The sequence below is a fragment of the Lepidochelys kempii genome, chromosome 24 (assembly GCF_965140285.1).
Source record: "Lepidochelys kempii isolate rLepKem1 chromosome 24, rLepKem1.hap1, whole genome shotgun sequence".
NCBI classification, from domain to species: Eukaryota; Metazoa; Chordata; order Testudines; family Cheloniidae; genus Lepidochelys; species Lepidochelys kempii.
Genome location: NC_136403.1, coordinates 15,576,996 through 15,645,813, shown reverse-complemented (window position 1 = coordinate 15,645,813; position 68,818 = coordinate 15,576,996). Strand labels below are relative to the sequence as shown.

General features: G+C 55.4%; 5 protein-coding genes across 5 annotated transcripts; all 5 read right to left on the bottom strand.

The window, feature by feature from the left end:
- Positions 1 to 9,061: 9,061 nt before the first annotated feature.
- LOC140902728 (free fatty acid receptor 2) lies at positions 9,062 to 10,090 on the bottom strand. The gene has a single exon (XM_073323108.1). It carries the CDS (start codon positions 10,088 to 10,090, stop codon positions 9,062 to 9,064), a length of 1,029 nt encoding a protein of 342 aa, XP_073179209.1.
- A 7,767-nt stretch (positions 10,091 to 17,857) lies between these two features.
- On the bottom strand, positions 17,858 to 18,817 carry LOC140902952 (free fatty acid receptor 3). The gene has a single exon (XM_073323536.1). The coding sequence runs from the start codon at positions 18,815 to 18,817 to the stop codon at positions 17,858 to 17,860; it is 960 nt and encodes a 319-aa protein (XP_073179637.1).
- Positions 18,818 to 25,739: 6,922 nt separating this feature from the next.
- On the bottom strand, positions 25,740 to 26,726 carry LOC140902736 (free fatty acid receptor 1). The gene has a single exon (XM_073323117.2). The coding sequence runs from the start codon at positions 26,724 to 26,726 to the stop codon at positions 25,740 to 25,742; it is 987 nt and encodes a 328-aa protein (XP_073179218.1).
- Positions 26,727 to 29,415: 2,689 nt separating this feature from the next.
- Positions 29,416 to 44,930, bottom strand: CD22 (CD22 molecule). Its single transcript, XM_073323036.2, has 13 exons — positions 44,611 to 44,930; positions 43,761 to 44,168; positions 41,783 to 42,073; positions 41,100 to 41,366; positions 39,248 to 39,511; positions 37,338 to 37,601; positions 35,499 to 35,762; positions 35,065 to 35,328; positions 34,796 to 34,895; positions 34,514 to 34,577; positions 33,868 to 34,007; positions 33,563 to 33,656; positions 29,416 to 31,758 (listed from the first exon to the last, which is right to left on the bottom strand). The coding sequence occupies exons 1-13, from the start codon at positions 44,726 to 44,728 to the stop codon at positions 31,588 to 31,590; spliced, it is 2,709 nt and encodes a 902-aa protein (XP_073179137.1). The 5' UTR covers positions 44,729 to 44,930; the 3' UTR covers positions 29,416 to 31,587.
- A 3,960-nt stretch (positions 44,931 to 48,890) lies between these two features.
- On the bottom strand, positions 48,891 to 50,545 carry LOC140902951 (protein NKG7). Its single transcript, XM_073323535.2, has 4 exons — positions 50,371 to 50,545; positions 49,513 to 49,659; positions 49,157 to 49,285; positions 48,891 to 48,937 (listed from the first exon to the last, which is right to left on the bottom strand). Exons 1-4 carry the CDS (start codon positions 50,543 to 50,545, stop codon positions 48,891 to 48,893), a joined length of 498 nt encoding a protein of 165 aa, XP_073179636.2.
- Positions 50,546 to 68,818: the final 18,273 nt, after the last annotated feature.

Here is a 68,818-nt window from a genome sequence, read left to right as displayed (position 1 = left end):
TCAATATTCATAACTTCAGATGCCGCATACGAATAGGATTATCATATTCAGCAAATCATAACCCTTCCAATGACACCTCACATGACTTATCTTGCATAAAATACATTATAATTATGTCATAATTATAACATCGTAACATCACTGCAAAGAATACAGGGTGCAGTGTCACACTGGGGACGGCATCTTGTGTTCTTCCCTGCATCTCCCACCTTCCATAGACACCATCATGCAGCAGGGCTTGGACTTAGTGCCCAACTGCCAGAAGGCTTCGGCCTTCTTGCGCTTCAGAGTCGTTGGCCAAACTTGCACAGAGGTTTGGCCGTCCTCAAGTTGGGGTCGCCATGGTGTCAAGGGCCTTCCTTTGCTGCTGCTGGGCCACGAGCCGTACCAGGTTTACAAAGGTGTCAATGGTGCCAGGCCCACACTCAGAAGGGTGTCCCCGCCCCACACCTGCTAGGCCCTGAGGCTCCACCTCCTCTTGGCCTCTTCTCCTGAAACCCCTGCTCGCTGTTCGCTCCTCTCCATCCCCTATGCCCCGTGTGAGCAATGGGCGGGACCTCAGGGGAAAGCGACTGAGCAGGGGCGGGGCTTTAGGGCAGAACGAGGGGCGGGGTCATGGTCTGGGTGCCAGGGTCCACATTAGATTAATCTGGCTCTGGCCACCAGCGGTTTGCCAAACTCCCACCAGACTTTGGCCTACTTCAGCTTTGGAGTGGGTGGCCCAACTTCCTCAGGGATCCGGCCTCTCTCAGTGTCAGGGGCGCCATGGTGTCAAGGGCCTTCCCGTGCAGCTGCTGGCTCACAAGTGAAACGTAGACCTATTTCAGCTGGAGGGTCCCCCTGGTGCCCTCCACCCACTCCGGGTCTTTCCTTCTCCATGGTCAGACCCACCGTCAAGCCAGCTACTAGGAGCTGTAACTGCAAGTGGGGGTTGCTTGAGGGAGGGCAAACAGGGCTGAGCTTGTCCCGTTTCAGGGGAACCATTTAGTGGCAGATGAACAAGAGCCAGGCTCCGTGAGGGGCCCGAGTTTGCCCTTGTGGAGCTATGGAGAGCTCCTCCTCCTTGGCCACTGGTATCCATGCGTGCTGGCCTCTGTGGAAATGTGGTTACCACCTTGGTGGGACTGGAACGCAGGGGGCTGCAGCCCAGCATGCTACTGCTTGAGCTAAAGGAGCAGTGCCATGTGTTGGTGGCAGTAGTAAGGCCGTTATCTGCCATGTGGACGGGAAGGATTTGGGCTCTGGACCTTCACCGTCAATGCGCGGCCCTCTATGCAAGCGGAAGGGCCGGTGCCGCTTGGTAGCAGTGGTGGGAACAGGCTGTTATTGAGCAGGATTTGAACGGAGGACTTCCAGCACCACAGTGAAGGGCTCACGTGATCTAAGAGCGGAGTGCCCTTTGCTGTGGTAGTAGGGCTGTTATCCTCCAGGTTGCTGGGGAATGGGTGTTTAGCAAACACTGGTCTCTGCGGGTCTGTTCCAGGTCTGGACGTAGAGCTGAGATATTCCTCGCGCAAGGTCCTGCACCTCCTCTCTTTGCTGGTGGATCTGGCGTGCCCCAGAGGGGCAGTGGCTTTATCTATGTATCAAATAAAATTATGGATTTATTATCCAATTGAGATTGTTTTCTTATTATTCTTCAGGGCTGGAGTGGGGTCTATGGGCTAGAGTTGGTGGGGGCTGGGGGCCAGGACTCCTGGGTTCTCTCCATGGGAGGGGACTATGGCTAGGAAGTGGGACACACACATATTGTCGCTGGCGACTTTTAATTAACTGCAGGGCGTGAATCTAGCACCGCAGGTGAGCAAATAGCATCTCCGTGGCACCAATATTAACGAGGGGTTAATGGATAACTGGGCCGAGCAGGGCCTGGGGCAGCTGGGTGATCTCGCATGGGCAGCTGGAGGAACCATGGGCTTCCAGGCCAGGGGACCCTGCCACGGAGAGGACACCCCCTCCCTGGGCTTCCGCAGAGCAGGAGCCCATTCACACCGCTCCCTGTAAACACAAACTGTAAGTGTAACTGTAACAAAGCGACTTTTGGCCGGACACTACTGAGAATATCCATTCAGGACAAATTGCTTAGCGCAGGGCAGTCGCAGCCCAAGGCTGCGGGTCCTTTACTACGAAGGCCCACCAAACCAGCCAAACAGAGAGGACTTCGGTTTCACCCCACTGGCTAACCAGAAGTCATACAAGCAATTCCCTCAGACACTCCAGTTTCCCAGGATCACCACCAGCGCCACTCCTTAACAAAGCCCTGGCTGGGATGATTTAATTGGGGATCGGTCCTGCTTTGAGCAGGGGGTTGGACTAGATGACCTCCTGAGGTCCCTTCCAACCCTGGTATTCTATGATTCTATGATTCCTTATGGGGATGACTGGTTATGAAAACCAATACCCCAGTGAAAGAAGAAAGGTTCTCCCGATCCCAAACAACCAAGCTCCAGACCCAGGTCAAAATACCGGTTAGAACTTACCCACAAATCACACTCTTGCCAATCCTTTAGAATCTAAAATCTAAAGGTTTATTCATAAAAGGAAAAAGATACAGGTGAGAGGTAGAATTGGTTCAATGGAATCAAATCCATACAGTCATGGCAACGTTCTTGGTTCAGGCTTGTAGCCGTGATGGAATAAACTGCTGGCTTAAGTCAAGTCTCTGGAGTACACCCACAGCTGGGATGGGTCATTCAGTCCTTTGTTCAGAGCTTCAGTTTGTAGCAAAGTCCCTGCAGAGGCAAGAAGCAGGATTGAAGACCAGATGGAGGAGATGCAGCTACCTTTTCTCATCTCTTGCCATGCGGCCTGTGATCCCTTTGGTTCAAACTCGGCGTGGAAGCCTAAGGGCTTGGCTACGCTTGCAGATGTAGAGCCCTGGGAGTTCAACCAGCCTTCAGAGACTGCAGCAGGGAAACTGCTGCCGAGTGTTTACACTGTCAGCTGCAAGCACACTGGTGTGGCCACATTAGCAGCTCTTGAAACGCCACAGAGAGCAGTGCCTTGTGGGAGCTGTCCCCGTGTGCAAGGGGCTGCAGCGTGCTTTTCAAATGGGGGGGGGATGCGGGGTGGAGGGTGACAGGGAGTGTGTTGTGTGTATGTGGGGGGAGAGACAGTGTGTTTTGGGGGGCAGTGTGTCAGCATGCTGTCTTGTAAGTTCAGACAGCAGCAGACCCCCCCTTCCCCCCCGCCCCCTCTCTCACACACACACTCACAGCAGCAGCATTCCACAGCCATGGGTTGCTTTGTCCCGGGGCAGATAAGCAGCCGGCTGTCAGAAACGGCGCGTTGAAAGGGGATATCCCCATGCCTGCAGCTGAGTTCAAAACCATGGCAGGAGCGGCCACTTGACTTCAGGGGATTGTGGGACGTTTCCGGAGGCCGACCACAGCGCAGTAATGCACCACGTCGTCCACACAGACACCCGGGCGGAGGTGGAATACCAGGAGCGCTCCAGCTGCAGAGCCCAGGTGCTCTAAGGGCCTTGCCAATGTGGACACCTCCGCAGTTAGGGCGCCCGGGGCTGATTTAAGGCGCGCTAACTTGCAAGTGTCGAGTTGGAAGTTGAGGCGTTCTCTCCATAGGCATGTCCTGCATGCCTTGCTGCGTCATAAGGCATATTTGCCTACTCTCAATGGGTCAGTTGTACTGCTGATGGTGCTTAATGGGCCATCAAGCAGGCTAGGCAGAGCTGGTGCCAAACTGTCTGGGGTGTCACCCAGAAGCACAGACATACATACATACCTCTAACTCATAATACAAACATATAAATGAGATGATCCTATCTGGCAAATAACATTTTGGCAGATATCTTACATGGCATATCTATCTGGCTGATTACCCCGTGGGCATTACCCCGGAAGCCAACATTGGAAAGAGGTATAGAGCCAACACTTATAACTTTAAATACAAAAAGGATGTGTGCATACAGACAGCATAATCATAACCAGGAAATCATAACCTTTTCATAGACACCTCACTGGACCGCCTTCGTACAAGATTGGGTGCCACGATAAGACCGTGGTTGCAACAATGATCTATATGGTCACTGTTCATGTCAATAACCTCACCATAACCCACACACCTTCTGGGCCTGGTGTTCTGCCCTGGCTAGTGGCTCGGAGAGCGCTTAGAGAGAGAGAAAATGAGTCTGTTCTACAGCCTTAGCTAACAGGCAGTTGGCTTTCAGCTCCCCTTGTAGAGGCTCATGCACTAATACTCCAGAGATCCCCGGTTCGATCCTGCCCGCCGGGGTCTGTCGGCATTGCGTAAGCACGCTGTAAGCAGTGGCAGAGCTGGGGAGGGGGGGGGCGATCCCTTCCTCCAAGCCCCCTCCCCCAAGTGACAGAGCCGGGGGAGCGGGCTGGGGCCCGGTCGCTCTGCTTCCCGCTGCCGCCGGTGAGTGCGGGGCGAGTGGCCCGACTCCGGCTGCGGGCGCCGGGTCCCCCGCGCTGCCCTGGGCCTCCCTGCCCTGCTGCTGCCCCCCCCCCCAGCTCCTGCCCCCGCTGCCCTGCAACCCTTAAGAGCAGCCCCCCCCTGCCCAGCAGAGCGGCCGCTCCGGGTGCAGGGGCCTGCGAGGGGGGGGCAGTCCCAGCCCAGGTAAGTGTCCGGGGGGAGGCGGCGAAACCCGACCAGCCAGGGGGTGGCCCAGCCCTGCGACCTGCTGGGGCTTTGCCCAGAGAGGGCTCAGCAGAGGAGGGGGCCAGCAGGTAGGGTTGCCAGGCGGCCGGTTTTGGACCAGAGCGCCCGGTCAAAAAGGGACCCTGGTGGCTCTGGTCAGGACCAGGGGCGCAGCGGGGCTAAGGCAGGGGCGGTCAGTGCCGGTTCTCACACCGCGGCTGCTCTCCCAGGTCCTCCCCCTCTCTTCGGTCTGCTCAAAGCCCAGAGGAAGGGGCAGCGTCTCTGAGACAAAACTACCCCGGCCCAGGCCCAGCCAGCGGCCCTTGAGGCAGGGGAAACAGCTGCTCTGGCCCCTGCCCTGCTCGCAAATGGAGGAGGGGTGTTCTCAGGGGTCTTCAACCCCCGTCCCCCAAGTGGGGAATCAAACGTGAGGCGCAGCCGGGGCTTTTCACTCTGGACTGGGCCGTGTCCAGCCTGTGGCGATGCACACAGCCTGACAGTTGCTGCACAAGTGGGGAAACTGAGGCACAAGGGGTGTGACTTGGAGAACCCCATACACAAGTGGGCTCAGAGTTCTGGGCTCTTCTGCTGCTGTAACCACTCGACCCTACTCCCCACTCAGAGCCAGGGATACAACCCAGGAGTCCTGGCTCCCAGCCTGCGCCCCCTAACCAATTAGAGGCATCCTGTCTGAGCTCCCCGGGGGGGTTCGGGGGGGTTGTACCAAGACCTGTAATAACAGAACCCTGCCCAGTGGGGTGTGTAGCGGTTCCCCTGCGTTTATCTGCCTCCCCTATGTAAATGTGACGCCCTTTGCACCTCACCATGCGCGACAAACCCATCCGGCCGCTATTTCTTCTGCCTTCTGGCAGGGGCTCGGGGTGGGGAAGGGGGCGGGGCCTCGGGAAAGGGGCGGGGCAAGGGTGTTCAGTTTTGTGCAAGTAGAAAGTTGGCAACCCTGCCGGCAGAGTGAGGTGCTGAGTGCGAGTCCCGGCGCCCCAGACCCAGAGAGGGGGGCCGCTGCGGACACCTCCCCCGCGGTGAGCTCTGTCAGCAGTGGGATACTGCGGTGCTGGCAGGGAAATAGTGCGGGGAAGCCCCCCTCCCCCTCCAGCTCCTTGCGGGGGGCAAATGCTGCATGAAAGCCTCACTCCCCTCCCCCAAGCTCCTTGTGGTGGGGTTGGGGTTGGGGGCAAATTCATGAACTTTCTGCCCCCCCCCCCCCCCCGACACGGCCTATAACGCAAGTACACACACATTTCTTATTGTGATAGTTTTACTGGGTCACTGGATGTTGTAGGCAGCTAATCAAACAAACTAATCCAACAAAAACTAATCCAACAAAATTGGAGAATTTGTACAACCCCCCTCCCCTCCCTCACCACTCCCCTCCCTCTGAAACGGGCTGGACTTGGCTTGAAAGGCAGTGCCCTGTTTTCTTCTTGTGAGACTCCCCAACACTCCCCCCACCCCACCCCCTGCAGCACAGCGCCCCCTAGCGCCGCCCTGGCGTCTGCAGTGAGGTCACCCCACTGAGAGCGCACACGCTGTCCCATACTGCTCTTGTGAGCACTCAGCGGGTTTGTTTATCTGCTAACAGCTGCTCTGGGGAGCTCGCTGTGCAATGAGGTTTGGTGGGTCTCAGCCCCATTCGGAGCAGGAGCCGACCTGCACCCAGCTTCGCCCCCTCCCCCCGAGGAGTTGGACAGTGACTGCCATGTAAGATATCTCACGGTGCCTGAGCCCAGGAGAAGAGGCTGCATGTGTGAGACAGGGGGCTGTGTGTGGGTGGTAGGCTGGCCAGGCGTCTGGTTTTTGATCAGAACGCCCAGTCGAAAAGGGATCCTGGCGGCTCCGGTCAGCACCACTCACCGCGCCGCTAAAAGTCCAGTTGGCCGCAGCACCAGCAGGGCAGGCAGGCTCCGTGCCTGGCTCCACACAGCTTCCGGGAAGCGGCTGGCATGTCCCTCCAGCTCCTAGGTGAAGGGGCAGCTGGGGGGTCTCCACGCACTGCACCCACCCTGAGTGTTGGCTCCACAGCTCCCATTGGATGGGAACTGAGGCCAATGGGAGCTGCAGCCGAGGCAGCACGCGGAGCCCCCTTGGCCGCCCCTCCACCTAGGAGCCGGACGGACATGCTGGCTGCTTGCCAGAAGCCACGCGGACTTCCTCTGTCCCCGGGAAATGCCGGGGCTGCCTGAGGTCACCGCCGCCTGGAGCCCGCACCCTGAACCCTCTCCCATACCCCAACCCCCTGCCCCAGCCCTGAGCCCCCTCCCACACTCCAAACCCCCCAGCCCGGTGAAAATAAGCAAGTGAGTGAAGGTGGGGGGGGGTGGAGTGATTGGGGGCAGGGCAGGGCTGCAGTTAGACATATGGCAACCCTAGTGGGTGGGCTCCTGCTCTGGGGAAGCCCCGGGGGTGGGGGGCGTCAGGCCGGTGGCAGGGTCCCATGGCCTGGGACCTGGTGGTTCCTTGTGAAATCCCCTGGCTGCCCCAGGCTCTGCCCAGCCCAGTTATCCATTAACCCCAGTTAATATCAGCACTACAGAGACACTATTTGCTCACCTGCTGTGCCAGATTCCCGCCCTGCAGTTAATTAAAAGTTGCCAGAGACAATATGTGTGAGGCCCACTTCCTAGCCCTGGTCCCTTCCCATGGATAGAATCCAGGAGTTCTACCCCCAAACCTCCCTCCCCTGACTCTAACCAATAGACCCCACTCCCCTTCCAGAACTGGGGATAGAATTCAGGAGTCCTGGCTCCCAGCCAGCCCCCCTACGCTAACCCACTAGACCTCACCCCAGACCTGAAGAATAAGAAGAAAATAATCTCAGTTGGATAATAAATCAATAATTTTATTTAATATGTAGATAAAGCCACTGCCCCTGGGGGGGCGCCAGATCCACCAGCAAAGGGAGGAGGTGCAGGACCTTGCGCGAGGGAGATCTCAGCTCTACGTCCGGACCCGGAACAGACCCACAGGGACCAGTGTCCATTGTACGTGTGCCTGCTGAATGCCCATCCCCCACCAACCGGGAGGATAACAGCCCTACTACCGCTGCAAAAGGCACTTTGCCTTTAGATCACGTGAGCCCTTCACTGTGATGCTGGAAGTCCTGCGTTCAAATCCTAGTGAATAACAGCCTGTTCCCACCACTGCTACCAAGGGGCGCTGGCCCTTCCGCTTGCACCTTGCATTGATGGTGGAGGTCCAGAGTCCAAATCCTTCCCGTCCACATGGCAGATAACGGCCTTACTACTGCCGCCAACACATGGCACTGCTCCTTTAGCTCAAACAGTAGCATGCTGGGCTGCAGCCCCCTGCGTTCCAGTCCCACCGAGGTGGTAATCACATTTCCACAGAGGCCAGCACGCACGGATACCAGTAGCCAAGGAGGAGGAGCTCTCCATAGCTCCACAAGGGCAAACTCGGGCCCCACGGGCCCCTCACGGAGCCCTTGTTCATCTGCCACTAAATGGTTCCCCTGAAACGGGACATGCTCAGCCCTGTTTGCCCTCCCTCAAGCAACCCCCACTTGCAGTTGCAGCCCCTTTGCCCGTGGGCCCAACCATGGAGAAGGAAAGACCTGGAGTGGGTGGAGGGCGATGAAATAGGCCTGTGTTCAGCCAACCTCTCATGTGCCAGCTGCAGCAAAGGAAGGCCCTTGACGCCATGGCGACCCTGACACTGAGAGAGGCCAGACCCTTGAGGAACTTGGGCCACCCACTCCGAAACAGGGTGGCCGAAGTCCAGTGGGAGTTTGACCAACCGCTCATGGCCAGGGCTGGATTAATCTTTTGTGGGCCCCGGTGCCCAGACCGTGGCCCCACCTCTTGCTCTGCCCCAAGGCCCCGACCCTGCTCGGCCTCTTCTCCCTTGAGGTCGTGGTCCCACTTGGCCTCTTCCCCCCCCGAGTCCCTGCCCCCCACTTGCATGGGGCATAAGGAGAGGAGAGGACTGAATGGGGGCAGCTGGGGAGGGGGTGGAGAGGAGCAAACAGCGAGCAGAGGATCGGGAGGAAGAGGCTGAATGAGGGTGGCGCCTCAGGGTGCAGCGGGGGGGGTGGGGCCACAGTCCCGGCACCATGTCCCCTTCTAAGTGTGGGCCTGCTCCCGTTGGCGCCATTGTAAACCCGCTACTGCTCGTGGCCCGGCAGCAGCAAAGGAAGGACCTTGACCCCAACCTGAGGTGGGCCAAACTCTTGTGAAAGTTTGGCCAACCACACTGAAGCTCAAGTAAGCCAAAGCCTTGTGGAAGTTGGGCAACAACTCCAAGCCCCGCCGCACGCTGCTATCTAAGGAAGGACGGCCCTCTCGGGAGGTGCAGGGAAGGACAGAAGATGCCGTCCTTGGCTCAAGTGCAGGATCTCTTGCTCCTGCGGAGCATGGGACAAGGAAGGTTCTGCGGAGGAAACAGAAAGTCGGTATCATCCTGGGGGTCAAGTTGTCAACTCCTCAGCCTCCATCCCACTTGTTGACTCCACCTCTCTGCCTCCTTTCGCACAGCGAGTCAAGCAGGGAAGATGGCACCAGGCCAAGATGGCGCTGAGTTTGTGCCACAGGGCAGCCAGGTACTTGGCGAAGGCTCGTTGGACGGCAGTGGAGGAGAAGTAGAAGATGGCAGGGTCCAAGGCGGCATTGAGGGTGCTGAGGAGAAGAGCGTACACCCTCCATTTGGGGCTCTCGTTCTGAACAAAGCCCACCACATGGGACAGGTTGTAGGGGGCGAAGCAGACTATGAAGTTGAACAAGGTGACCAGAGCCAGGCCCACGGCCCGCTGCTTCCTCCGGGCTGTGATGTTGGGCAAGGCCAGCAGGATGCGGATGAGGTTGACGTAGCAGAAGATGGTGATGGTGAAGGGAAGACAGAAGAGGACAATGAAGAACTCCAGGCGGACAGGGAGGAGGATCTGGAGCTGCATAGGGGAGAAAACTTCGTAGCAGTTAGACGCATTATTGGCGGTCACGGTCCCATTGGGGCTCAGGACCTCGTACTGGACAATGTAGACAAAGCTGCAGTGGGCACAGCCCAACACCCAGAAGACCACGGAGGTGGCGACAGCATAAGCTGGACGACGTCGGAGCTTGTACTTGATGGGAAAGGCCACCCCGAGGTAACGATCAATGCTGACGGCCATGAGTAAGAGGGAGCTGATGTAGATGCTATTGTAGTAGAAGTAGTTGGTGAGTGGGCAGAGGAAAAAAGGCAAGGGCCACTCCAGGCCTGAGGCAGCCTCCACCATCTTGAAGGGGAGAAAAATGAGGAGGAAGATGTCGGAGACGGTGAGGTTGAGGAGAAGGATGTCGACGGGGGTGGGTTTCTGGCAGACCTTCACCAGGAAGGTGCAGAAGGCCAGGAGATTGGACGGGAGGCCGATCAGGAAGGTGAAGATGTAGACAGTGAGAACCAGTGGGATGTAAACATTTGAATGCATCTCCTTGGCTCCTTCAAAGGAGAACAGGCTCATCAGCTGCTGAAGGAACCCAAGAGTCCTGGTAGCCAGCCCCCTCCTCCTCCAAACCACTAGATCCCACTCCCCTCTCAGGACTGGGGATAGAACCCATGAGTCCTGGCTCCAGCCCCTCCTGCTCCAAACCACTAGACCCCACTCCCCTCTGTGGCACTCCGTACCCCAAAGCAACACCCTGGAACCCCATATTCACCCATGTCATATGATTGTTATGTGTCATACAAAGCATGCCGTGTAAGATCTCATATTAGAGGTCATGATCTGCTGAAACCCGTTGTTCTGACCAAATATGTGTATCTTTAGTGTGTATGAAATTAGAGGATTTTGCTGGATGGTTGTCAGTGAAATATGTGATAAGTTTGAGAGTCCTTCCTACACGGGTGGTGACCTCTGCCCAAGTGGGCACTCACTGGCCATTCATCAGCGGGGGAGTTGCAATCAAGGGATTTAACAATTCAATGGCAGTGCCACAAGCACCACACTACGCGGGATTTACTCGCTCACTGTGACTCAGCAAAGCCCATCAGGGCAGGGCTGGGTGAGTGTCTTCTAAGCACCTGGACTAAGGATATAAAATAAGGGACAGAGGCTGCATGGCTTGGCCTTTTCTCCTCCCCCACCGTCGCTGCAAGCAACAAGGACGCTGAGAAGAGAGAGAACTTCAGCAGAGGAGACAAGGGAGAAGCCTGTGTTTTCTGAACTGTAACGTCCATTGAGCGAAGAAAACGGCTAGATCTAAATACTGCCCGGTGTCTTAGAGATTTAAGATGTAGTTTTCGTGCTTATTTTCTTTTCTTTGGTAACTATCTCTAACTTTTATACCTACCACTTCTAATCACTTAAACTCTATCTTTCTGTAGTTAATGCGTCCGGTTTATATGATACCGAAAACCAGTGAATTTTGCTTGAAGTGCCTGGAAATCGTAGCTCCATTCACAAAAGGCTTGTGCATGTCCTTTCGGCATTGAGGGAGGGGCGGACTGGGTAGTGAACTTACCCAGGCTTCTACCCAATGGAGGGCGGTGCAGCTCCGGGGTCCTAGGCTGGGGATATTTGGCTGGAGCCTCTCTGGTTTTGCTTCTTGAGTGGCTGAGGGCAGCCTTTCACGTAACTCGGCTGGGTGTGTCCTGACCTTTGGATGGCTAAGTCCAGTATCTGCCAGACGTTTGTAGCTTGTCACAGCATCACAGCGTGAGTGGGAGCCCAGACTGGTGGGGCAGAGGACTCAGGGCTACCTGAGTTCCAGGTTGCACACCAGGGATCCTGTCACACCCTCCCATCCCTGGGGATTGAACCCAGGAGTCCTGGCTCCAGTCCCCCTGGTCCTAATCCACTCGATCCCACTTCGCTCCCTGAGCTGGGAGAGTACCAGGAGTCCTCGCTCCCAGACCCTCTGCTCTAACTCTTAGATGCCCCTCCCCTCCCAGTCGTGCAGAAAGAACCCAGGAGTCCTGGCTCCCATCCCTCCTTACCAGTAACCATGCGAGCAAGCTCAGGGCTCCCATTCCATTATCTGACACTAGACATAAGGCTGGAATTTATGTAGCAAGCTGCCGTATTTATTTAGCTCAGTTTCCTGTTTAGCCAGTGGCAGGCGCAGCGGGGCCAGCCCCAGAGAGAGAACGGAGAGTCTGGGATGAATGAGATCCTGTGAGCAAACACACAGGGATGGGCTGCAGGTGGTGGGGCGAGTGGGCACCTTGGACAACAGGGAAGTGGTTGTTACTCAGAGGAAAATTTTCATATATATCATCAAGGGTGGAAGGAAGTGTGGTCTAGTGGTTAGAGGGTGGGGGATTGGGAGCCAGAACTCCTGGGTTCAATCCATGATTCTAAGGAGTGATTTTGTGGTTAAAATAGGAAATAAGGAGTCAATGCACAGAACTCAGAAACACAACCCAGGATTCTTGATCTTTCAGCTGCACTAGACCCCACTCTTCTCCCAGGACTGGGGAGAGAATCCAGGAGTCCTGGCTCCCAGCCCCTGAGTGCTCTAACCACTAGTCCACACCTCCATCCTCGAGCTGGGAATAGAACCCAGGAATCCTGCCTCTCAGGCCCCCTGCTCTAACCAACTCGTTCCCACTCCCCTCCCAGATCTGGGGAGAGAACCCAGGAGTCCTGCCTGTCAGCTCCTCCTGTTCTAATCACTAGACCCTTCTCCCCTCCCGGAGCCAGGGAGAGAACCCAGGAGTCCTGGCTCCCACCTTTAGCCACTGAGCCATTCCAGTGACTCTGAAGAGCAGCCCTCCAGCTTTCCCAGGGCCAGGCATCCTGCGCCCGTGCTCCAGACAGGCTGTGGGCGCCACATGCCAAGCTGCAATGGGCCCCTCCTTCCCCAGGGTGCACGGAGCTCTACCCCCGCCTCCCAGCTGTGGGTATCGATCGTTAAATAGCCTCATTAAGCAGAAGTTAATAAGTCTCTCCCGTAAAGTAAACCATTGGCTGAGCCTGACCTGTCCCTTGCTCCCCTACCAATCATGGCGGGGGTTGGGGGGGGGGGGGCGAGTGGGTTAGAGCAGGGGGCTGAGAAGCAGGACGCCTGGGTTCTATCCCTGACTCTGGGAAGGAGAGTGGGGTCTAATGATCAGAGCAGAAGGGGGGGATCAAGGACTCCTGGGTTCTATCCTTGGCTCTAGGAGGGAAGTGGGGTCTAGTGATCAGAGCAGGGGGCTGGGAGCCAGGGTTCCTGGTTCTAGGAGCAGGGCTGGGTGTATGCACCAGCCAGCACATCTCTCCGAGAGTCGTGCCCTCCTGCGGTTAGAAACTGTCAGTCCCTCCGCTCTCCCTAGTGGAGGGAAACCCACTTTCCCTCCCAGCCTGTCTCGCTGCTCAGATGTGGAGGCAAGACATGGAACCGCGAGCGGATCGGACCTGATGGTTCCGGTCCCAGAACCTTTGGTAATGGAGCCGCTGCTGGGGGTGGGGGGAAGGAATCGACCCCTCGAGTCTCTTTCTCCGAGTGGGGGAACCCATTCTGTGGGAGATGTAATGACCACGTCCCACATCCTGACTGGCAGTGCTGAGTGCCCCTAGTACGTGGACTGTTGTGTTCTCCTGTGTCGGGGTTCCCCTCTCCCTTTCCCCACCATGCCCTCACTCAGCTGAGCTAGACAAATTTCCATCTCCCCACTCCCCTCCCCTGATCAGCTTCACTCTGCCCTGATCACCCAGTGATGGGCAAGCATCTTGAAAAAGTAGGTCACAACCCTTTACCCCCATTTTACAGGTGGAAGAACAGAGAGTCAGAGCAGGGAAAGGAGATGGCCATGCTGGGGAAAGGACCCAGGAATCCTGGCTCTCCCCAGCCCCCTGCTCTAACCATTAGACTGCACTCCCCCCAATCTGGGATAGAACCCAGGAGTCCTGACTCCCTGCCCCCACTGTTCTAACCACTACACCCCACTCCTCTCCCACGCTGGGCCTAGAATCCCGTGGTCAGCTGAGCCAGCAATCTTCCTTTTACTTTGTTGCTTATTTGTTTTTTAATTTTGCAAAAACAAAATTAAACTTTGCACAAAGGCCTGATACACACCCATGAGGGCTGGGAGCAGAACCCTGGAATCCTGACTCACAACCCCCCCGGCTTTAACCAGTAGATCCCACTCACCTCCCAGAGCTGGGAAAGGAATCCAGCAGTCCTTTCTCCGATCTCTCTACTCTAACCCAGTCTTCTTCCAGGAGTCCTGAATCCCAGCCACAACCCCTGCTCTAACCTCTAGACCCCACTCCCCTCCTTACAAGCCTTGACCCAGGCAGCTAGAGAGCCCATCCTCACCTCCTCTCCAGCAGTCAGTGCCCTGGGAGCCTGCAGAAGGGCTGGAACCCAGGTGTCCGGGCTGGGAGCCACCCCAGGTGATGTGTCAGGGACGAGCTGGTGGCTGGTCTCCTGCGTCCCGGCTGGGGAGTGAGTTTTCTGTAGCCCAAGCAGCTGGTTATGTTGTGTCTGTGTCTTCACCCCAGGAAACCCCACTGGTCCCTTTCCTCAGAAATCCACACAGAAAGGATGAGAGATGCAACCAATATTTCCTTGTGGGAGGTGTGACTTGGCATGGCCTTTAGAGGGTGTGGTGTTGTCTGTCCATCCCCCCTCCTCCCCCACCAGGCTACTGCACCCTGCTGTGGGCAAGGACGCCTGGGTTCTATTCCTGGGAAGGGAAGTGGGAAGGGAAGTGGGAAGAACAGGGCGGGCTAGGAGCCAGGACTCCTGGGTTGTATCCTCAGCTCAGGTAGGGGAGGGAGGTCTAATGGTTAGAGCTAGGGGGCTGGGAGCCAGGACTTCTGAGTTGTCTCCCCTCTTCCGGGAGGGGCGCGGGGTCTAGTGGTTCTACCACAGGGCACTGGAGGAGAAGCCGCACTGGATTTATGGTTGTTCCTTTGATCTCCAGGGCTGTAGCAACTTTCAGAAGCGCGATATTAAATAAACAAGCAAATCCGAGTTCATATTTCTTCGCTCAGGCTCTGGGGCACATAAAAACCCTGCATAGAGCACCGAGACACGCACAGGAGCCACGGCTGAGTGGGAGAGAATCCGACTGACTGCTAAAGACAGAGTCAATGGGGCCAGATCCCAGCTGGGGCCAATCGGCCGTCGCTCCACTGGAGTCAATGGGGCCAGATCCCCATTGGTGAAAATCACTCCATTGAAGCCGTAGCCAGGATACCAGGGGAGATGGGTCCCCAGGTTGCTGGGGGAGGGGACACTGACATTGATGAGCCAGTGCCATGAAAACAATGACACATCCCAAGGCTTTGCAAGCCACCCCAAGGCATCCTGCCCAGGGATGAATGAGCCCCAGGAGTGCAGACCCTCCCCCCCCAGGCCTCGTGCAGGGCTCTGGGTCCAGTGTCCTGTCCCTCCGCCTGGGTGTAGCCGCATCAGTTACTATTTGCATAGTTCTGATAGCATCCGTGCTGTGCAACAAAGGTGATGCCCCAGGAGTCCGTGCTACCTGGCGTGTGCCCAGATGGACGTTCATGTGGGAGCGCCATGGGCTGGCTCACCCGTCCTTCCAGAGGGGAGATGGGTTTCCGATGGGGGCATTTATCACTGCAGGGTTTGCGCTTGGCATCTATGGACCCACCCTGTGCTCTTTGGCCAAGATAGCCCTGGGCCCACGAGTCCTGGCTCCCAGCCCCCCTGCTCTCACCACTAGACCCTACTCCCCTCCCAGAGCTGGAGAGAGAACCCAGGAGTCCTGGCTCCCAGCCCCCCTGCTCTCACCACTAGACCCTACTCCCCTCCCAGAGCTGGAGAGAGAACCCAGGAGTCCTGGCTCCCAGCCCCATCCCTCCCGCCCCACCCGCAGCTCCAACCAGTAGACCCCAAGCAGAGGAGCTGAATGCTGCCTGCCCCATGGTGGTAGGTTGCCCCATTAGCTGCCTACGAAACTTCCACAGATTTCCTCTAGGGGGCGCTGGGCCCAATCCGGCCCCATAGCGAGGACTGGCTGGCTTGAGGGGAGTGGGACACGGGGAGGGGGAATCCTGAGGGATGGAGTGGGGAGCATTTAGCCAGCTGGTGCCAGAGGGAGGGGCAAGCCCTGAGAGCCCCCTCCTTTCCCCTTGCCTATCCCGACTCCCAGCCCCACCTGTTCTAACGCACTAGTCCTCCCTCTTCTCCTAGATCTGGGGATAGAACCCAGGAGTCCTGGCTCCCAGCCCCTCCGCTCCAACCCACTAGGCCCCACCCCCAGTAAAACCCAGCAGTCCTGACTCCTGGGCTGTCACGTCTCACCCCACTTTCGCCATGACCCCGCGGGGAGCTGGGGTGGGCACCCAGCTCCTGGCTGTGACAGGAGGCAAGGCAGCCCCGCTGGGGGACATAGCACGGGCTACACGCAAGGACCCCAATGCTGAGGTCACCGTGGCCCCCCCTTCCCTTGCCCAGCTCTGAGAAACAGACACCCCCCTCCCTGCCTTAAGACACAGAGAACCGATTCCACCTCACGCAGGGCGGTGGCCCATCGGCATGGCCACGAGCGCCCCTAGTACCTCATGTTGGATTTCCGCCCGGTCAGGGTTATGTTCCGTGAATGTTTTTTTTTATTATTGACACCTGGGTTTATTATTTCTTTATGAGCCGGCTGGGAAAAATCTCAGAACATTGCACAAAGATCATAAAATTCCTCGTGAGCAAAGGTCCCCTTTCGGTGAGGTTTCTCTCCACATCTCGGGAGGCAGATTGGCCGTGTCGCCCGTGGGGCTGGGCCCGGTCTCCCTTGTAAGGGTCCCCTCCCGTCCGTCCGAGAGAAGCCCAAAGACTCCAGTTGGACTAGACTAAACCCTGTGCCCCAGGGAGAGGAGGGGAGAGACCAAGACCAAGACCAAGGCCCCTGGCCCTGTACTCTGCTCATGTGTGGCCCTGAGCAGAGGGTGTCTCTGGGGCCACTCATAAAGTTCCACGGGCCACGGGCAAAGCCCTCAGCTGTTCTGCTAAATACGGCCAAGCGGCTGTGACATGAGGCAGATATTGCTCAGCAGCTTCGAGACACCTCCACCTTCCCGGTGCGCACCCCGCTGGCGTGCTGCAGCTAAATGGGGTGGACTCCTTTCTGCCGTCCAGCTGTCCAGTGAGAGGTCCCATCAGCCAGGGGAGTGGAGAAGCTGGTCTCCTGGAAGGACAGGAGAAGTCACACCACCCTTCCTGGTTGTGGTGGCCCTGGGTCCATTTGCTCATTGCAGGAAGCTGGGCTGAGTTTCTAAAGCTCCTGTGTCCAGCCCACCGCAGTACGCCAGTACGCAGTACGGGTGAGCCGGCCGTGCAGGTCAGCGAGGTCTTGGAGCACCATGGAGAAACCCCATCTTGTTGATGAACTCCAAGGCCTGGCGTGGGGAGCAAAGAATAGGGAGATGGGTCCCACCAATGCCCCCATTTTGGAAACCCTCAGTGTGCCCATCCACCAACAACCTCCTGAGCGTCACCCTCCTAGTAGCAGCACGTGGCTCCATGACAACACTCCGGTGATTTATCTACCAACCCCGAACGGCCAGGTCCTGACCAGCAGCAATTGTGGGTGAGGAATTTCCAGATGGTGACAGCCGCGCGCTTCTCCATGCTGAGGGGCACTCTCATGAAGCTATTCCACCCCTGCAGCTTGGGGGTGAGCTCTGCGCAGATCTCTAGGGGCCTGGCCTATCGTCCAGAAGTGCTACTACCCCACTGCTGCTCACCCCAGGATGGGTGGCCCTGTCTCACCAGTCAGCACTGGTTGACTGAGCCCAGAAGTGGAGCCCCACCAAGCGAAGTCGCTCCCAGGAGTCCATGGACACAATCAGCTGCTTGATTTCCTCTCCTATCAGTATCGTTGTGGCTGTCTCCAGCGCCATCTGGCTCTGTGATGGACAAGAAGCGTACATCAGCCTGTATCACTGCCCGATAGCCAGCGGTTTGGAAGTGGGGCTGGCTTGCCAAAGCCAAGCCAGAGGACCTGTCGGTCCCAGAATTCCAGGGTCTTCCCACAATGCGCGAAATCCCAGGATGCATAGAGGCAAGCGGCGGGAGGTTGCAGCAAGAGGGGCTTTCCTGGAAGGCTGTGTGGTTATTTGGTAAGCATGCAGCCTGCGGGGCTGTGTGGATGCAATGATTCAAAAGGGAAGTCAGTGTTCACGCATAGCTTTGGGAGAGTTATCCCTGATTAAAGTGGAAACACCAAATCTGAAATAACTTGCAAGCGTAGACAAACACTTATTTGGGAATATTCCTTCCCAGCCTTCAGTCCTAGACCTGGGGAAGGTAGAACTGTGGTCCCCACTCCATCCATTTCACTGCACCATCTGCGACTCCGCCATGACCACGTTCTCCGGGGCCTCTGGCCAGACCCCAGGGCAGAGCCAGCCGAGCTGCAGCTTCTCCCAGGCAGCCTGCAGACACTCCAGGCAGATCTTCTGGAAAGACGAGGAGGAGAAGTAGAAGATGATGGGGTCGAAGCTGGCGTTGAAAGTGCTGAGGAGCACAACGTAGACTCTCCATTCTGGGCTCTTATTCTCCACAAAGCCCACCACGTGGGAGATGTTGAAGGGGGTGAAGCAGACCAGGAAGTGGAGAAACGTGGCTGCCACCAGCCCGATGGCCCGGCGCTTCCTCCCGGGGCTCACCAGTGGCAGGGAGCGTATGATGGCGATGAATCTGGCATAGCAGAAGGTGGTGATTCCCAGCGGAAGGCAGAAGAGGACCAGGAACATTTCCAGGCGGACGGGCAGCAGGACAGCCAGCTGGTGGTCGGTGAAGGTGGCGTAGCAGCGGGTGAGGTTGCCCACTGTGTCGTTGCCCCTGGCCTGGTACTGGACCACGTAGATCACACTGCAGTGGGAGAAAGCAGCCACCCAGAACAAGGCCACGGCCGCCACGGCATAGGCCGGCCGGCGACCTGCCTTGTAGCGGAGGGGGAAGGCCATGCTGAGGTAGCGGTCAACGCTGACGCCGGTGAGCGAGAGGGTGGTCAGGTAGATGCTGCTGAAGAAGAGGAGGCCGGAGAGGGGGCAGAGGAAATCCGGCATCTTCCACTTCATCTCCCAGGAGGCCTCAGTGATGCGGATGGGCAGGAAGGCCAGCAGCACCAGGTCGGACACTGTCAGGTTGAGGAGCAGGACATCGGCGGGCACCAGGCGCCGGCGGGCCTTCACCACGAAGGCGCAGAAAGCCAGCAGGTTGAGGGGCAGGCCTGTCACAAAGGTCACTGTGTAGACGGCCAGGGAGAGCTGATAGCTGCCAATGGGAGGCATGGTGGGAAGAAGGGAGTGGCAGGGGCTGGGTTGACAATAGCAACCAGGGATCCACTAGGCTTTGGGATGGGAATGGAGATGGGTTGCCAATAGCTACAAGGGACCCACTAAGCCTTGGGTTGGGGATGGAGGTGGGTTGGGGTCGCCAATAGCAACGGGGGACACACTAAGCCTTGGGACAGGGATGGAGATGGAGATGGGTTGCCAATAGCAACGGGGGACACACTAAGCCTTGGGACAGGGATGGAGATGGAGATGGGTCGCCAATAGCAACGGGGGACACACTAAGCCTTGGGACAGGGATGGAGATGGAGATGGGTTGCCAATAGCGACAGGGGACACACTAGGCCTTGGGACAGGGATGGAGATGGATCTGGGTTGCAATAGCAACGGGGGACACAGTACTCATTGGGCTGGGGCTGGAGGTAGGGCCGGAGCCAGGGCCAGGTTGCCAGTAGCCACCAGGGACCTAGTAGGCCTTGGGGTAGGGCTGGAGGCAGGGTCCCAGCAAGGCTCATTAACTGCAGAGAGAGGAGAGACAGGTGGGATTAGTGAGCCCCTTTCGAGATCAGTCCTGAGACAAACACCCTGGGGCCGGAGGGGCAGCTCTTTCTGTCTGTGCAGCTCCTGGTGCAGCGGGGTCCTGGGGCACCTGGGTGATACAGTAATGCATCTAAATAGCACTAGTAACGTACAGCGCCTGGCGCCCTCGGGTCCTGGGTCAGAACTGGGGCTCCTAGGTGATAGTGTAACACACCTAATAAATAGCAATAATGAAGTACAGCGCCTGGCACATGGGGGTCCTGGGCCAGGGCTGGGGTGCCTGGGTGCTACCATAATGCACCTAATAAATAGCACTAATATAACATACAGCGCCTAGCGCAATGGGGTCCTGTGCCATGCCTGGCGGCCCCTCAATCCTACCACAGTACAGATAAGAATATTATTTCTCATTCCATTCCATGGGAAACTTTCGAAAGCACTGACCCCGCCCCCCTTACACTCGAAACTTTGTTTTCTGAGTGATCATGTTGAAAGTTTTTTCCAAGAATTTGGGGGCAAAAAACCCCAAACTGTCCCCACACTTTGTCTCAGTCTCTGCCCCCCCCTTTTTTTTTATTCCCCCACCTCAAAAAAGAGGGTGGGAAAATGAAAACAGTGAGTGAAAGTGGGGAAATAAAAAAACTTTCACTCCCCCCCGCCCTTTATCTCACTGGGAAAAAAATCGCAGATTTGTAGATTCCAAGGCGTGAAGGGACCATTACGGTCATCCAGTCCCACTCTGAGCAGAGCCCAATCCGGGACCCCACGCTGGGGGTCCGGCCATTGGTCACGGATCACTGCCTCTCTGAGGCAGCAAGCCCCTGGGCCCAGCGCCCACGGCGCCTCATCCAGTCTTGACCCCACCTTCCATCTCTGCTCCAGTACTCTACAATATTTACATCGTTCCCGGCCTGGAGCGAAACTTAGTGTTCCCCAAGAACTGCTATAAATCCTCCTGGCCCACAGCTTGACATCTCTCCCCACCGTGGTAACGCCAAGTGTTTCACCCTCCTACGCCTCGCTTCTAGGGGGCTCTGGTAACTCAGGATCCTGGGGGTTTATCCCCAGCTCTCTGAGGGGAATGGAGTCTAGTGGTTAGAGCAGGGGAGGCAGGGAGCCAGGACTCCTGGGTTCTCTCCCCAGCTGTTGGAGGGGAGTGGGGTCCAGTGGCTAGAATAGTGGGGTGGGGGCTGAGAGCCTGGGTTCTCTCCCCAGCTCTGGAAGGGGAGGGAGTCTAGTGGTTAGAGCGAGGATCTGGGAACCGGGACTCCTGGGTTCTCGCCATAGCTCTGGGAGAGGAGTGGGGTTTAGTGGTTAAAGCAGAGGGCCTGGGAGCCTGGAATCCTGGGTTCTCTCCCCAGCTCTGGGAGGGGAGGGAGGTCTAGTGCTTAGAGCAGGGGTGGCCAACCTGAGCCTGAGAAGGAGCCAGAATTTACCAATGTACATTGCCAAAGAGCCACAGTAATACGTCAGCAGCCCCCCATTAGCTCCAGCCCGCAGCGCCTCCTGCCTGCCGGCAGCCCCTCCAGTCAGCGCCTCCTGCCTGCTGCAATCAGCTGTTTTGCATGCACAGGAGGCTCTGTGGGGGAGGGGGAGGAGCGAGGGCACGGGGCAGGCACCTTGGGGGAAGGGGTGGCGTGGGGGCAGGGCCTGTGGCAGAGCCAGGGGTTGAGCAGTGAGCCCCCCAGCACACTGGAAAGTTAGCATCGGTAACTCCAGCCCCAGAGTCAGCGCCGATGCAAGGAGACGCATATTAACCTCTGAAGAGCCACAGGTCGGCCACCCCTGGGTTAGAGCGAGAAGGCTGGGAGCCAGGACTCCTGGGTCCTCTCCCCAGCTCTGGGAGAGGAGTGGGGTTTAGTGGTTAAAGCAGAGGGGCTGGGAGCCAGGACTCCACCACAGCCACACCTGTCCCCGGGGGAATGGCCCTGCCAGACAAAGAGCAATGGGCAGAGGCTCCCAACCTTTCATGTGTGCCAAGGGAGCAGACAGACAGATGCCCTGTGACCAGAAGGCCAGGAGCTGTCACCCAGATGGATTGAGAAACGAAAGCTCCTGAGCTCTCAGAGAAACCACAACACTGAGTCATAACCCCCCTGGGTTATGAAGAATGGAGCCCTGCGGTGGAGAACGTGCCCGGAGCCAGCTCATCCCCCACCCTGGGGCCAGATTGGGGCTGGTGCCCGGTAGAGGGGAAAAGACTCCATGTCTCATGTCCCACACATCTCACCTCTGAGCATTCACAGCTCTCTCCCTGATCTAAAAACCTACCAGGGCCCAGCTCCTCAGGAGAGATAGACAGATAGGGTGTATGGGGATGGATAGGTAGAGGGGGTGTATGGGAACAGATGGATGGATGGGGATGAATGGATAGATAGGGGGTGTATGGAAAGAAAGCGAGAGTGAGAGATAGGGTGTAAGAGGATGGATGGATAGATAGAGGTGGCTGTATGGGGATGCATGAATGGATGGATAGAGGGGGGTGTTTGAGGACAGACAAACAGATAGATAACCTCAATGCAGTCCCTTACTCCATGTCCATCTCCGATTCTCTACCGGACCACTTCTCGGGGCAGAGCTGATCTCTCCTCTGGCCCTGGCTGGGTAAATCAGTCTCCTGTCCGGGGTGGGATCGATGTGACAGCTGATAGGGATAACACTTTGGACCCCAAAATAAACCTAGGTGTGGATGCTTCAGGCAGCATAGGTGGGGCAGGAAGAGGTGACCAGAGCACCAAAATAGACATCCTGTTCTCTGTAGCTGCCACTGACATCTGCACTGGGAAACTCCCTCCCTGAAAAGGGAGAATCTGCCTGTTCAACCACTAGACCCCACTCCCCTCCCAAAACTGGGGATAGGACCCAGGAGTCCAGGCACGCAGCCCCCACTGCTCTAACCCTTAGACCCCCATCTCCTGCCAGTGCCAAGGACAGGACCCAGGAGTCCTGACTCCCAGCCTCCCTGCTCTAACCACTAAACCCCACTAACCTGCCAGAGTTGGAGATAGAATCCAGGAGTCCTGTCGCCCCGTCCCCACTCCCTTCTAACAAAAAGCACTTCCCCTGAGCTGTAGGAACTGAAGTCAGGTCTCCTTTTCCTGGTTCCTTTTCCTGCTCACTGGAGCACAGTCTCTTGCACCCTCAGCTGTCCTGATCCGGATCAGCCCCTAGACCAGTATCCCTGCCTGGCCAACCAGTGGGCACAGGACGGGCGGCTGGGAGCCCAGCTCTGGACACCGCATGGACCCCCTCCCCAACCAGAATTGGGGCCCACTGCCAGGCACTACATAGACACGCAGCAAGCATCTAGGAGATGAGCACCCCAAACTTGGAAGGCTTAGAGGTGGTGGGGTATGGGGCACAGGACCTTTCCCCTCTAGGGGGTGCTGGCTCCCATCCGGCCCCACGCTGGTGGACTGGCAGGTTTGCGGGGGCAGGCAATGGGGAATGAGGCTTTTCCCCTCTAGTTTTGCTCTAGTGGCTCAGAGACCAACTCTCCCTTCCGCCTGCCAGTGTCCCGGGTCACGAAGCATCACTGGGCCCTGGGAACCCGCCCTCCACGCTTGCTGGCTGAACTAGAGCGATAGCAATGGGTGGGGCCGCTAGGCAAGACCTGAGCAACCAGGCCAGAGTTGGGGTTGCTGGCCCTGGAGTCCCCAGTTCCGGGATCCCCTCCCCAAACACCCATCCCCCTTCCCTCCTCCCCAAACTCTGACCCCGGGTCAACTGCAGCTGGCTACAAAGCTTAGGCGGAGAGGGAAATTGGGGGTGGGGCAAGCCGGTAGATCCTGGGGAGCTGCGACAGTTTCAAGGAGCCCAGAGCCCACCCACAATAGTTTCAAGGGAGCTCTGAGCTCCCTTGACAGTTTCTAGAAACCCTAGAGATAACCCTGATGTTTGTAGGAAGCCTAGAACCGATAGTTTTGAGGGAGCCCAGAGCCCCCCCTTGATAGTTTATAGGAAGTCCCAAGCCTCCCTTGATAGTTTTGAGGGAGTCCCAAGCCCCCCATGATTGTTTTGAGGGAGCCCAATCATCATCTGTGGTGATTTTGGGGAAGCCCAGGGCTCAGCCACATAGTTTCTAGGAACCCAGCCCTGCTTCCCCTCCTAGAAGCTCCTAGGAACCGCAGCTCCTGCTCTGGACAGTTTCCAGTTGCCCAACCACCTCCTTCCGTGGGCAATTTCTAAAAAGCCCGCATCAAATTTCCAGCCTCGCCTCCAAACCACAGAGTCACCTGGCAGTTTCAAGCAACTTCTGCTTTTACCGAGCCCTAAAGTGGAACCAGAGGGAGGGAGAGAGGGAGGGGGGTGAAGGGGGCTGGATTGGTCCAGATCCTCCAGCTCCCAGCAGCCAGAATGCAGTCTAGGCCCAAAGGGTTGGGCAATATAGTTCTCATGTGCTGCCACCTAGTGGGCAAGGGGCGAACTGGAGAGTGCCTGGTCATTGATTCTCGCCTGCCCAGGCGTGTTGGACGGGCAGCGCTAAACCCAGGCCGAGGGGCAGCTGGGTCAGGGTCAGAGACAGAACAGGGCAATCGGAACTAGGACGGGAGAGGCTGCATCGGCTGCACCTCCCGCTGTGCCCTTCTCCCCATTTAGACAGAGGGAACCTGTGGCACTGAGCGAGGCAAGGACTCGCTCAGGGTCACACTGGCAGCTGGGAATAGGACCCAGGAGTCCTGGCTTCCAGCCCCCCTGCTCTAACCACTAGACCCCACTCCCCTCCCACATTTGGGAATAGAACCCAGGAGTCCTGGCTTCCAGCCCCATTGTGCTAGGAGTGCAGAGCACCCATTTCAATGGGGGCCTGATCTCAGTCGAATGATGACTGGGAGTGGATGGGTCATTACACAAAATAAAACTATTTCCCCATGTTTATCCCCCCCCCCCCCCAAGCTGTTCCTCAGACGTTCTTGTCAGCTGCTGGAAATGGCCCACCTTGATTATCACTATAAAAGGTTTTCTCCCCCCCCCGCCCCCTCCCCGCTCTCCTGCTGGTATTAGCTCATCTTAAGTGATCACTCTCCTTACAGTGTGTAGGGTAACACCCATTGTTTCATGTTCTCTGTGTAGATAAATCTCCCTACTGTATTTTCCACTGAATGCATCCGATGAAGTGAGCTGTAGCTCACGAAAGCTTATGCTCAAATAAATTGGTTAGTCTCTAGGGTGCCACAAGTCCTCCTTTTCTTTTGGCGGATACAGACTAACACGGCTGCTACTCTGAAACCTACAATAATAATATTAATAATAACGACCCCACTAGAGCTGGGAAAACTTTATTTATTACATCAACACGGATCCGTTAGTGGAATGCAATTTACAACTACTGAGCAAAAGAGTCAGCGGTAAGGTTTAGTGGTGAGACCCCGGGATGATCCCCATTGGCCCCAGCTAGAGGGTCTGGCCCCATTGCCTCTGTTCCTACTAACTCATTCATTGGTCCTGGGACATTCTTGCAGGAGTTGGGATTTCATTGACAGGAGATTTAGGATTCCCATTGAATTGTGGTTTGGAATATTTCTGCATCCAAGTTACAAAGACCTCCCAGTTACCTCGGACATTTCTCTAGCACCTTCCATCCCCCAAGGGTAGGAATCATGGCCTCAGTGCCAAAATGCAGCCACCTCTGGGGCAGGGCAGCTGGGGAATAACTGCACAGTGACACCTCATAAAATGGCTCACCCAATGCAGACCCACAGGACGGAGTTTAGTCTATTCCCCCAGTAGCGGAGTTAGCTGAACAGTCTATTTCGTCCTAGTGGGGTGAAGGGGTCTGGATCATCCTCTATATCCAATTTTCCCATGGCAGGATCCGTCCCATGGGGGTACGTAATGACCACGAGAAATCTGGGCCCTGCCGTCACTCCCCGCCTGGCATCTTCCCACCCCCTCTCCCACCCCAGTCCGGGATGTCCCCATCCAACGGGGTCTTTCAAGACCACCAGTGGTCAAGGTCATGACCATGCATTCATGTCTCAGTGGAAAATGGCTACCTCAACCCCTAGTCCCGTCAAAACCAGACACCTCCTTGTCCTAAGGGGGATATGTACTGACCCATGGATAAGCCAGGTTCTTGGGCTCACGTGCCATCCAAGGTCAGAGACTACTAGTCCCATGGGGAATCTGTAATAGCCATGAATTTCCCAGTCCTTGGTCTTATGTCCTATCCAAGATCGGAGGTTCCGGGTGCCATGGGGAGTCTGTAATGGTCATGAATTTCCTGGTCCTTGGTCCTGCATCCTATCCAAGATTGGAGGCTCCCAGCCCCATGGGGAATTTTTAAAGGCTCATGAGCAGCCAGGCCCCCAGCCCATCCAAGATTGCCAATCTCCCCAACTCCTGTCCCAACAGAGTTTGGTGTCTCCTTGTCCCGTGGTCATTTGGAGCTCCCCACCCTGGGGCCTGTACTCCCCTGCAATGCAGCCCCCTTCTGAGGCTGCCTCTTGCCTGACTCCCTGTGACCCATGGTCATCTTCTGCCGGAAGGAGCTGCAACGCTGCCTCACCGAGCGCCAGACCCAGGCCAGGCCGTAGTCCTTGGCCGAGGAGAGGAAGTAGAAGATGAGCGGGTTCAGGAAGGCGTTGCAGGCACCGGGCAGCAGCGCCACCCTGCGCCACCAGACGTCCTCGCTGCGGGCGTAGCCCACCACGTGGGACAGGTTGTAGGGCCCGAAGCAGAGCACGAAGATGGAAAGAGTGGCCATGGCCAGCCGCACCGCCCGGCGCTTCTTCTGCTCGTGGAGACGGGACTTGACGAGGACGTGGATGCAGCTGGCGTAACAGAAGACCGTGATCGCCAAGGGCAGGAAAAAGAGGGCCACGGAGAGCTCCAAGCGGACAGGAGCCAGCAGGGCCAGCTGCTCCGGGCTGAACTCCTGGTAGCAGGCGGAGCCGTTGCCCGTAAAGAGGGTGGTGTTGGCACCCAGCGAAGTCTCCAGGATGAGCAGCAGGACGCCGTGAAAGCCCACCAGGGTCCAGATGGCCACGCAGACCAGGCAGGAGTAAAGGGGCTTCTTGTAGAGCTGGTAGCGGATGGGGAAGGCAGTGCCCAGATAGCGCCCGGCGCTGACCGCCGTCAGGAAGCAGGTGCTGGCGTAGAGCGTGCCGAAGTGGGCCAGGCTGTAGAGGGAGCAGAGGAAGTTTGGCGGGGACCAGCCTGGGGGAACCACCTCCAGGATCTTCAGCGGCAGGATGAGAACGAAGGCCAGGTCCGAGAGGCAGAGGTTGATCATGTAGATGAGGTTGGGGGTGAGGTGGGCGCGGGCGCGGCGGTAGAAGATGCACAGCGCCAAGGTGTTGGCGGGCAAGCCCAGCAGGATGGTGACGAAGTAGACAGCCAGGGCCAGGGTGTCCAGCGGGTCCATGGTGCCGGCTCAGCGGGGGGTGGAGGGGGGTGGCATCTCAGCTGGGGCTGGAATGATACCAGGGATAAGCCCCCTCCACCGCGTCCCCTCGATCCACCCCCAGATCCTTGCCCCATCGTCATGTCCCCTAGATCCACCCCCCATCCTTGCCCCACGGCCGCATCCCCTGGATCCACCCCCCAACCCTGCCTCATGACCACATCCCCTCGATCCACCCCCAGATCTCTGCCCCACGGCTGCACCCCCTGGATCAACCTCCAGATCCCTGCCCCACGGCCGCGTCCCCTAGATCCACCCCCCCATCCCTGCCCCATGGCCACGTCCCCTAGATCCACCCCCCAACCCTGCCTCATGGCCACATCCCCTCGATCCACCCCCCGATCCCTGCCCCATGGCCGCGTCCCCTAGATCCACCCCCCCATCCCTGCCCCATGGCCATGTCCCCTAGATCCACCCCCAGATCCCTGCCCCACAATCACCTCCCCTGGATCCTCCCCGCATCCCTTCCCCATTGCTGCAACCCATAGCTCCACCCCCCATCCCTGCCTCCTGGATCTACTTCCAGTCCCTGCCCCTGGATCCACCCTCCAACCCTGCCCCACGGCTGCGCCCTCTAGATCCACCCTCCATCCCTGCCCCACTGCCGTGTCTCCTAGATCCACCCTCAGATTCCTGCCCCATGGCCGGGTCCCCTCAATCCACCCCTATCACTGCCCCATGGCCATGTCCCCTAGATCCACCCTCCAACTCTGCCCCATCGCCACATCTCCTAAATCCACTCCCCCCATCCCTGTCCTACGGGTGCCTCCCCTAGATCCACCTCCATGTCCCCACCCCACAGCCATGTCTCCTAGATCCACCCCCAGATTTCTGCCCCACGGCCATGTCCCCTCAATTCACACCCATCCCTGCCCCATGGCCACATCCCCTAGATCCACCCCCCAGATTCCTGCCCCACAGCCATGTCTCCTAGATCCTCCCCCCACCCCTGCCCCATGGCCACATCCCCTAGCTCCTACCTCTCTGGCTCAGCTCCCCACACCTGCACTCCCGCCTGGCCTGGCCCCGGGGACATGGCAAGCAGCTGTGCCGGCGGTCACGGGGGGCGTGGATCTGCCTGCTCCCAGGTGGGATGAAATTGCCCAGAAGGAATTGCTCAGCCAGGGTAGCTTGATCCCCCAGCTACGTGGCTGGGTCATAAAGCCATAAAAACCCAGGGGGCCGCCCTGCTTCCCGGGGCCTTCTGCCTCATGCCCCCCGAGCTGGCAGGACGGAGAGGGAGAGAACAGCCGCTGAGGCAGGGGGGCGCGACTGGATTATCCCCCGTTGGGAGTGGGTCCCTCTGTGTGGACCCAGAGCTGGGACCCCGAAATAGACCAGAGACCCAGCCCCGCCACTGGCCCCGATAACTGGGACTCGCCCCCTCTTCCTGGGTGGAGATTTCCCCCACTTCAGAGGCAGCTGCCGCTCATCGATCCCTGTGTGGCGGTTTCCTGGCTGCCCCGCACCAGAGGTGGCTGCATCTCGGTGCTGGGTGAGCCATCGCCGTGCGGCTCTTCCCCAGCTACGCTGCCCCAGAGCAAGACGCATTCCTTTAAAAGCAGCTGGATCCACCCCTTGTTAGTGAAAAGCAGCATAGCGCGGCATTCATGTGTGCTACCGGCGCTTTCCACCCATCTGCCAACATAGCGCCGGAGCCAAGGCTAGAACCCAGGAGTCCTGGCTCCCAGCCCCCCTGCTGTCAGCCCATCAGTTGTCAGGGCCTGTTATTTCAATGGCTGATACAAAGCTCAACGAGTGAACTCCCCCCAGATCTATATCGCTCTGCTTGGTTCCCTGACTCTGTACAATTTCCACTGGGAGAGATAACGTGGTTTTAGAGACTCACAGGAATGCAGCGTCAACTCACTAGAGCAATTCACGCCCTCTGAAGTATTGCTGCAGGAAACCCCCAGCAGGATCTCATGACAGAGCCGACTGCATCTCAGCCCCGAGCTGACCCCATGTGGTGTTATGTGCAGCTGTTCCCCAGCTGCCTTGCCCCAGAAGTGGCTGCATCTCAGCACCAGGCTAGGCCTCCCCATGCAGTGTGCTGTGCAGCTGTGCAGTGGTGGCTGCATCTTGGAGTCGCTCAAGGTGTCCACATGTGGTGTTATGTGTGGATGTTCCCCAGCTGCCCTGCCCCAGAAGTGGCTGCATCTCAGCAGCAAGATCGGCCTCCCCATGCAGTGTGGTGTGCAGCTGTTCCCCAACTGCCCCATCTGCATCTCAGAGTCCATCAAGGCATTTCCCCCTGCCCCCACCCCTTACAGGCATTAAGTCACTCACGCCCACACCATAGCAGGAAACTGAGGCACAGGTTAGGGAAGGACAGAATGGAGGAGAACCCAAGAGTCCGGATTCCCAGCCTCCCCTGCTTTAAACCCAGCAAGCTGGCATTGTGCTGGGGCATCAGGGTCAGCCCTGACTGCCAGGGGAGAGACACTGCCCCCTCCCTGCAGCACAGCACCCCCTAGCGCCACCCTGGGGCCCTGGGACCAGCCCTGACTGCCAGGGGAGACACCCCCCCCACACACACACACACCCCCTGCAGCACAGCACCCCCTGTGCCACGCTGAGGCCTTGCCTCCCCTCGTACAGGACACGCAGCTCTCCCAGGTAAATACAACTCCTGGCCAATGCTCATGGATCAATTTATTTCTTTTCCTGCAGTGGCAGCTGTGCCCAGGGCAGCGGGGGCCGAATGCTCTGGTGCTTTCGAGCAGAGAGCTGTTTACAGAACAAGCTATTTGACCAGTTCCTGCTGCAGTTAATAGCCTGTAAAGTACTTTTATTGCTGAGCTTACGGCGGGAAGAGATGCCAATTACATCCCTGATTCCTCGTGCCAGGCGCATGCTAGCCCAGCTGCGGGCGGGGGAAGGCACTCGCTAATCAGAAAGGAAAGCTCTGAGTGACTGCATGCGGCTGTCCCCTGGCTGCCCCACCCCAGAGCTGGCATCCCAGCACCGGATGAGCCGTCCCCGCGCAGCCTCGCTGCGAGGCTGTTAAACTAGAAACATTTCAGTGAGCATTGCAACTCCTCCCCCCATTAGATCCCACTCCCCTCCCAGAGCTGGGGCTGGAACCCAGGAGTCCTGGCTCCCAGCCCCCCGCTCCATCCTATAGCGCACTAGAAAAGCTTCAGCAGGTTGATCTGGCTCTTGAGCGATAGTTGTGGGGTCCCCTGCCCCAGGGGTCCCCTATCACCTGTGGTGTGGGGGGGTAGGGGAGTGGGACTTGGTCAAACCAGGCTCAGCTGGTAGGGAAATCACCCACAGCCTGTGGGCCTCGGGGGGGTCGCTGTGCTGGGGGAGCTAAACCTCAGGGGGCAGCACCTGGGGAGTCATGGGGATAGCTGGGGGTGGGGGTGGGGTAAACAGGGAAAGCGCCCCCTGCTGCAGACAGGTGTGTCCTACAGCCAGTAGGGGAAGTGTGTGTGTGTCCCCCTGCTGCCCCCTGCTGGCTGGCACACCCCATCCCTTGCTCTGTGTGTGTGTGTGTGTGTCCCTGCTGCCCCCTGCTGGCTGGCACACCCCATCCCTTGCTCTGTGTGTGTGTGTGTGTGTGTGTGTGTCCCTGCTGCCCCCTGCTGGCTGGCACACCCCATCCCTTGCTCTGTGTGTGTGTTTGTGTGTCCCTGCTGCCCCCTGCTGGCTGGCACACCCCATCCCTTGCTCTGTGTGTGTGTGTGTGTGTGTCCCTGCTGCCCCCTGCTGGCTGGCACACCCCATCCCTTGCTCTGTGTGTGTGTGTGTGTCCCTGCTGCCCCCTGCTGGCTGGCACACCCCATCCCTTGCTCTGTGTGTGTGTTTGTGTGTGTCCCTGCTGCCCCCTGCTGGCTGGCACACCCCATCCCTCGCTGTGTGTGTGTTTGTGTGTGTCCCTGCTGCCCCCTGCTGGCTGGCACACCCCATCCCTTGCTCTGTGTGTGTGTTTGTGTGTCCCTGCTGCCCCCTGCTGGCTGGCACACCCCATCCCTTGCTCTGTGTGTGTGTGTGTGTGTGTGTGTGTGTGTGTGTGTCCCTGCTGCCCCCTGCTGGCTGGCACACCCCATCCCTTGCTCTGTGTGTGTGTGTGTGTGTGTGTGTGTGTGTGTGTGTGTGTGTGTCCCTGCTGCCCCCTGCTGGCTGGCACACCCCATCCCTTGGCCCCGCATCACATCTCGTGTGTTTATCTCTAGGTGCACGGACCCTGCCCGCCCCACCCCCGCTCTGCTCCCCTGTCCGGATCCAGCGCTAGAGCCACTGACTCTGCCCCCTCGCCCAGGGTCTGGGTCTCTAGATGGGGCCCAGCGTCCAGAGCTCAACTGGCGCTGAGAGTCCAGAGTGGTTGGGGCCAGGCTCCATCCGGTGGGTCCGTGGCTGGGTTCCATGAGTCCCTGGTGCAGCCCTGTGGGTCCATAGCCCGGCTTCGTGGCTCCATGGCTGGGCTCCATGGGTCCATGGCCAGGCTCCGTGAGTCCGTGGCCGAGCTCCGTGAGTCCGTGGCCGGGCTCTGTGGGTCTGTGGCCAGGCTCTGTGGGTCCATGGGTCCATGGCTGGGCTCCATGGGTCCATGGCCAGGCTCCGTGAGTCCGTGGCCAAGCTCCGTGAGTCCGTGGCCGGGCTCTGTGGGTCTGTGGCCAGGCTCTGTGGGTCCATGGGTCCATGGCTGGGCTCCATGGGTCAGTGGCCAGGCTCTGTGGGTCCGTGGCCGGGCTCCGTGGGTCTGTGGCCGGGCTCTATGGATCCGTAGCTGGGCTCCATGGGTCTGTGGCCAGGCTCCGTGGGTCCACGGCCGGACTCCATGGCCAGTGGGGAGCTGGCCCCATCCGGGGAAGGCTCAGTGCTTCAGGGCCGCGTATTGGACACTCTCCTCTGACTCTGAGTCCGACTCGGACTCCCAGTGGCCGTGTGGGGCCCGGGGGCGCGGCAGCACCAGGGTGCAGTAGTTCAGCTCCTCCTCCTCCTCCGGCCGGGTCCCCACATTCTCATAGTCGCCCTTCGCTTCGCCCTGGGGAGGCAGGCGGGGGTCAGACAGGGACAGCTACAGATGCCAGCCCCCAGCACCGCCTGCAGGGACCCCCAGCTCCCAGCCCGCAGCCCCCTGCTAGCCCGGCCCCGGGCTCTCCCCACACCCAGCTCAGCCAGTGCCCCTCACTCCCGACCCACAGCCCCCTGCTAGCCCGGCCCCGGGCTCTCCCCACACCCAGCTCAGCCAGTGCCCCTCACTCCCGACCCACAGCCCCCTGCTAGCCCGGCCCCGGGCTCTCCCCACACCCAGCTCAGCCAGTGCCCCTCACTCCCGACCCACAGCCCCCTGCTAGCCCGGCCCCGGGCTCTCCCCACACCCAGCTCAGCCAGTGCCCCTCACTCCCGACCCACAGCCCCCTGCTAGCCCAGCCCTGCCCTTCACCCCCACCCCCTCCACCCCATGCCCTGCCAGAGGAGGTCTGATGTTAAATGAAGATGCATCAAGGCGTAATAGGCACAGTTGCAGGCTCCCCGGGGTGTTCATGGTTGGTTTAGATTGTAGCTGCTCGGGGGAAGGGCAGTGTATTTTTATCTTATCTTGACAATTGTCTTGATCTTATTTCAAGAGAAAAAGTTTATTTTAAGTCATGTGAGAGGCATGGAAAGGGGAACTAGAGGCAGAAAAACAACCTGCCCAGCCTGCTATGCCTCAGTGTCTTAGCCGCACCATAGAACCGTAGACTCAGAGAAGATCAGGGTTGGAAGGGACCTCAGGAGGTCATCTAGTCCAACCCCCTGCTCAAAGCAGGACCAATCCCCAACTAAATCATCCCAGCCAGGGCTGTGTCAAGCCTGGCCTTAAAAACCTCGAAGGAAGGAGATTCCACCACCTCCCTAGGTAACACATTCCAGTGCTTCACCACCCTCCTAGTGAAATAGTGTTTCCTAATATCCAACCTCGACCTCCCCCACTGCAACTTGAGACCATTACTCCTTGTCCTGTCCTCTTCCACCACTGAGAATAGTCTAGAACCATCCTCTCTGGAACCACCTCTCAGGTAGTTGAAAGCAGCTATCAAATCCCCCCTCATTCTTCTCTTCCGCAGACTAAACAATCCCAGTTCCCTCAGCCTCTCCTCATAACTCATGTGTTCCAGTCCCCTCATCATTTTCATTGCCCTCCGCTGGACTCTCTCCAATTTTTCCACATCCTTCTTGTAGTGTGGGGCCTAAAACTGGACACAGTACTCCAGATGAGGCCTCACCAATGTCGAATAGAGGGGGACGATCACGTCCCTCGATCTGCTCGCTATGCCCCTACTTATACATCCCAAAATGCCATTGGCCTTCTTGGCAACAAGGGCACACTGCTGACTCATATCCAGCTTCTCGTCCACTGTCACCCCTAGGTCCTTTTCCGCAGAACTGCTGCCTAGCCATTCGGCCCCTAGTCTGTAGCGGTGCATTGGATTCTTCCGTCCTAAGTGCAGGACTCTGCACTTGTCCCCGTTGAACCTCATCAGATTTCTTCTGGCCCAGTCCTCCAACTTGTACATCTAGTATGATACAGTCCCATAACCCCTGCGATCCCAGCCCTGGGCTCCTCCCCAGCCCTGCCGGTGCCCCTCACTCCCAACCCACAGTCCCTGCGATCCCAGCCCTGGACTCTTCCCTCACCTTGCCGGTGCCCCTCACTCATGACCCACAGCCCCTGCTAGCCCTGCCAGTGCCCCTCACTCAGAGACAGACGGGCATTGCCTAAGCATCACAATTAAAGGGCCTGGGGGACACAGGCTCTGAAGTGACAGGGCTCTGTGGGACCCAGGGTGACCCCAGGTTGGTACCTTGGGCAGCAGGTTGGGTTTCTTCACCACACTGTAAATAACAGTTTCATCTGGGCCCCCTGGCTTCACTCGCTGTCTCGAGTTTCCTGGCACCCTGGGAGGAAATCCACAGCTCTGATGAGAAGCAGTCAGGACTCCTGGGTTCCCTCCCTGGCTCTGGGAGGAGCCAGGACTTCTGGGTTCTCTCCCCAGCTCTGGGAGGAGCCAGGACGCCTGGGTTCTCTCCTCGTCTCTGGGAGGAGCCAGGGCTCCATACTGGGGGCAGGGGAACTCATTTCCACTCCCCCAGTTCCTTTCCTTTGTACCTGGCAGGGGCGGTCGGCCCCTGGGGGTGGCTGGGTGGGAACTGGAGTGTAGCATAATTGATGGCATCTATGGAAATTCCATTCAGGCACCCCACTGAGCTGGCGGGCCGCTGGGTTTTCAAAGGTTCCCGTCTTCTAGGCTGAGAGAGACAAAACATTCATTGAGTGTACGGGGATGGCTCGCCCAGAACTGAGATGCAGCCACCTCTGGGGTAGGGCATCTGGGGAACAGCTGCACATAACACCACATGGGGATGGCTTGGCCAGCCCTGAGATGCAGCCACCTCTGGGGCAGGGCAGCTAAGCCACATGGTGATGCCACAAGTTTAGGATGGGAAGTGAAGAAAAATCCTCTTTTTTCTTGTAACTTCTGAGAGGGATTGGTGGAGGCAGAACAGGATTTCCCACATGGGGTCTCTCCCATGCACTGGGTTTGATGTCCTGAAGTTTAGGGAATGGTCTCAGGAATCTTTAATGACCCCAAGGGCTCAGGACTAGAAATTCAACTCTGATTGCTATTGGGCAATGCCCTGCAGCACAGAGCCCCCTAGCACCGCCCTGGGGCACCGGGGCCAGCCCTGCCTGCCAGGGGAGAGCCCCCGCCCTGCCCCCTGCGGCCCAGCGCCCCCTGTCAAAAATATCTCACAAAGAACGATCTCCTTTGCCTGCCCAAGGGCTCCACGACCAGCTCGGGAAGACGCCGCTTCCTCCTGAAATGACAACGTGGAGCAAGGTAAAGATCCAGGACTCCTGGGTTCTACCCTCTGGCTCTGGGAGGGAAGTGGGGTCTAGTGGTTAGGGCGGGTTGTGGGGGAGTTCCCTGGCTGCCCGGGCCTGTCACAGAGGTCAGGCTACCCGGGGTCCATGGGTGCTGATCCCTGGGGATTGGGGATGGCCAGGTTGGGGGTGAGGAGAGGTTTCTGCTTACCATCGCCTGAGGGCCAAGACCAGCACCACCAGCAGGACGATAAACATTACCACCACGCCGACCCCTAGAGCTGAGTTCTTGGCTATAGTCATCGAGCTGGCTGCAAAACAACACAGAGCAAGGAGTGGGGGGCACAGGAGTGGGGGCCAATGGTTAGAGCTGCTCAGGATTGAGGGGCACCAGCAGAGCTGGGGGTGGGGCGATCCCAGGGCTGGGCTAGCGGGGGCTGCGGGTTGGGATTGAGGGGCACCGGCACGCAAGGCCCTTACAGTAGACGATGAGGGGGATGGACGAGGAGTCCCCGTGGGAGATCTGGTTTCTGGCCCGACAGTGGTAGTGACCGGACGCCCTGACCTTCACAGCCAGGATGATCAGCACGGCCTGGCTCTGGCGCTCCTGCAGTTGGCCATCCCGGTACCAGTCGTAGCCCAGGATGGGTGGGCGGGCGTCGGCCCAGCACCGCAGTATCACCTGCATCCCCTCCACAATCTGCCCCTGCGGAGTCACGGACAGCTGTACATCCCGGGGGCCATCTGGGGAGAAAGCCAGTGCCAGTGGTTAGAGTGGAGGGCTGGGAGCCAGGACTCCTGGGTTCTCGCCCCAGCTCTAGGAGGGGAGTGTGGTCTAGTAGTTAGAGCAGGGGGGCGGTCTCAGAGCCAGGATTCCTGGATTCTCTCCCCAGTTCTGGGGGTTCGTTACTTACACCAGACATCCAGCGGGATGGGCTCGGCAGGGGTGGTGCCCAAGTCATTCCGAGCCTCACAGTGGTACTGGCCCGAATCAGCCGACACCACGGCCACCAGCTTCAGCCTGGTAGACTTCTCGCCCTGCCGCTTCTTGTCCTTGTACCAGGTGTAGTGCAGGTCGGAGGGGTTGGCGCTGCCCACGTAGCACTCCAGGGTCACGTCCTTGCCCTCCTCAATGATCCCCAATGGCTGCCGCACCACGGAAACATGCTTGGGGGCATCTACAGAGGGACACGCAGCACCCTGAGAGCCCCAGGCAGCCGGCCCATTGACCCCAGCTGGGATCTGGCCCATTGACCCCAATGGAGCAACAGCCCATTGACCCCGGCTGGGATCTGGCCCATTGACCACGGCTGGGGTCTGACACTACCTAGATTTTAAAGGCCAGACCATTACAGCCTCCCATACCGCTCCTCTGGTTACTCTAGTTCAATAGAAGGCAGGTTTTTTCCCTCCTGGGTTCCCTTCCAGCCACTAGCCCCATCTGATCCTGCTGAGCTTCAGAGGTAGAACAGGAGCCTAGTGACCCAGAGATCACACGGCTTCTTGACCAGCCTCTCCCTGCTTATCTTTACAGGTGGGACAAAATTCCAGAGCTCTGCTCCTTCAGTTCTCTGTCTCCATCACCCAGGAAGGTCTCATATCCACGCACTGTGTGACCCTAAGGCCGACGGGACGAGAGTCCAATCCAGCTGGGCTCCTTCTGGCACTCTGCTTCCCGCAGCGGTCTCCCCTCCGTGACCCAGGCGTGTCTAGCCCAACTTAGATTCAGGGGTCCCCCCAAAGCCCCTGAGATGACAACCAGACCGGCCTGAGGTTTTTTTCAGCAGATCTATTTTCGCCAGAAAACTGGGGGTTCACCCCCCAAAAGATTGGTCTCACAGGGAACAACAGTCATTTCTGACAACAAAAAATTGATTGGAAAAAGATATTCTCAATGTAACATTTTGACAAAGCTGAGAAGGGGTAAAAGAGAGGGAGAAATTATGGAGGAAACACTTTCTGGTCATTTCTAAACATTAAAAAACACTTTTCCCCCTATTTTTTCAGTGGAACAAAGTCCAAAAAGTCACTTTTCTCCACTGGAAAGTATGAAAAGGGTTTGTTTTTTTAATAAAACCCACTATATAGTGAGACAAAATTACACTTTTAAAAACTGATATTGTTCCAGTGAAAAATAAAGTGAGTTAAGCCATGAAAAAGATATTTTTTTTTAAATAAAAGGCTAAATCATGAACATAAATAACACTTTTAAAAACTTCTTTGAGCACTTTTCAGTGACAGTAAAATGGGAAAAGCCATGAAAAAGCATGAAAACCTGTTTTTCTGCTTTTGTAAAGGCTGGGTGGTGAGAGAAACACACTGCTTGTCAAACATTTTTTCTCACTTTTCCAATGGAGAATCAAGCAGAAATGTTTTTAAAAAGTCACTTTCCCATTGGAAAATGTGAAAAAGACTTTTTAATAATAATAATGAGAAAAGGCTACACAATACAACCAAAGCACAATTTGTATTGCTTTTCACCCCTACTCCTCGGTTAGAAACTAGAAGCGGCGGGGGGGAGTTAAGTCACTTTTCTCATTAGAAAAGCATGAACAAAATGTTAAAGGCTAAATAATGAGAGACAAAGACCGTTTTTTCTAAGGGGAGAAAACTGAATTTTTTTGCTCTTCGAAAAGCACCAATGGAATAAAAATATCGAGCCAGAGGAACAAAATGATTTTTTTTTCATTAAAATTTTGCAGTGGAAAATTCCAAGAGGAAAGTGACTGGGAAGCCAGGAAGCGATTACTTACACTGCACATCCACGGAGACAGGCAGAGACCGTCCATAGCTGATCGCGTTCTGAGCTGCACAGCTGTAGCTACCAGACCGCTCTTTTGTAGCAGGGAAGGTCAGGATGCTCTCTTCAGTGTCCTGATACTGGCTGTTATCCTTGTACCACGTATACTTGGTCACTGGGGGGTTACTGCTGCCCACGGAGCAGTTCAGCGTCACTGTGTTGCCTTCCCGGACGTACAGGGGGTTTTCAAGGGTGATTCGTACCTCCTTGGGGGCGTCTGGAAAAGAATCGAGATCAGGGTGTGTCTCAGTGTTCAGGAGGGAGGGTTATAGGCAGGAAATAAAAAGGAGGGAGCTGCCCGAGTGTAGCTGACACCTGCCTGAGTCTGCAGAGAGCTGAGCTCCTTGCTGGGAGAGGAGAGTGTGACAACCTGGCATCCCAATAGTCACTACTGTCATGTAATTAGGATATGTTTTGTACAAAGTATTCCTTGTGAGGTATCATGCTAAAAGTCTTGATCTGCTCGACATTAATATCTCGTTGGATTGCGTGTGCTACCGTCGTAGGTGAAGTTACAAAGTTTGGCTCTGTGTGTGTTACTGAAACATGTTCTGAGGTTGAACACACCCACAAGCAGCCTTTCAGGTACAACAGTAAAAAGGCCAAACAATGTTAACGGTTTGCTGAGGAGATGCACACAAGCACAAGGATTACCCCAGGAACTGTGTGCAATAGAAACCTCTGAGAGATAGTGCTACACAATGGGAACTGTTTCACCCAGGTCACAGCAAAAGAGCTTTCCAGCAAGTTGGAAGAAGATATAAAAGTGGGGAAATGATGGTACCTCACTCTCCCTACAACACACCTGGAAACACCTGAGGGGCAAGGACTGAACTGTGGGAAGTGATGGTCCCAGGCTAGAGGGATTTTTAGCCAGTGTATGAAAACTTGGGAAAGCAAAGGCAGCTTGTACCTTAAGAATCTGCCAGCCTGCTTATCACTCAGGGTGAGAATTTGCTCATTCATATCCTACTTATCTAGTGTATTAAGCTCAGTTTGCGGTTTTGTTTATTTACTAGGTAATCTGCTTTGATCTGTTTGCTATCACTTATAATCACTTAAAATCTATCTTTTGTAGTTAACAAACTTGTTTTGGTTTTGTCTAAAACCAGTGTGTGGAAATTATAACTGGGGGCAGAAAGCTGTTGCATATCTCTCTCCACATTGAGGGAGGGGGTGACTTTTATGAGCTTATGCTGTACAGTTCCCTGTGCAGCGCAAGATGGCATAATTTTGGGTTTACACTCCAGAGGGGGGTGCGTGCCTTAGCAACTGAGGGGTGCCTTAACTGAGCCTTCCCATGCAAAGCTGATCTCAGCATCTGTGTGTGAAGCTGCAGCTCCGTGTGTCCCTATCTGTGTGTAGGCTGGTGAAAGAGCAAGCTTGGAGAGCTTGGCAACTTATCACAGCATAAAGGGACCCCAGGCCGGTGGTAACCCAGTTCCAAGTGGCACCCCAGGGGGAACGCATCACAGAGGGAGCTGCCCGAAGTGCGACTGGCAGAGCAACACTGCTTGGGTCTGCAGAGAGTCTGAGCCCATCGCTCTGAGACGGGGGAACCATCCCAAAGGGGTGTTAACTCTCAGCCCTGCTGCGCTGAGGCCCTGTGCCCAATCGGGGGCTCTGTGAAGCAGGAGGAGGAGAGCACCCCACCCGGGCACAGATACCCTGAATGCTGAGGTACATACCGGGATCCCAGCTCTCACAGCAATGCCTCCTCAGAGGGAGGAAGGAGGTCCTAGGGGGAGGCTACAGCTTCTGCCCCTCCGGGATTCATGCAGGCTCTGCCATACCAAGCTGGAGTGCAGATCCTGGATACCCCACGTAGTTGCAGCGCCCCCTGCTGGTCCCCTGACTACTCACACTGTACGTCGACTGTAATGGCTGGCGATTCCAACATCCCGACTCTGTTCTGAGGCTTGCAGTGGTAGGAACCGGACTGGTCAGCATGGATCTTGTCGAAGCGCAGCTCCTGCTGGGTTTGTGCTGGGATGTACTGGCCATTTCTGTACCATGTGTAGCTGCTGACGAATGGATGAGCCCTACAGGAGCAGCTGAGCACAACCATGGTCCCTTCCTGGATCGGAGATCCCACAAGCAGTTCAACACGAGCATCCTTTGGGGCATCTGGGGAATAAAAAGGCCCTGATTTAAATGGACTATTCCGTGGGAAACCCTAAGTGACTTGACCAAGGTCACTCTGGGAGTCCAGTGGCAGAGAATGAACTGAACTAGTTCCCCAATGAATACCTCTCTCTAGAGGTACGGTGAGGAAACAGAGGCAGGGTCACTGCAGAGCCCTCCCTGATTTGGGGAAATAGCCATTATTTCTCTCGGGAAGTTTTGGAGGGTTCCATCTGAAATGTTTGTGTTTTCAATGAAAAATTCCCAGACATTTCCTGTGAAAAAAATAATTTTCTGGTCTGTGATGGGGTGTTCACCCCACACGCAGGGAGCAGCCAATCAGAGAGCAGCTGAACGGAGCAGCCAACAAGGACCCAGAGGGCTCACCTAAAAGGAGCTTCAGGGGCAGACACAGAGGCAGTCAGGTGCTGCCGGGTGCCCAAGGAGAGAGGACGGGGTTGCTGGGAGGCCCTGAGACGAGGGCGAAGGAGATGCTGGGGCCACGGGGAAGTGGCCCAGGGAACTCAAGCAGCAGAGACTGAGATTAAAGAGACAGGTCTAGCAGGTCTGCAGGTGGTAACGATGACAGGTGACACACCACCAGGAGGGGGCTAATCCCCCGGACAGCCAGGAGGAGGCACCGCTCGGGTGACTGAACCCCGTCCCACGGTCTCAGGAAAAGTTCTAAAGCCTGGATATATTTGGGGGATTTTTATCAGAAACCAAAACCTAAAAATATGTTTGGATTTTCAACGGGCCACGCCCCCACCTCCACCCCACAAAACCAAACCAATTGTCCAGTGAAGCGAATTATCTGCCTGTGGAAAAACCTCCACAAGTTGTAGGGGTGGGAGGAGGGAAAGTGCGTTTTGGGCCGTGGGTTTTTTTAGCAAAATCCAGGACATTTCACCCCACAAGCAAATGTTCCTCTTGCATCACACGTTGTTTTCTGCATATGCCATGGACCAAGCGTGACCCGCTGGGTTCATTCAGGCGCAAGACGCTCTCTGGCTCTCCCGAGAGGTGACGGGATGAAAAAACTTTCAAATGTTTGAAACAGCCAAGTTGCTTCTGCTTCAAAATGGCCCGATTTGGGGGTGCGGAAAATGTCACATTTTTGAAATGAGAAATTTTCTGTTTTTCTCCTTTTTTCCCCTGAGTGCAATAAAATAAATTGTTCTAACGTTTGCAATTTGTTTGTGTTTTTCTCCCAAGTGCGTGTGTATGTGTGCACTCCTGCTCTGCGCGTGTAAGCACTTCCCCTGCTGGAAGGAACAGGTCAGATCCGCCTCTGTGTGTGTGAGACTAGGCACATTACCCTCTGCTGGCTGGAACCAGAACTGCCATGCTGTGTGTCAGAGGCCATGTACTGCTAAGAACTAATGGAGATTCCCCTTTAACTTTAGTTCTCGTCTTTCCCGCTGCCACAGGCCCTGCCTATTTCACCCTTTCTGATGACCACATCACAAGTGTCTAGGGAAGCACAATAACACCCTCTCTTAGTCTCTCCCCTTGTGCTCAGCAGAGGTATCTAGTCTCGGGCAGTTCCACAGACCCTGCCTTCCCATCTGGCCCCAGCCCCCATACTCACACTGGACGTCTATCCTCAGCTCTGGGGATCGGACCGGGCTTATTTCATTGACAGCTTCACAGAGATAGGAGCCGGAATGCTCGTCCCCCTTGGCTTCAAACTCCCACTTCTGCTCCTGCCCCTGGTGCAGGCACTGTGTGTCCTTATGCCACTTGTACGTGAAGATGGGGGGGTTACTGCCATTGGTCATGCACATCAGCACGAGTCTGTCCCCCTCTCGGATGGTCTGTCCGGGTGTCACGTTCAACTGGACTCCCTTAGGGGCATCTGGAGCAAACAAACACGTGGGTGAACAGCTGAGATATGGACACTGTCCAGATGTGGGGCAGGGAATGGGGCAGTTGGCCTTTCCTCTCTAGGGGGCGCCAGCTCCCATCGAGGGCAGGGGACTGGCTGGCTCAGGGGGATGGGGAATGGGGCATTGGGCCTTTCCCCTCTAGGGGGCGCTGGCTCTGACCCTCGTGCCCATCCCTGCTCAGTGGGACGGCCCCACTCTTCCTTGAAAATACTGCCGGCTTCCGCCCCATTGACCAATCTGCTTCCACCCACCTGGACCCCAGTCCACCTCCCTGGTGCCCCCCAGGAACGGCAGCCCTTACAGTGCTTTATGGGTCAGAGCCAGAGCTGCTGGTGGGGCTGGTGCTGTCAGACCCGGGGCGCCCAGTTCAAATCCCCCCACTCACATTTCACGGTCAGCACCACGCTGCTCTCAGAGCTCGGTGTCCCAGCTGAGGTGCTGAGCCGGCAGGTTAAATTTGTCCCATGGTCCTGCCAGGTGGGTGTGAAAGTCAGTGTGTTCTCGGTCCTTCCGCTGTCCATCCTCATGGTGGACTCAGGGGTCCCATGCCCCAAACCGATCCACGTCAGGGTTATGGGGTAGTCGGGGCAGTGATAATCTATGGAGCAAACCACATGGGCCAGGGTTGACTCCCTGAGCTCACTGGGTGGTTGGATTTGAGGAGCTGGAGGCGAATCTGTGTCAGAGGGACAAAGGGGAAAGTTATTAAGGAGAACACTTTATTATTAGGTGGTATTAGATGTTCGGTTGCGTGTGTGTTCTCTCTGTGTGCTGCCCCAGCTCTGCGCAGACAGCCGGCACGGCAGACCTCGAGCGAACCGCCCAATGACCACAAGATCCGTTAAGGGACGAAGGCACCAGGCCAGGTTTATTGTTCACGAAGCAGGGTAGTACCACCTGGAAGACTCTCCGAGGATACTAAGACATGGATGCCCATGACAATGGATGCAGCTCAGTCCATGGTGGGACTTTCCACTGCCCCCTTAGCTGGCCAAAGATTCTCTCTCTGAGGCTGTGCGTACCCTGGAACTTTGTCGGCAAAACTTTTGTCATTCAGGGGTGTTAAAAAACTCACACGCCCCGAACGACCAAAGTTTTACCGACAAAAAGTGGTGGCGTGAACAGTGCTTTGTGGGCAGGAGTGGCATCCCACCGACAAAGCTGCTGCCGCTCGTTGGGGGTGGAATTTTTTTGTTGGCGGGAGAGCTCTCTCCCGCCGACAAACAGGGGCTACCCTGCTCACCTTTGAGTGGCAGGGCTGTAACGCCACAGCTGTGTCATTGAAAGGTGCTTAGTGTAGACAAAGCCTTGGACACATCTTTATACCCTGCTGTAAACAAGTTCCATACTGTCAGCCTGAGCTTATCTGCTAGGAGGGGTCGTGGTGTTCCCGGTATCCTGGGGGAAGGTTTTTGTACCTTCCTTGGTACCACTTAATATCGGGCTGTGGTTGCGTGAGTGCTCTGTGCCCAGCACTTCTGCAGGATCAGCCCTGTTCTTGCCACATTCTGTGAGCAGGGCCTGCCCCATACCAGGCCTCTGATACACGGGCTCACGTCTCAGGCTCTCTTCCTACTGCATTAGGTGTATTATAGTAGAGTCCCTGCCCCAGGTGAGATCAGGGCCCTGTTTGCCGGATGCTGCCAGACACAGCGAGAGACAGGCCCTGCCCCAAAGAGACCACAGTGGAAATAGGCAAAGGATTTTTCTCCCTGATTTTCAGGTGGGGAAACTGAGGCACAGAGAGCTGGAACGACGTCCCCTGGGGCATCCAGGGGAAAAGGGAAAACATGAAATAACAGAACCCAACCCCCAACATCCCTCCTTGTGCTGCACTTGGAGTGAAAAGGGAATAAAAAACAAGTGGAAAAATGAAATTCAAAATTTGTGGGTAAAATATTTCAGGAGAAATGTGGAAAAACACCATAAAATGGAAACAACTTTGAAATTTTCCACCCAAACCGTTGTTCTGTTTTGATAGAGGCTCTGCTGAGCAGCACGGAGGATAACAACCTACTGCTTCCGCTAGGTACGGACCCATCTCCCTTAGCTTGACTGGCAGAGGTCGGTACTGTTTTCATGCAGACAGGGAGCTCGAGGCTGGGTGTAGCCCCAGATTTTAGCAAGAGTCTTTACCTCATTAAATGGGTGGGACAGAGGTGGAGAAAATAGGAACAACCGGCCTGGATGCCCCCAGTAACAGCTGCTACCAGAGGGGGGTCAAGTGTCTCGGGGGGGGCCGGGAGCCAGGACTCCTGGGTTCTGTCCCCAGCTCTGGGAGGGGAGTGGGGTCTAGTGGTTGGGGGGAGGGCTATGAGTCTTCAGTCTGTTCCTACAAGGAAGCCCAGGACTTTCCCTCTTACCCATCACGTTAACACCTATCTTAGCCATCCACTTCTGCTCCTCTTGCTTCTTCCTGGGGTTTGAGATGATCAGTCTCAGCCCATATGTGCCGTTCTCGCTGGCCCGCAGGTCAGACAGCTGCAGGCTGCAATCTCTCTCCCGGTTCCCCAGGAACTTCACACGCCCTGCGAAGGCCGGGCTGATGGAGGCGTTGTGTTTATAGAGGATGGTGCCACTGAAATTTTTCTTCTCAAAGTGATACACAGGGTTCAGGTACCAGGTCAGGGAGTTGATGGTTGGGTTGTTTGGCCTTCTGGGGTTCAGGAGGCAGGATTTATAGTGGCACGGGATGGATAGACAGGCCCCCGTCCAAGCGATCAGGGACACGGGAACCTCGACGGGTTGCTGGTCACATTGACACAGGAAGCCTGGAAGCAGCAGAGTGACAGAAATGGCAGCGAGGGGCAGGCTGGCTGGGTGCTTCCAGTGCCAAACTGGGGTTCAGATCAGGGTCTGATTCCCAGCGCTAACTGTTCAGTTCATGGTGTGGCTCTGTGCTTCAGTTTCCCCATTGGCACGCTGGGAAGAACCCAAGAGTCCTGATTCCCAGCCCCCCTGCTCCAAACCACTAGACCCCACTCCCCTCCCAGAGCCAGGGATAGAACCCAGGAGTCCTGATTCCCAGCCCACCGCCCACCGCCAATCACTAGGTCACATCAGTCTGATGCAAAGGGAGTAAATCTCACAGAGGAAAACCTCCCTCTGAGCTTGTGACCCCTCCAGCCAGGTCTCCCCTCCCTTCTCCCCTGCCCCCAGGGCTCTGTGGATCTGAAGCACCAGGACCTTCAGGGCGAGGCGAAGGGGCCTTACCCGGGAGGAACAGCAGCCAGACGAGGCGTCTCATGGTGACCCCTGGGCAGCCGCGGCGCTGAGGAGCAGAGGAAAGAGCGAAGGGCTGGTCGGTGCCTGCGATGACCCAGAGCAACATCAACCACCCGGAGTGGAGAGAGACCAGCTAGAGGGGAGACTGCAGGGAACCCGCTACCTGCTCTAACCACTAGACCCCACTCCGCTCCCAGAGCTGGGGATAGAACCCAGGCATCCTGGCTGCCAGCCCTCACCACCATCTGCTCGAACCACTAGACCCCTCTCCCCTTCCAGGGCTAGAGAGAGAACCCAGGCGTCCTGGCTCTCAGTCCCCCTGCTCTAACGCACACGCCCCTGCCAAAGGCAGAAGAAATAGCAGCCGGATGGGTTTGTCACGCATGGCACGGTGCAAAAGGCATCACATTTACATAGGGGAGGCAGATAAATGCAGGGGAACCGCAACACACCCCGCTGGGCAGGGTTCTGTTATTGCAGGTCTTGGTACATCCTCGCCCACACTCTCTGGGATCTCAGACCAGATGCCTCTAATCTGTTAGGGGGCGGAGGATGGAAGCCAGAACTCCTGGGTTCTATCCCTGGCTCTGGGTGGGAAGCGGAGTCTAGTGGTTAGAGCAGCAGAAGCGCCCAGAACTCTGAGCCCACTTGTGTGTAAGTTCTCCAATTCACCCCCCCCCGTGCCTCAGTTTCTCCAGCTGTGCAGCAGCTGCCAGGCTGTGTGCATCGCCACAGGCTGGGCATGGCACAGTCCAGAGTGAAAAGCCCCGGCTGCACCTCACGTTTGATCCCCCACTTGGGGGACGGGGGACGAAGAGCCCTGAGAACACCCCTCCCCCACGTCCCAGCACCGCAGGGCGTCAGAGCAGCTGTTTCCCCATGTCAAGGGTCGCTGGCTGGGAATCGGACGGGGTATTTTTGTCTCAGAGACACTGCCACTTCCTCTGGGCTTTGAGCAGACCAAAGTGAGGGGGAGGACCTGGGAGAGCAGCCTCAGGGTGTGAGAATCGGCACTGACGGCCCCTGCCCCGCCCCCTGCTGCACAGCGCCCCCTAGCGTTCCCACCCCACCCCCCAAGAGCCATACTGGGGCGTGGGGGTCAGCCTTCACTGCCCAGGGAGAATGTGTCTCACCCTGCTCACTTCAGCACAGCGCCCCCTAGCACCCCCACCCTGCCCCTTGAAGCACCCTGTAGGTCTCCCCTCCAAGCATTAAACAGGCCCCCTTCTTCCCCCTTAGCACTGGAGAGCCAGCCTGCACCAGCTCCAGCTCCCAGCCCCCCACTGTAACCACTAGACCCCAGTTCCCTCCCAAAGTGTGGCTAGAACCCAGGAGTCCTGGCTCCCAGCCCCCGCTCTAACCACTAGCCCTCACTCCGATCAGCAGGAGAAGGTGCAATTACCTTATCACGCGTCCTGCAGCCCCTGCTCCGGCAGCCGATCTGGCCGTGGGGGAGCTGAGCGATCAGTCTGGTGGCTTTGGAAGGCGAAAGGGGAAGTGGCACCGGGCAGGGCGGGGGTGAGATTTCTGTGGGTCCCCTTGGGGGGAAACTGGGGGGGAGGGGGTTGGGCCCCAGAGAACCTCAAAGGGCAGCTCCAAACTTCCCCCTTTCGCTGCAGATGCAGGGGGTTGCTGAGCAACATCTGAGTCCTTTCACTTTCCTGTCTCTGGCTAAGCAGGGGAGGGCACGATCTGGGCACGGATGGGAGACAAGCAGGGAGCAGGGTGGGGGGCTCTCCCCTGGCATTCAGGGCTGGCCCCAATGTCTCAGTCTGGTACTGGGGGCACTGTGCTGCAGGGGGTGGGGGCTCTCCTCAGGCAGTTAGGGCTGGCCCTAATGCCTTAGGGCGGCACTAGGGGGCGCTGTGCCCTGGGGGTAAAGAAAGGTCACTAATTGCACAGGATATCTCAGTCCAGACCTACGATCAGACAGTAAGGGGCGATCACGCCCTGGGCATGGCAGTGGGGTGGAATATATGTTCACACCTCTAACTGCAGTGCCCTCCACCCGGTCCTTCTCCGGCCCTGCGCCTATGTCCTCCCATATGAGCAGAGATAGAATCACAGCCAGGGTCTGCAGAATTCAGTATTTGTTTCTTGATCATTTCAACAGACAAGATCAATGTTCATTTTCCGGCATTTTTTTTTTTCAATTCTTATCCTTGGAAATTTTCACCCTTTTTTCCTGATTTTTATCGATTTCCTTGGGAGGAGCTGAGAACAGCGGGGTCGGCCAAGAATGACTTCATGGCAGCAGCAGGGTTGAGATACTAAAAGCTGATGCTTTCTAACCCTTAAACACAAATGTCGCCGGTGCACGTATGCAAAGTCAATATCCTGAAATCAAACGCCGAGACGTTCTCAAGCGGCGTTCTTCTTCCTCTGTAAATGTCGGTTCGTATCAAGGGAGATATTTTTCCACCCCTTGAAATCGACATTTACCGATAAAAATGTCTCTCGGCCAAGCCTAGATATAAGGGTGTTTGGCAGAACTCCTTGTTTATTTTTTTTTAAATTTCATCAGAAAATTTTACAGTGATTCTCTTTAAGAGTTTTTTACAATGTCTTTCTCTCTGTAAGCATGCAGGCACATGACCTTGCGGGGCGGTTAGTCGGTGGTTTTAGTTGAAGGCAGTCGATCTTGGGGCTCAAGAAGCTACAGCTTTATAACTCTTTACAACACCCATTGTCAACATCACATGGCAAAATACACAAAGGACACAACCGTCAAGCAACAAATCAGACCCACCTGTTCCATTTCTAACAGGCCTCGTCCAAAAGTCCGGATTGCCGGATTTTGACTCAAAGAAATTCGTCATCAGCATTTTTCTTCCTTTGCCTGGCTGTAAACTTTGATTGTCACCAATGAGGAAATACTTTCTCGTCTGTTTGAGTGTGAACAGTGAAACTGGCCTTAAAACCCTGTTGTTGGAAGCAGCTTACAGAGGGTGTGAAAGGAGTAGATAAAACTTTACCGACATTTACCAGTAAAAATCTAATCCTTCCCTGATTAGCTCTAAGCTGCTTTCCACGGCCGGGGTTTCCAAGTGGAATCTCTGCTCCCGTTCACATTCACCAATTGCTAGCAGTTACTGATCTCCAAATATTAATTTTTTTGTCAGCCTGTCGCCTTTTTCCACCCCAGTGAAATCTCTGCTGTGAATTTGGAAACGACTGAAATTTTAGAAAGGCTACATGTGGATGATTTCAGAGATGGATCAAAATGTAAAAGCAAGAATTTGGGGTGATATTTTCCACATCATTTCAAAAACTAGCATCTAAGGAAGGAAAAAACCCTCTGTCTACTCAGTCCCTGATTTACCCTGGCTATCCGCCCATCTCTTTCCCTGGCCTGCCCCGTTTGAGTCACCCCCCTGCCCACCCCTTCCGTCTCTGACATTGCAGATGTCAGCGGCTGAGCGGCCTCAGCCCGCTGGAGCCTGGTGAGGGTCAGTGATGAAGCAACTTTGGGCAGGGAGCGTTTTATAGCACTGCAGCCCGACACCCCAGAAACCGAGCATGAGTTCCCACAGCTGATGTGATCAGAACCGACTCCTCTGCTCTAATTGGTCGTCTCCCCGCTCCTCCCAGCACTAGGAATAGAACCCAGGAGTCCTGACCCCCCTTCCCTGCTCTGACCCACTAGACCCCACTCCCCGCCCTGAGCTGGGGAGAGAATCCAGGAGCCCTGATCCCCCTTCCCTTCTCTGACCCACTAGACCCCACTCCCCGCCCTGAGCTGGGGAGAGAATCCAGGAGCCCTGATCCCCCTTCCCTTCTCTGACCCACTAGACCCCACTCCCCTCCCTGAGCTGGGGAGAGAACCCAGGAGCCCTGACCCCCCTTCCCTGCTCTGACCCACTAGACCCCACTCCCCTCCCTGAGCTGGGGAGAGAACCCAGGAGTCCTGCCTGTCTTTGACACTCACCCCAGGGGAGTGGGGGGAATGAGGGGTGTTGTTGAGGGGCCAGAAATCACCAGATGGAAGGCTTGGAGGACAGGCCCTTTAATCTCCATGGAAGAAGTGGGGTTCAGCCGGGGGCCCCGGGGAGAAGAGAGGAGGGCAGAGGGGGTCTGTGGGGGGGGCAATCGCTGCGATGGGGGGTTGTGAGAGCCCAGAGTGACATATACACACAGCAAGGCTCATCCCCTCCAGCAGAGGGCAGTCGGACAGATGGACACACACACAAGTTCACACCCCCACGACGCTGCAGGCTCCGTCCAGCCCTCCCAGCTCCCAGCTCCATCCCTAGGGGGCAGCGTGGGCCTCACACTCGGCTGTAGGAGGATCCCGGGGTGAGCAGTGTTACCGCACCTGGGGATGGAGGGGGCAGAGGAGAGAAATGGGCTCAGGACCGTGATCGAACCAATGGAAGCACCATCCGCTGGTCCCCAGCTGCTCCGTCCCAGAAGTGGCTTCATCATCTCAGTGGTGGGCAAGCCATCCCCATCTGATGTTATGTGCGGCTGTTCCCCAGCTGCCCCACCCCAGAGGTGGTTGCATCTCAGCCCACAGAGCCCTAGGTGCGCTCACCAGTTCCAAGATACAGGAAGAAGGACAGCCAACCCAGGCCGTAGGACCAACTGTAGGAGAGCATTCCTGACATGAAAATCTGGCAATCAGCATTGGTGAACACGGCCAGCGCGATCATGGCACAGACACCTAGCGCCAAAGGGAACAGCATGGACACCCCTCAGTGTGGCCCACGCACAGTCCCAGGGTCCCTGCCCCGTCCCACCACCGGGGGAGCTGTCAGAGCCCAGGGCAGGATCCCAGGGGAGAGGGGCCTCTCCCCAGGGCTGGCTGGGAGCAATCCACAGTATCCCTAGAGCTGTGGGACCCAGGGGCAGGGAATGGCCAGCGAGGAGGGGGCCCTGTGGGGGCGTTACCTGCGCTGAAGCTGCCCACGGTGGAGACCAGGATCAGGGACACAGAGCGAAAGTGGGAGCAAAAGAAGGAGGCGATGAGAGCGAAGAAGGAGAGAAACCCGGCAAACATGGCCAGGATCATGAAAAACCTGATGGTGTGGAAGAAACCTGTGGGACGGGGAAGGGGTTAAATCAGTAACTGTACAGAACCCAGGAGTCCTGACTCCCAGCTCTCTAACCCACTAGACCCCACTCCCCTGCCCCCTCCCAGAGCTGGGGAGAGAACCTGACTCCAAGCCCCCTCTGCTCTAACCCACTAGACCCAACTCCTCTGTCTCCCGCTACCCGCCCCCCCAGGTGGGGAAAGAACCCAGGAGTCCTGGTTACCACTCCCCACTGCTCTAACCCACTAGACCCCACTCCCCTGCCCCCTCCCAGAGCTGGGGAGAGAACCTGACTCCAAGCCCCCTGTGCTCTAATCCACTAGACCCCACTCCCCTTCTCCTGCCACCCCCCAAGCTGGGGAAAGAACCCAGGAGTCCTGGTTACCACCCCCCACTACTCTAACACACTAGACCGCACTCCCCTGTCTCCCCTCCAACCCCCAAGGTGGGGAAAGAACCCAGGAGTCCTAGTTACCACTCCCCTCTGCGCTAACCCATTAGACCCCACTCCCCTGTCTCCCCCCACCCCCCAAGCTGGGAAAAGAACGCAGGAGTCCTGGTTACCACCCCACACTGCTCTAACCCACTAGACCCCACTCTCCTCCCACAGCTGGGGAGAAAACGCAGGAGTCCTGGTTCCCAGCCTCCACCCCGCTCTAACCATTAGACCCCACTCCCCTCCCAGAGCTGGGGACAGGACCCACAGCTTCCTTACCTGGTACTCTGATTGGATGCAAGATGCAAATCTGCTGCACACAGATCTTCCACAGCCCCAAATGCCTCCCCTCTGCGTCAGTAACCGTCACCCAGTTGTCTGAGACCAGGGCCACCACCAGCAGCACCAGACTGAGCAGAGCCAGGATGACGCTTGCGATCCGGAAAAGCACCATCACTGGGGGGGTCCCTGGGGCCTGAGCCTCAGGGGGGAGGGAGCTGCTGGAAAGCCAGGTGGGAAATAGGGATGGTCACAGACCAGCCTCTCTGTCCCAGGTAGGCGAGAAGGCGAGGGACCAACAAGAGAGCAAGAGAGGGAGGAAATGAAAGATGTGGGGTGGGGGGCATGACCCCAGTGGTCCCTTCGCACTGGCCGGGGAGGAGGGCAGGGTACGAATAAGCGGCTGCAGTGAAGGGAGACCTGGGATGGAAAGAAAGCGAGATCTAGGCTTGCCAGTTTGGCCGAGACGTATTCCTGGAGGTTTCATCACATGACACAATAGTTCATTAAAGGTTCGTTATCCCTGGAGACACCGGGACAGTCCCGGAGTCGGGGGGGGGCGACCTTAGCGAGATCCCACCCAGTCCACGGACGGAGAGAACCTGCAATTAGCCTGATTCAGCCTCAAAACGGTTTTCTGACGCAGAGCTAAGGCTGCCTGGGGGCAGGATCTTGGGCCCTTCCCGAAAGCCAAGATCAACCAACCTCTGCAGACCAGAAAATACAGCACTTAGGTCCACGCCTGTGTGCCACCTTCACGCTGTCTTTTTGTGCCATGCCCCCTTCACCCATAACCCAACCTCCCCCCTCACCTGTGCCATGTATTTAACAGGAGCTGCCTGCCCCCTCCTACAGTCAGGTAGCCCAGTCTCTCTCAATGACTGGTCCCTGAGATCTCCCTGACACAGTCTAGGAAGGCAACAAGCCGGTCCCTGGTAGCAAAAAGGTTTTAGAAGCTGTGAAACTCAGCCCGGCGGCTACATTTCACAGCTCTTTCAACGCCTTCCCCTCACGTGCCCAACACCATCTAACTCGCCTCTCACTTCCCCTTCTTTAAACTCACAGACTAGGCTCCTCTCCTGCCCCACAGCTGCCAATCCCCATGGCAGGATAAGCCAACGCCCTGCTATGGACACACACTACGCAATGCAAAGCGTTCGGTTTCCATCCGCTGTCGATCGACGTCGATTTCTCCGTACCCACCAGGGCACTGCATACCTTGAAATAGCACCCAGGAACCCCCGGGTTCAGTGCGGTTATGATGGGTTTTATACAATGCATGCCACATGAGATATTGTTTAAAAAGTCTTGCTCTGTTGAACATTAATACCCTGTTGGATCGTACGTGCTAGCCTTGTATGGGGAGCTATGAAGTTTTGCTACGTGTGTGTTATTGAAATAAGTTGTGACGTTGGGAGCCTACAGCTGGCCTTTCAGTGGCAACAAAGGAGCAGCAATCACTGGCCAGACAGGCGATCAAGAAGAATCCACACTCCTCAGAGGGGACACATATGCAGTGGGGGGCTGCCTGACCCCTATGTCATAGCAAGGATCTTTCTAGCAGCTGGAGGGAAGGATAAATGAGGGTCGGTGACATCACCACTTGGTGTCTCCTCTCCCCCATCTCAACACTTGGAAGATCATCTGGAAAACAAAGACTTGGAACTGAGGAGATTGGTCCCAGGCTGAGAGGGAATCCAGCCTGTGTATCAAGAACTGTGAGCTGCCTGTAACATCTATTAGGGTGAGAAAGTGCTTGATCCAAATCTTGCTTAGTCTGTAGAATTTAGAAGGCGAATTTATTTTTATTTCTACATAACCAACTCTGACCTCTAGGCCTGCTACTTCTGATCACTTAAAATCCAGGTCTCTGTAGTTAATAAATCTGTTTTATATTTTACCTAAAACAGTGTGTTTTGGTGGAACTGCTCGGGGAATCTTAGCTCAGGTTAACAAGGGCTGCTGCACGTCCCCTACCCTTTGACAAAGTGGTAAACTGATTAGTGAGCTTTCACTGTCCAAGGTAGTCATGAGCTGTGTCAGACAGTATATTCTGGGGTGCAAGGCTTGGGGCTGGGGTGAATGGCTGGTGCCTCTCTCTGTGTGATTCATGAGTGGCTCAGGGAGCCTTCGTGCAATTTAACTGCGTGTGGGGCTCCATCTGCTGGTGGCTGAGTGATCACAGTGCCTGGAAGGGATTGCTGCTTGTGACTGGCACAGCTTTGTGAAAGACAGCCCAGGCTGGAGAGTTAAGTGGGCACAGTTCCCGGTTGTACCCTGAGGATCACGTCACACCCATCGAACCGTGGACCGACATTTCCATCTATGATGATCAAAATTGACCAATAGACAAAGTAAGAGGAAAGCTGCCCCGGGCACAATTGGAGTTTGATTTCAAGGTATTTGCTGGATGTATGTTGACATGCAAAGCTGCAAGTTTGAGTTTTAAGGGTGGGGAAGTTTCACTTTTTGAATCGCAGAATCTACTGTCATAAGAACATAACAGCTGCCATCCCGGGGCAGACCAATGGTCCATCTAGCCCAGTATCCTGTCTCCAACAATGACCAGCATGAGGGCTTCCAGGGTGTGTGTACAGAACAGGGTAATTTTGGAGAGATCCACCCCTACTTCCTCTCCCAGCTTCTGGCAGTCAGAGATTTAGAGGCTCCATCCCTGACCATCTTAGCTAATAGCCATCAATAGAGCTATCCTCCAGGAACTTATCCAGTTCTTTTTTTTAACTCAGTTACACTTTACAACGTCCCCTGGCAATGAGTTCCACAGGTTAACAGAGCCTTGCTGTGTGAAAAAGTACTTCCTCTTGTTTATACTGACCCTGCTGCCTGTTCATTTCACAGGGTGACCCCTGCTTTTTTCTATTGTGGGAAAGGGTAAATAACGCTTCTCTAGTCACTTACTCCACCCCCTTCCTGATTTTATAGCCCTCAATCATATCTCCCCTCAGTCGCCTCTTTTCTAAGCTGAACCACCCTAATCTTTTTAGTTTCAAGTAGACAAGTTTCTTCTTGTCTGCAAACTGTTCCAGACTCCTGCGCATCTTTGTTGCCCTTGTCTGAACCTTTCCCAGATCCACTGTCTCCTTTCTGAGATGGGGTGACAAGAACTGGAAGTATATAGTGGAACTGACATTAAATAATTACTGTCCAACCCTCCCCTATTGTCTGATCCCACTCCTGCTATAACTTCCCACAACTATGAACATTTAAGTAAATAAAAAGTTGGGGGAAAAGGCTTAAACCCCATAATTGTGTGCAACGGGGAACATTTAAATTTATGAAAGCAGGGAGAAATGCTTAAAAATAAACATTGATAGTGTCTATCAAAAGTATTAAAAAAATACAAATCGAATTCTGCCAATATTGGACATACTGGGTCTCTCAAGGTATGTGTTCCCCTCTTTCCTTGGATCACATGCGTGGGGGGTGGGGGCAGTGAGAGGGGCCCATATACACCCCCAGATTACCCCAGACCACCCCAGATCACAACCACAGCTCTGTCAAGATGCTCCGTCTAATCCCTCCACCCTGCAATGCAGCTGGGCTGCATACCGATAATTCCCCATGGCTACTGATAGCCCCAGGGGCAAAGATAAGGCTGTCTGGGCATTTACCTTCCCTCTGCATTTGCTGGCTTGCAGAGGACTGAGTTTGGCTGAACTTGATGCTCTGCAAGGGCACGAGATACCCCTGGGCATCCTTAACCCTGCATTAACCAACGTTTTTTCCATTCAATATGAAAAGATCTCAAAGAGGCTGGCAGAAGTGCCCATCAAGCCGACTGAATCATTGCAAGGAGCTCACTGAGCACCTGCCACCTGCCAGGAGCGAGGCCAAAAGCAAATCCGGCAAATCCCTGCTCTCTGAAGCCGCTGACGATCCTGCATGGCCATCTTCGGGGTGAGGATGTATGAGTTTTAGACTGGAAGCAGAGTCATGAAACAGAGCCAGGTACAGCTTAACAAGGAGAAAGGTTAAGGGGTGACTTGATCCCAGTCTACCAGCACCAACATAGGGAACAAATGTTTAATAATGGGGCTCTTCAATGCAGCAGACAAAGGATTAGCAAGAGCCAATGACTGGAAGTTGAAGCAAGACCAATTCGGACTGGAAATAAGGCATCAACTTTTAACAGGGAGGGTACAACCACTGGAACAATTTACCAAGACTCATGGTGGATTCTCTATTGCTGACAATTTCTAAATCAAGATGGGATATTTTTCTAAAAGATTTCCTCCAGGAATTATTTTGGGGGCAGTTCTCAGGTCTGTGTTATCTAGGAGGCCTGATTAGATGATCACAATGGTCCTTTGGCCTCTATCATACAGATGGGTAAACTGAGGCACATAGTTGGGTAGTGACTTGGCCTGGTCACCCAGAAGGCATGTGGCAGTTGGGAATATGGGCCAGGTTTTCCAAGCTCCAATCTGCTGTTCTCTCCACAAGGCCACATGGCCACTATGTGATTGCTAAGCACTGGGTTGCCAGGTGTCCAGTTTTCAACCGAACACCAGGTTGAAAAGGGACCCTCCCCAGCTCTCCGCAGCCTGGGGTAAAATGAGTGAGTGAGTGAAGGTGGGGGAGAGCAAGCAACGGAGGGAGGGAGGGACTGGGGCAGGACCTCAGAGAAGGGGCAGGGCAAGGGTGTTCGGTTTTGTTCCGTCAGAAAGTTGGCAACCCTACCGGTGGCTGCACTGCCTGCTTCTTGGCAGTGGAATGGGGTGAATGGCCATGCTTTGAACCACCTGCAACGTCATTGCCCACAGGGCTGGAAAGAGAAATCTCTGACCAGGTCTGTGCCCCAGAAACAGGGCAGTTTTATTATATGATGGTTACAGGAACTTTAAGCTTGTGAGAAAGGCTGGTGTATTCCTCTCCTTCCCCCATCCCCTGCTCTATGTAGCCCCCTTCCCACCACCATCTCCAGCTCCCTCTCCCCTTCATATCCCCATTAAGCCATCAGATCTTTAGAAGTCAAATATGCACAAAAAACCCATTGGGAGAATCTCTGAACTTGAAGAAGTTGGTTGGGGAGGGGCAGGGGCTGTATCTCAGCAAATTAGTGCCAATGACCCCACATATAAATCATTAACTCTCCTCCACGAAGAACAGCAAATTGCCAAGGCAATTGGAGAGAGCATGGGGATTTTAGAGTACTTAGAAGGAGTGGCCTGGAAACAGAAAGTGGCTGTTAACTTTAGCAGAGTTGGCACCTTGCTATAATACATAGATAGAGTGGGAGTGTCTGGGGATAGAGAGATGATAGCTAGATAAGATAGATAGAGGGGAGTGTAAGGGGATGGCTAGATAGAGGTGTATAGATAGCTGGGTGTGGATGGGGACAGACAGACTGTTGTATTCCCCATGCAGTCAGGGGGCTCTGCTTAAATTAGCCCTCACCTGTCCTCTGCATCACCTCCGCCCTTGAAGGGCTAATTCCAGCCCAGCTCAGTTTCCTTGCTGACTCCACGAGACAGGTGGGTGCCCCGCAGGAAGGTGTCCATTATGTGCACGCAGACCCTGCTCTCCCCATCCTAAGTATTATTTTCTTCTCACAGCCCACAATCCCCACCCCATCAGCCAGCTCCAACATTGCTGAGTGATGCTGAGCAAGAGAAACTGCCTGATCATTGAACCCAGGAGTCCTGACACCCAGCTGCCTTCTGCTCTAATCCACTAAACCCCACGCCCCTCCCAGTGCTGGGGATTCAAACTGGGTGCCCTGACTCCCAGCTCCCCCTGCATTAAACCCAATAAACATATTCCAGCCAGGCTGGCATTCTAGATCTGAAAACGCAAAGAGACAGAGAATTCACCGCCGCTCTGGGGAGTGTACCTGATTCTAACTGGAATGAGCCTGGCTTGGGCTTCCAGCTGCTGGATCTTGTTTCTGCTGTTCTCCACGAGATTCAAGAGCTCTTGACGATCCGGGGTTTCCTGCCCAGGAAGGTCCTTATCCACGCTGCTTAAGTTCCTCTAGCTCATCTCTTTGACCTGCTCAGCAGATGGAGCTCTGTCAGGTCTGTTTCTCTCAGGCCCTTTCTGCTGCTCTTTGCCCCCTCTGCAGCTGTTCAACGTCCTTTTAAAGACACGTGCACCAGAGCTGGATGCAGCCTCCCAGCATCACTCTCACCGGTGCCTTATATAGAGGTGAAAAACCCCTCCCCACCTCTACTGAGGACTCCCCTGTTTACATGTCCAAGGATCTCCTTGGGCCCTTTTTAACCCCAACGCACTTTGAGCTGCTAGGCAGTGACTAGTTATGTGGAAACAGCAGCTCTTACCTGGTCCAGGGGCCTGGTCTGATCCCACTTCTCACACTAACCAAGGCAGTTCTGGCAGATAAAGACACACTCATACCATTCTGGAGCTGCAGCCCAGACTCACATCAGTGCTCAGGGAGGAAAAGGAGCCAGGAGACAACAAATCTTCTGTTCAGATGAGGGGAAAGTCCAGTGATAAGAAGGTTAGAGCAGGTCTGGGAGCCAGGACTCCTGGGTTCTGTCCCTGCCTCTGGGAAGGGAGTGGCGTCTAGTGGTTAGAGAAGAGAGGGTTGGGAGTCAGGACTCCTGGGTTCTCTCATTGGCTCTGGGAGGGGAGTGGGGTCTAGTGGTTAGAGTGGGGGGGGGGGCGCTGGAAGCCAGGACTCCTGGGTTCTGTCCCTGGCTCTGTTCACAGTTTATACCACTGGAGCCTTCCACTTTCTTTTCAGACCACAACAGCGAAACTTCCTCTTTCGCTGGAAAACAGGAAGCCGATTGGTGCCTGTTCTCATTCACCCCTTCACCACTGGAAACTCCCCAGCCACAGGCCAAATGGGCCTGCTGGGTCAGAGTTGGAAGGACCACGACACCCGTGGCTCTGAGACCCCGGTGAAGGTCCTGTTCTAGCTTTGGCCAGCTGGGATCTCAAAGCATCAGGCAAGCCACCCAGCCCTCGGAGCAAGAAGAGGGTCTCTTAAGTGGTAGAACCAAGAATAGACTCCAGGAGTCCTGACTCCACTCCCCTGTCAGAGATGGGGATAGAACCCAGGACTCCCAGCTCCCCCACTCCCCTCTCCTCGATGTGGTGAGAACCCAGGAATCCTAGTTCCCAGCCCCTCCCACTCTAACCCACTAGACCCCACTCACTTCCTAGAAATAAGGATAAAACCCAGGAGTCCTGACTGCCAGGCCCCCTGCTCCAACCCACTAGCCCCCACTCCTCTCCCACAGCTGGGGAAAGAACCCAGGAGTCCTGACTTCTAGTCACTCTAACTACTGGACCTCATTGCCACCTACATAGCAAGTGTGTGGCCTTTACGAGCCAGGAAGGCTTTGTCACAGTTTCTTTCCCTCTTTGGAGCCACCTGCCACTCACGTGCCTGGGAATATTGCCACAGCCAGCGAGGAATATAGTTCCTCGTTAGCTGCCTGCTCTGACTAACCCAAGGGTTGGTGCTTGTAGAGTATAACCCCCAGGTTCTTTAAGGGGCACTTGTATTAGTGGATTTTAGGGGCTGATGGGCCTTGCATACCCCCTTCTCCAGGGCCTGTAGCGACTGGCATTCAGGAGCTGCTGCCCGAACCCTCGGGCCTGAATGCCAGGTTTCCCAGAACACTGGCTTCCTCCAGAGCAGGACAGAGCTACCTTCAAAGCTGACCTTTTGGGGCTTGAGACACTCTGTACCCCAAAGCAACACCATGGAAACCCCATTTTTGCCATGGTGATATAATGATGATGTGTTGTGTACAAAGTCTACCTTGTGAGGTATCATTTTAAAAGGCTTGATCCGTTGACCATTAATACCCTGTTGGATTGGATGTGCTGTCATTGCGTGGGGAGCTGTGATGTTTTGTTACATGTGTGTTACTGAAATACGTTGTGAGGTTGGGAACCCCCACAACCAGCCTTTCAGGTACAACAATGGAGCAGCCAGAAGTGCTGATGGCCCATTAAAGGAACCGTATACAGGGGAGACTTCTCAGAGGGAGCACGTAGACCAGTGGTTCTCAAACTTCTTTACTGGTGACCCCTTTCACATAGCAAGCCTTTGAGTGCGACCCCCTTTATAAATTAAAAACACTTTTTTATATATTTAACACCATTATAAATGCTGGAGGCAAAGTGGGGTTGGGGTGGCAGTTGACAGCTCACGACCCCTCATCTAACAACCTCACGACTCCCTGAGGGGTCCCAACCCCCAGTTTGAGAACACCTGACATAGACAATGGAGGCTGCTTGACTCACATGATAGCAAAAGAGCGTTTCAGCAAGCTGGAGAAGCTATAAGAGGGGGAAGTGACATCACTGCTTGGCCTTACTCCTCCCACAATCCAACACCTGGAAACATGTCTGGAGAACAAAGACTGAATGAGGCAGGTGGTCCCAGGCTGGGAAGGAGAATCCCAGCTCGTGTACTAAGGAACACCACCACCACCATCAGGGTGAGACACAACTTGACTCTGTTATACCAATAAAATAAAAACCAGCAGGATCTTATTAAAGGGGAAAAGGCAAAATGCCACATTTATTGTGAATACAGAAAGAATCATAGTAAGCAGTTAGTTATAGCTATAATACTCCATTCAATTTCAAATTTATTCACACATTCATTCATACACACACAGAGGTTCTGCAAGGTTGTTATCATAGTTACCAGCCTTAGAGTTGCTCATGCCAAGCCACTGGCCAGGTGGCCTGGACATGAGGAGGGAGCAGGGCCTTGTCAGATGCTCATCTGATGCTCCTGGAAGTTGGTTTGCAGAATCAGACCCCAAAGTTCTCACTTTCTAAAGTCCATTTTTATAGGAATTTATTCCTATGCCAGTCTGTGGGAATTGCTTCATCATGCTGCTGCTGAATCAATCAGCAGATGGCACATTCCTGACGGCTCCAAGCTGCCAGATGTTATCTTGTTCTTTGGTTCCCCCATCCTTGAGGCTGTTGGGTGGGTTGCAGTCTGCCCTCCGGCGGTCCTCTGGTTATTTCCACTTGACGCCTTCTTCAGCCGATGGACACTGGATTCTTAGGCTGGAACCTCCCTGATCATTCAGTTATTATCCACACCAAGCATCCATCCACATACATCCTCTATCTCTATTTTAATCACAATTGTTAACAAAGCGAGATAAATGCAACAAAAGGGCGGGGAGTCTCTGGGTGCTGTTTCTGTTGTTACAGAGTATTGCTTTGAGTCTTTCTGTGTGAGTAGTTGTTGTTACAAAGGATTGCGTTGAGAACAGACTCTGTCTTAGAATGTACTAACATAATTAGCAGCTTGCAAGTTTCACACAGAGTCAGAGAAACAGTACCAAAAACCAAGAGACCTCTTAATTAGTAATACCCTGGAATTTAAACTATGGGAAATCAAAGTCATTTGTGATTTTAATACAGAACTTCTTTAATATGACCCAACAACTCAAATCCTGTCTAGTTTGTAGAACTCAGATTGAGATTTCACTTTTTGTTTCTCAGCTAACCAACTTTGATCTTTACGCTCACTACTTATAATCACTTAAAATCCACATTTCTGTAATTAATAAATCTGTTTTATATTTTACCTAAAACAGTGAGTTTTGCTTGAAGTACTTGGGAAATCCGATCAGGAGCAAGAGCTGGTTCATTGTCCTCTCCACATTGAGGGAGGGGTAATAAATTTACACTGCCCAGACTTCTGACCGGAGCAGGATGGTACATCCCTGGGGTCCTAGGTGGAGAGCTGAGGGGAATTGGCCGGAGCATCTATATTGTTGATTCATTAATGGGTGGGAGACCTTTCATTTAACTCTGTTGGGTGTGTCCCTGCCTGGGGATGGCTGTGTAAGTGCAGGACCTGACAGAGGTTTGCAGTTTGTCACAGCATCACAGTATGAGAGGGAACCCAGGTTGCTTAAGCCAGAGAGCTCAGCGGTACCCCAGTTCCAGGTTGTACCCCAGGAAACCCATGACAGGGCTTTTTAGGTGGTCTCGGTGGTCCTGGTTTTCCCCTGTTTAGGGGCAATCACAGCACCGGGGCAGGGGCCGGGCTCTGGAATGGGCTGAAATGCTCCGTGAGGGCATGGGAGAGATGCACAAAAATGTCAGTGATTTCAAGGCTTCGCAGACTCGAGTACTTCAGTACCAACCCGCCGCACTTGTATCTCACTAGCTTGGCTGAGGGCCTGGAGTTCCTCGGCTCTCAGCTGTGCCCGCGGTTGGCGTAGGTAGGAATCCTCTTCTCTCTCCCTACTGCCCGGGATGTGTTTAGCTAGGGACCGTGGAATCAGATGGCTCCTATTCTCTCAGGGGTTATTTACAGTGCTTAACCACAGCTGATTAGTGAGGACAGTCTCAGCTGTAAAGGGGCCTGTAGCTGATTGATTCCAGAGTGAGGTTCGCACAACAGGGCCCTGATCTCTTGCTGTGTGTCTGGGCAGCACCTGGCATAGCAGGACCTGGATCCTTAATCCTGCTAGTATCCAGTGGTGGGGAGTCCCATGGGTTAATTATTTGCTGAGTGGCAAATCTGTTTCCTTTGATCCGCCTTTAGCATGTTGTGTAAACACCAGCTGCTTTTCTGCTCCAGACTCCAGCTCTCCAAACCTCTTAGGGAAGGAGGTTTTTTACAGTTTTCTTATTTTTCTGCACATTGGCCTCTAGCAGCCTTTAGATCCATTCTTGGAAATTAGGAAGTGCCGTTTGGTTTTCGCGTCACACAACCAGCAGATTGGCTGCCCCTGCACCATTAGCCCTGACGCCGGGCAGAGTCACCGGGTGACTGGGGAGGAATCAAATACCCCTGGACGTTAGGGACGCCCAAACCCACAGAGAGAAATGCGGAGCTGGGAGCCAGGATTCTTGGGTTCTATCCCTAACTTTGAAGGGAGTGGGGCCTAGTGGATTGGAGGAGGAGCGGGGCTGGGGGACAGGACTCCTGGATTCTATCCCAGCTTGGGGAGGGGAGAGAAGAGGAGAGGAGAGGCGTCAAGTGGCTGGGGTGGGGGCCTAGGGAGGCAGGACTCCTGAGTTTTATCAGTGTGCACAACACCCCCTAGTGGGCAAGACAAGGAACACTCCCATTCACCCTTCCAGCCCCTGTTGTTTTAGGTCTTGGTTTACTTCCATCTGCAAAGTCTCCAGCTGCTTCATGTCTTGTTTTACTTCTTCTCGGCCGGCTGTAATTTCTGCAATGTCTTCGTTATTTGCTCCATCTTGGCGCCACAGGAATCCCAGCTCGCAATTTTCTCTCCTTGGAAAGTGGATCCCCTGCTCACATCAACTTTACTCCTTTTTGACCAGACTGGTTCACCAATATTCAGGGTCTAGAGGATCCTGTCCATGCACAAGGGCCTGTTTCCCCGAATACAGCAGCAATCAAAGAGCTGGAGAAAGTTTCTTTGCTTGCAATCCCAAGCCCCCTTCCAGCCAGCACTGTGCCCAATAGCTCTCTCTCTCTCTCTCTCTCTCTCTGTGTTGGCCTTTCTGAGGGCCGCATTCCCAGTGCTTGTTCTGAATGCCTCCTTGGCTTTCTGCTGCTGCTCGCCACAGACACACCCCTTCCATCAAAGAGTACCCAGTGAAACTCCTCTGCCCAGGTATGCCCTTGTTCTGAATGGTGGCTGCAATGGTTTCATCTACCTGGTTCTATCATCATTATCAAGTTCCTATTATGCCTCTGGTGTTTAGGGCAATGATGAAGCTCCTCCACTCCTGTATGTGTCTGGCAAGTCTTTCAATGGTTCCCCAGCTCTGCCCCAGGTTTTTCAGCGGGCTTCCATAGCCCTTCACCATGTTGTTTTTGGGCAGCCTCATTTTCGCTTGCCTTCTGGTGTCCATCTTATTGTTGCTCTGGTGATGGAATCAAGTTCCATCCAAAGCACATGACCAATCCATCTCCAACACCTCCTGGAAATGATGGTGCTCAGATCCTCTTGGCTGCACAGTGTCAATCAGCGGCGTATTATCGCCTAGCCCGACAAGGCCTAGGCCTAGGGTGGCAAATTTGCAGGGGCAGCAAATTTATAACAACAGCCAGAGGTGCCAACTTCCCCCAGCGCCGGTGGGTGCTCGTGGCCCCTGCCCCTGCCCCAACTCCACCCCTTCCCCACCCCCATTCCAACCCCTTCCCCAAAGTCCCCACCCCAACTCCACCCCCTCCCTGCCCCTGTTGGTCCCCTTCCCAAATCCCCGCCCCGGCCCCGCCTCCTCCCCTGAGCACGCGGCGTTTCCCCCTCAACCCCTCTCCCTCCCAGCTGCACGAAGCTGTTTCATGCACAAGCACTCGCAGGGAGTGGGAAGAAGCAGGACCCGGCGACGCACTCAGGGAAGGAGTCAGAGTCAGAGCGGAGGTGAGCTGGGGCAGGGCGGGGAGTTGCCAGTGGGTGCTCTGCATCCACCAGCTTTTCTCAGTGGGTGCTCCATCCCCGGAGCACCCACGGAGTCAGCGTCTATGGACGCCGCGATTTTACCAATCATAGCGCGTATTGAAACCACCAGTGATGGTGCGAATCTTGTAAAATAACTAAAAATAAGTTCATATGGGGGCGGCAATTATTTCCGGGCCTAGGGGCAGCAAAATCATCAATCCGCCAGTAGATCTTGGTTTGAGATTGTTCTGGGCCAAAAGAAAGAGAGGATTTTTCTGAGGCAGGTTGTATGGAATGAAGACAGTTTGGACATGAAATCTGATGACGTTCAACAAGGACCAGGGCAGAGTCCTGCATTTAGGACGGAAGAATCCAATGCACCGCTACAGGCTGGGGACTGACTGGCTAGGCAGCAGTTCTGCAGAAAAGGACCTAGGGGTTACAGAGAAGCTGGATATGAGTCAGCTGTGTGCCCTTGTTGTCAAGAAGGCCAACGGCATATTGGGTTGTATTAGTAGGAGCATTGCCAGCAGATTGAGGGACATGATTATTCCCCTCTATTCGGCACTGGTGAGGCCACATCTGGAGTATTGCGTCCAGTTTTGAGCCCCCAACTTCAGAAGGGATGTGGACAAATTGGGAAGAGTCCAGCGGAGGGCAATGAAAATGATTAGGGGGCTGGAGCACATGACTTATGAGAAGAGGCTGAGAGAACTGGGCTTATTTAGTCTGCAGAAGAGAAGAGTGAGGGGGGATTTGATAGCAGCCTTCAACTACCTGAAGGGGGTTCCAAAGAGGATGGAGCTCGGCTGTTGTCAGTGGTGGCAGATGCCAGAACAAGGAGCAATGGTCTCAAGTTGCAGTGGGGGAGGTCTAGGTTGGATATTAGGAAACACTATTTCACTAGGAGGGTGGTGAAGCACTGGAATGGGCTCCCTAGGGAGGTGGTGGAATCTCCATCCTTAGGGGTTTTTAAGGCCTGGCTTGACAAGGCCCTGGCTGGATGATTTAGTTGGGGTTGGTCCTGCTTTGAGCAGGGGGTTGGCCTAGGTGACCTCCTGAGGTCTCTTCCAACCCTAATCTTCTATGATTCTATGATCCGCTATCCGTACTGGTGACGGTGAGACAATATTAAATGTCATGATATCTGTCTTATACCTGCTTCTACAGAGGAGTTTAATTGTTCCTTATGTGTATCAATAATGAAAGGCAGCTCTTTCAGCCACCAGGTTCGGGCCAAGTTTAAACCAACCAAGAGGCATAGGTCTGCGGGCGGGAGATCAGAGAGGGACCCTGGCAGTGGGGGAGGCGGCCGTGTTGGGAGGCCAGGGCAAGGGTAGCGTCTTTGTCTGATCTGTTTATTCTGCAGGCCCTTCATCCCTTCCTGAGAGCAACAAACAAGTTGTGACAAGCCCCAGGTCTTCCTGTACTAACTCGTTGTCCCCAAGTCCAGCACCAGGGCCCCTGGGTTCTATCCTCGCCTCTGGTAGGGGAGTGGGGTCTAGTGGGTTAGACCAGGGCGGCCTGGGACTCAGGACTTCTGGCTTCTAGCCTCAGGACTGGGAGGGGAGTGGAGTTTAGTAGTTGGTGGGGGGGAGGGGCAGGGAGCCAGGACTCCTGGGTTCTATTTCTAGCTCTTGGCCACTCCAGGGATGCTGGCTGGGAGACAACCTCCAGGCCTGAAATAGCTGGGGCACTAGAATGCCCCCCCACAGTAGTGGGACCAGGGGGGAGAGGAGCTCAGGAGGCCTTACCCATGCCAGCTGACGCCATGTCAGACTCCCCACCCGGCTGCATCTCCTCCTGTCGCCAGGCACCCCCAGTCACAGACTTCTGCATGCCAGTGTTGCCAGGCGAGGGTGCAACCTCACCCTCCCTCCTCGGGTTTCACCAGCCCTGGGGAGGGGCAGGGGAAGAGAGAGAAAAGTAGGCAATGCGGCCACTTCTCGGGTGGGGAAGTTGGGGAACAGCCGCACAACGACGCCTCATGGGGATGGTTTGTCTGGTGTGGAGATGCAGCCACCTCCGGGGCAGGGCAGCTGGGGAACAGCCACACATAACGCCACATGGAACAGCTCACCCAGCACTGAGATGCAGCCACCTCTGGGGTGGGAGCAGCTGGAGAACGGCCACAAGGGGACAGCTCACCTGGACCTTTCGGGGGGTAGTTACTGGAGTCAGTGGTTTCCAGATACAGAGGGAGCCACCCTGAGCAAACCGGAACATTTCTTATTTACATGCAACAAGAAAGTAGGTGAACCAGTCCAAATCGTCACTGACTTCTCTGGGAGTCAGGGCTGGCCCCGATGTCCCAGAGCGGCACGAGGGGGTGCTGTGCTGGGGGGATCAGGGCAGAGGAGACTCCGTAGGGGGTGAACATAAGAATGGGGCAGTGGAGTTCACTGGGGCCAAGCAGGAAAGACATCCCTCCAAAGGGTGTGTTTTCACAGAGGTGGCAAAAACAGGCCAGGGAGACCAACCCAGGTGCTTCAGTCTTATTAAACTGAAATGGAAAAGAGGAGGCGAAAGGGTCACATGACTATAGCACAGCAATGGGAGTCAGGACACCTGGGTTCTATCCCCAGCTCGGGGATGGGGGGGTGGGGGCTAGTGGTTAGAGCGGGGTGCGGGGAGCTGGGAACCAGGACTCCTGGGTTCTATTCCCAGTTCAGCAGCACGTTTGTTTAAACTCCTGTGATTGTATAACACCAAGAGCCACGTCCCCTTGCCTGTGACCCGAGCACACCAGGAAATGAGAACAATGACACCTGACAAGTTGGAATTCCCCCCCTTGCCCAGCACTTCCTGCCAGCTCTGCTTATATTTAGATCTGAGCCTGTGGGCCCATCCAGCCTGGCATCCCACCTGCACCCCCGTCATTGATATAGAGCCACGGGCCCATCTATCCCAGTTCCCACCTCCTACTTGTCACCCCGGATCTGACCCATAGGCCCATCTAGCCCAGTACCCTGCCCCCACCTGGATCAGACCCCTGGCCATACAATGGCCCTGGCTTGGTCCTGACCTGCATCAGGCCACCTCCTGGGGACACACGACCTGGCTCTTTTCTTGCCCCAACGGGCAGGGTTGTAAGGTGTGTCACTGTCAATACAACTCCCCAGGGCAAAGCATTGACTCACCCAGCACACGCCCTTGCCACGTATGAGCTGGGAGGGGAGCTGTGACCGGGTGCCCGAGGTGGCCCACAGTGCAAATTCCATGCTCAGGGCAGACTGCAAGGAACCGGGCAGAGCTGGTGGTTTTCTCTAGCATTGGATGCACCAAACCAGTAACAAAAGAGCTTCTACAGCACCACACTGGTTAACCAGAAGCCAGACACTGTCCCCTTTAGGCATTCATAGAATCATAGAATCATAGAATATCAGGGTTGGAAGGGACCCCAGAAGGTCATCTAGTCCAACCCCCTGCACGAAGCAGGACCAATTCCCAGTTAAATCATCCCAGCCAGGGCTTTGTCAAGCCTGACCTTAAAAACCTCTAAGGAAGGAGATTCCACCACCTCCCTAGGCAACGCATTCCAGTGTTTCACCACCCTCCTAGTGAAAAAGTTTTTCCTAATATCCAATCTAAACCTCCCCCACTGCAACTTGAGACCATTACTCCTCGTTCTGTCATCTGCTACCATTGAGAACAGTCTGGAGCCATCCTCTTTGGAACCCCCTTTCAGGTAGTTGAAAGCAGCTATCAAATCCCCCCTCATTCTTCTCTTCTGCAGACTAAACAGTCCCAGCTCCCTCAGCCTCTCCTCATAAGTCATGTGTTCTAGACCCCTAATCATTTTTGTTGCCCTTCGCTGGACTCTCTCCAATTTATCCACATCCTTCTTGTAGTGTGGGGCCCAAAACTGGACACAGTACTCCAGAGGAGGCCTCACCAATGTCGAATAGAGGGGAACGATCACGTCCCTCGATCTGCTCGCTATGCCCCTACTTATACATCCCAAAATGCCATTGGCCTTCTTGGCAACAAGGGCACACTGCTGACTCATATCCAGCTTCTCATCCACTGTCACCCCTAGGTCCTTTTCCGCAGAACTGCTGCCTAGCCATTCGGTCCCTAGTCTGTAGCGGTGCATTGGATTCTTCCATCCTAAGTGCAGGACCCTGCACTTATCCTTATTGAACCTCATCAGATTTCTTTTGGCCCAATCCTCCAATTTGTCTAGGTCCTTCTGTATCCTATCCCTCCCCTCCAGCGTATCTACCACTCCTCCCAGTTTAGTATCATCCGCAAATTTGCTGGGAGTGCAATCCACACCATCCTCCAGATCATTTATGAAGATATTGAACAAAACCGGCCCCAGGACCGACCCCTGGGGCACTCCACTTGACACCGGCTGCCAACTAGACATGGAGCCATTGATCACTACCCTTTGAGCCCGACAATCTAGCCAGCTTTCTACCCACCTTATAGTGCATTCATCCAGCCCATACTTCCGTAACCTGCTGACAAGAATACTGTGGGAGACCGTGTCAAAAGCTTTGCTAAAGTCAAGAAACAATACATCCACTGCTTTCCCTTCATCCACAGAACCAGTAATCTCATCATAAAAGGCGATTAGATTAGTCAGGCATGACCTTCCCTCGGTGAATCCATGCTGGCTGTTCCTGATCACTTTCCTCTCATGCAAGTGCTTCAGGATTGATTCTTTGAGGACCTGCTCCATGATTTTTCCGGGGACTGAGGTGAGGCTGACTGGCCTGTAGTTCCCAGGATCCTCCTTCTTCCCTTTTTTAAAGATTGGCACTACATTAGCCTTTTTCCAGTCATCTGGGACTTCCCCCGTTCGCCACGAGTTTTCAAAGATAATGGCCAATGGCTCTGCAATCACAGCCGCCAATTCCTTCAGCACTCTCGGATGCAACTCGTCCGGCCCCATGGACTTGTGCACGTCCAGCTTTCCTAAATAGTCCCTAACCACCTCTTTCTCCACAGAGGGCTGGCCATCTATTCCCCATGTTGTGATGCCCAGCGCAGCAGTCTGGGAGCTGACCTTGTTAGTGAAGACAGAGGCAAAAAAAGCATTGAGTACATTAGCTTTTTCCACATCCTCTGTCACTAGGTTGCCTCCCTCATTCAGTAAGGGGCCCACACTTTCCTTGGCTTTCTTCTTGTTGCCAACATACCTGAAGAAACCCTTAATTCTTTAATTCTTTAATTCTTTAGGCCGTTTTTATGTAAGCAGAGTCAGGATGAGCTCCACCCTGACATCGGGTGGTGAGGTGTGGCAAGTTGTGGAAAAGAACTTCAGGGGCTGATCTCATTTGCATAGGCACACCCACCCTGCCTAGCATGAGCCCATAGCTGCCCAAATGGTCACTTTGGCTGCTGTGGTATCCCCAGTGTCTCTGTTATTGGGGCAGGAAGAATAAATTGTTATTACCCTGACTATGGGAACTGTGCTTGGAACTGTACATGGCCTTTTGTTATGATGGAGGGACTCACCATCAACTAAGCAGCACTCGCTAGGCAAGGGACATGGGTTCCAAAACCCTGTGAATGGAGAGAGGCTGGGGATAAGTATTAATACTTGGTGGTATGGGCCTCTTGGTGAGGGTCTTACATGCTAATTGTACTTTCTCTTCTTTCCACTGTGGAATATCAGAGCTAATTTTGATTCCTTTAGGAGTCTAGTTACAGGCTGCTGAGCTCATTTTGGGTTAATGGTGTATCAGCCCTGAGGCTCCCCTACTACAAACTGAATTCACCTAAGAGCTGAAATCACTGAGCGTTGTGTTAAGTAGTGGGGGAGCCTGAAGATATATTGTGGAGCAGTTTGCAAGCAGTGCTGAAGTGCCTTGTAGACAGGCTGGTGGAGCAGTTCATAGGACGGCGGGAGCTGCCTGTGGGCAGCAGAGCTGAGCTGAGCCAAGCAGTTTGCGGGGCGGCTGGTGGGGCGGAGCAAAGCGAAGGCCTATGGAGCTGTGGGACAGCCAGCTTCAGATCATGTAAGGTGACTCTTACCTCTCTCTCTCTCTCCCCCCTCCATCTCCACCCAGGTTGGGAGGTAAAGCTCTGCAGATAAACTTTTGAACTCTGGGGCTGCCCTGACCAAGGACAGAGACTTTTGGGCGACTGGACTT

Coding starts and splice junctions, on each gene's coding strand:
- LOC140902736 (XM_073323117.2), bottom strand. CDS start 26,726: ATGGACCCGCTGGACACCCTGGCCCTGGCTGTCTACTTCGTCACCATC.
- LOC140902952 (XM_073323536.1), bottom strand. CDS start 18,817: ATGCCTCCCATTGGCAGCTATCAGCTCTCCCTGGCCGTCTACACAGTG.
- LOC140902951 (XM_073323535.2), bottom strand. CDS start 50,545: ATGGTGCTTTTCCGGATCGCAAGCGTCATCCTGGCTCTGCTCAGTCTG. Junction 49,660..50,370: donor GCATCCAATCAGAGTACCAG/GTAAGGAAGCTG, acceptor CCCGTCCCACAG/GTTTCTTCCACACCATCAGG. Junction 48,938..49,156: donor CTTCCTGTATCTTGGAACTG/GTGAGCGCACCT, acceptor CTCCATCCCCAG/GTGCGGTAACACTGCTCACC.
- CD22 (XM_073323036.2), bottom strand. CDS start 44,728: ATGTTGCTCTGGGTCATCGCAGGCACCGACCAGCCCTTCGCTCTTTCC. Junction 41,367..41,782: donor CGTGGTGCTGACCGTGAAAT/GTGAGTGGGGGG, acceptor TGTTTGCTCCAG/ATGCCCCTAAGGGAGTCCAG. Junction 35,763..37,337: donor TGTCTCCGTGGATGTGCAGT/GTAAGTAATCGC, acceptor GTCCCTCTGTAG/ATGCCCCCAAGCATGTTTCC.
- LOC140902728 (XM_073323108.1), bottom strand. CDS start 10,090: ATGAGCCTGTTCTCCTTTGAAGGAGCCAAGGAGATGCATTCAAATGTT.